The 72,089-nt window shown below is 39.2% G+C and overlaps 2 protein-coding genes across 3 annotated transcripts in view; one reads left to right on the top strand and one right to left on the bottom strand.

The window, feature by feature from the left end:
• The first annotated feature begins 37,669 nt into the window (after window positions 1-37,669).
• On the top strand, window positions 37,670-56,357 carry LOC101958736 (immunity-related GTPase family M protein). Of its 2 annotated transcripts, XM_005340888.5 has the most exons (3): window positions 37,670-37,978; window positions 46,424-46,601; window positions 52,188-56,357. In XM_005340888.5, exon 3 carries the CDS (start codon window positions 52,208-52,210, stop codon window positions 53,411-53,413), a length of 1,206 nt encoding a protein of 401 aa, XP_005340945.2. In that variant the 5' UTR covers window positions 37,670-37,978; window positions 46,424-46,601; window positions 52,188-52,207; the 3' UTR covers window positions 53,414-56,357. The 2 variants fall into 2 exon arrangements, with proteins under 2 accessions (XP_005340945.2, XP_040128931.2); XM_040272997.2 differs by lacking the exon at window positions 37,670-37,978 and having other exon boundaries at window positions 46,296-46,601.
• Window positions 56,358-71,413: 15,056 nt separating this feature from the next.
• LOC101961786 (immunity-related GTPase family M protein) overlaps window positions 71,414-72,089 on the bottom strand; it is an 8,521-nt gene continuing 7,845 nt past the window's right edge. The window contains exon 2 of the mRNA XM_005340894.4: window positions 71,414-72,089. This exon is cut by the window's right edge and continues 2,282 nt beyond it. The gene's annotated coding sequence lies outside the window, so the exon portion shown is untranslated.

The following is a 72,089-nucleotide window of genomic DNA, read 5'->3' as shown; positions in this document are numbered from 1 at the left end:
TCTGATCTGCTTATCTATTTTTCTAGTAAAATGTATTCTTTCCTATGCTCTCATGATTGATTTTAATCTTCTTCTTGTGCATATCAGATTCCCCTATGTATCTGATGCTACAATGATAAGTTAGTTATCATGAATTATTTTAGTTAATTCTTGTCTTGGTCTTTATTTTTGCTTTGATTCTGAAGAATAACTTTGACACAGATAGCAATCTGGGTTGGCCATATTTCTGTTTCAGTGCTTGAAATGTACTTCTGGCCTTTAGAGTTATTCAGATTTATCAGCATTTATAAGTGACTTGCTTCTCTCTTGAATTTATACAAAGAATCCCTTGCTCTGAAATTTTGGCATTTTAACTAAAATATGACCTGGACAGGTTCTGTTTAGGCCACATCTATTTGGGCTTCAAAATGCATCCTGTGCCTGAATGTCCGTTGTTTCCACAATTAAGGCATTGTTTACGTATGTGTTGTTCACTGAATAAGTTTTCTATGAAATTTGTATCTCCAATCCTTACTCAAGACCCAAGTCTTCAATTTTGTCTTTTAAACTTGTCCTAAAACTTTTTTTTTTGTTGTTGTTGTTGTTTAAAGTCTCTCATTTTTGTTACTGTACGGAACTCTACTTCATCTACATCATCATCAAGATTTAACACTCTTCCTTTTGCTGATAGAGTATATTGGTGATTCTTCTGACTCTGATATATATTTGAGTTAATGTTTATCACTTTTATTTTTTTACAGAAACTCTATTTCCTCATTAGGGTGTTTTTTAAAGATCTTTATTGACTTCATTAATTTATTTTTTATTTCTCTTGGTGCCTCAATTATTTTACAATCAATTATTTAAATTTTTTCCAATATATGTTCCACATAAATGTCATGGATTAAGTTTTCAGGAATTAGGAATATTTGGTGTGTGTTTTATCATATTGCTCTCTCATGTTTTCTGGGTTAAAATGCATAGATTTGTGCATGCATTCTAATAGTTTCCCCCCTCCTTACCTGTGGTAATTTTATTGAGCAGATTTCTCTTTTGATATAACCAGAGCATGGTTTATGTTTCATTGTGGAAGTCTTAACACAGTGTGACAAAAGTTCCAGATGTTTCATCCCAAACATAAAGAATAACTACCAGTAATAGTAAAAGCTTAGAAGCAAATCACATGTAAATTTGTAAAAAAAAAAAACCTTATTTAAAATGGTCTCTAACTTTAATAACCGATAAGAAATGATAATGTACAATGCACAAAAAATAAGGCACTAGTGATTCCAAAATTAATATTAAAATATATAGGCAAAAAATGGACTCAGAATGGTGGGGCATGTCTGTAATTCTAGCATCTTGGGAGGCTAAGGCAGAAGGATCATGAGTATAAAACCAACCTCAGCAACTTAGTGAGGGACTAAGCAATTCTTGAGGCTCTATTTCTAATTAAAATATAAAATGACTAGGGATGTGGCTCAGTGGTTCAATACCCTGAGTTTAATCCCTGGTGCCAAAACAAACAAAAAAAGTGTGGTGGAGGGGCAAAGGAAGGAGAATGAATACACAAATCACAAAATAAAAATTGAGAAGATACAGATGAGAAACAACAAAACAAGTGCAAAGAAAATCAATAAAACAATAAAAGATCATATGAATTGGAAAGATAAAAACTATAAAAACCAGAAAAATACAAGAAAAGTATATGATTTCTCCTTGCTAATGTAATTAAAATGTAGACACTTGTTTCCACAACTTCTAGTTGTATAATACACCAGTTTGGGGTAGTTTCTGTGGAGCAACTATATTTACACTGGTTTTTTTTTTTTCAATTCTAGCCAAAACAGGCCAGTAATTTTTTTGGAGACTTTAATGTGAAATCCTTTCATCCTTGCCTACCAGGGAGTGTTATGGAACCCTTGCCAGAAGTAGAGGTAAATCAGGAACTATATATATATATATATATATATATATATATATATATATATATATATATAGTTATTTATATATATATAGTTATTTATATATATATAGTTATTTATATATATATAGTTATTTATATATATATATATAGTTATATATGTTTTATATAGCATTATATATTATATAGTATTATATACTATATATTATTATATAAATAATATATATGACCATAGGAGTGTGGTCATAATAGAAACTGTCAACAAAACTGTCACACAAGGAGCCTATGGGCCAGTTTGCACTGAAGACTGCCAATTCCAGAGTTTGACTGTCAGTGAGTTCAGGGATATGCAAGATTCTAGGCCCCGTGGGGCTTGCTCCATCTCTAAGCATTGTAGAGGTGGACTGGTTTTAGGATCCATGTTTGGTTTGTGAAAATCTAGACAACAAGTTCTCCGTGAAACTCTTTCCCAGCTCTCCCTGAACCTTCTACCTCACAAAACCACACACAACCTATCTCTGTTCCTGTCCCTAATCTCAAAACACCAATTTAAAAAGGGAATTATCCCCACTGTCCATTATTTTACAAAGTTGCCAAGCAGCAGACCACATTTTCTGTTGACCAGAGTTTTCAGCACATCCCTGTCAATCTTTGCTCTGATCCTGGGCAAATAGGGTGGAAATCCACAATTCCAGTATAGAGAGGAGGTCAATATGTCTTCGAGGTATAAAACATGAAGATGATTCTCTTACAGAGAGTCACAGCAATGGAATCTTTCTAAAGGGGGAGCCCCCTCAGTGCTCTACATGAATCACCTAGGAAGTGACTAATATTGTTTCAGTGGAAGAAGTAAGGTTTATTCCTTCAAATGCCTCTGAGCACAGTAAGGTGGTCAGACATGAAAGATCAACTCAACTCTGTGGAGAGTCTAGCAGCAACTTTTCTACTACAACCAACCCCAACATTTGCTATCAGATTTCCTACAGCAGCATTTAAATGAAAGTCACCTCAGCTTCTAAACCTTGTGTAAACCATGTGACCATGAATGACTATAGCATCCCAGAGGTCCCAACAGATCTTTGTCTCAGTTTCTCTTTTAGACATAGTCTGGTTCTTGTTGTGGGTGCCTCCTGAACTAGTGAAATCATATCATAGTGGGGTCTTATAAATACAAGAAAGTAAAGACTGGGATTTCTGATCTCCTGTGAAGAAAGCCTAGGAAAAGGACACTGAGTGGAGAAGATTCCTGGACAAGCACTTTGATATTTCTGGGGAAAATCTGTAGTACATGTATCCTCCCTTGAGATCTCAGGCAGAAACAAACTTCCTCCTTTGTGGAAACTGTTTATTGGAATTTAGATGAACATGATTTTCTTGAAATTGCAGAGAGTCTTGGCTCATATGAGGGGAGCTTCTCCTCTTTGAACCAGCCAGTTTTCACCTAACACTGCTGCAATCTATTTCTTATTTTATTATTCTATTATTATTATTATTATTATTATTATTATTTTACTTTATTTCTTATTTTAAAAATATAATAGTTATGTACTTCATTGGCCCTGCATTTGCACTCCAGTTTTTTTTTCCTACAGCCCTCTATCTCATTGCAAAGACATACACTAGTTGATTTGACTCAAATTCAGGGTGTAGTCACTAAGAACACTATGATTTTACACCACCATTTTTCTTCCATGGTATACCTTTTTGTAGTTTTTTTCTTAACTGGAGACTCTATCTATTTATTGTGTGCTCTCATATTAAGGTAAAATAAAGAAACGTTTTTTCTTACACCTTCATCATATTATAAAACTAATTTTCCATTCAATAAAAGTTTACAAAAGAAATATAGATTTCTTTTCTTAAATATATATATATATATATATATATATATATATATATATTCCTTCTATTCTGGTTTATAAGCTCATTAGCCAAAGGAAGGTAAAATTTTCCCTATTTGCAGAGGATATATGAGCTTATGGTATAAAATGTGTCAGTTTTCAATGTGGAATTCTCTATTTTTTAAATCTAATTTATTTCAACCTGGAAAATTGGGTGTCACCTTAGGAAACCTTTATGCAACTCATTATTGATATTCTTTTTGCCAGGATATATCTCTGAGTCCTCCTCAGAAATGCACTGGTTTTTTATCTGGTGATGCATATCAAAGAGCGGAAGTGGGGTATAACTAGACATATAGAAGGTAAGAACCATGTACTGTAAAATAACATTGGCTATGATCTTCATTTAAAACATGGACACTAATAGATTAAAATAGTTGAAGAAATGAACCTAATAAGTATGTAGTAAGAAAAAAAGTTAAATGGTAATAAGTAGTGTATCTTATTAAGTTTCAGCAACAGATTAAATATAAAGTGTCTCTAGTGGAGTTGAATTCCATTTCAAGACCTGTTTAGATAAGAGGATAGTTTGGAAATAAAGAAGGGGTGGGGAGAAGAGAGAATGAAGAAAGTTAAAGATCACAGACAACAACAACAAAAAAAGGAAACGAAAAAGAAGTAAGTGCACATTGTGAAGGGAGGTAAATCCAGATTAAATATTAGAAAGTAGAAAGTTAAAGAAGAAAGTTAAAGATCACAGACAACAACAACAAAAAAAGAAAACGAAAAAGAAGTAAGTGCACATTGTGAAGGGAGGTAAATCCAGATTAAATATTAGAAAGTAGAAGAGCAGAGCATTAGAAAAATTTGTGAGTTTTTAGTACCAAAACTGTTTTGAGACATACAGTAAAATTTTCCAACAGCTGTTTTCTTAATCAATATTGGAAAGTAATGAAGAAATAAATGCCGGATTATTAAGAGATACATTTGGTTTGCCATAAGTAAATGTATGCCATAATTACTTCCTAGGAAAGTAATTATGGTAAAGAATAATATAATCTGGAAATAAAAGGGGTAGGATATATCATGAAATGATCAGCAAAGTATAACCTGACAAGACATTCATTGGAAAGATTATGAATGCTAATACGCCTACAATTTGGAACAAAATAGGAGGATTTCAAAGAGGCAAGTTAAATTAGAGGAATTGGTAGGAGATTAATTATATCCAAGAATGCTCAAATTCTAGCAAATCATATGTTGGGCACCACATTCAAAATGCACATTCTCACTCAGCAGGTCTTTGCTTACATTTCTAAAACATTTAAAGGTGGTTCCAATGCTCTTTACCCACACACCAAATTCTAAGTTGCAAGGGAATGACCTACACTTTAGGAAGTCTAAAATGAAGAGCCATTGCATGTTAGTTCAGATATAACAAGATACAGTGAAAGCATAAATGTAGTTATTATTCCCAGCATGTCTCTGGGCAAAGGAAAAGGAAAAAAAAGAGGAAGTTATAGCAATTATATTTCCACCCAAGTATGGTGACACACCTATAATCCCAATGAATCCAGAAGCTGATGCAGGAGGATTGCAAGTTGAAGGCCAGCCTCAGCAAATTAGTGAAGCCATAGCAATTTAGCAAGAACTTGTCTCAAAAATAAATAAATAAATAGTGCTAAGGATGAGGCTTAGTCATAAAGCACTGCTGGGTTAAATCTCAATGTGTATATTTTAAGATATAGTTGCTGAATGGGGAAGAAATAGTAGTAGAAATAATCCAAATCCAGAATGTAAAAGGAAATGACTCAAGACCAAACTCTAGAAAATTCTTTTTGAAAATCTAAAGGGAAGGGGAAATAAGCTAGGTAACTTTGACTGTAATGAAAAGAAAACTGAGAAGATGCATTTCAGCTGCCCCAGCTTTTTAAACTTTGTTCATTTTATTAAACTTATTTCTACACAGGACACTGAAACTTTTCTATTCTCTGTATTTTTTTAAACATTCCCTCCATTCATGCCTGCATGAACTTCACACTACACTGTTGCCTTCTCATTAATTTAATTTCTTTATTTATTTTTATTTACTTATTTATTTTATTGATTGTTCAAAACATTACAAAGCTCTTGACATATCATATTTCATACATTAGATTCAAGTGGGTTATGAACTCCCATTTTTACCCCAAATACAGATTGCAGAATCACATCGGTTACACATCCACATTTTTACATAATGCCATATTAGTAACTGTTGTATTCTGCTACCTTCACATTACCAGTCATTAATGCTAAGGTTAAAGCTTCCATTATCCCTTGAAATCATCTATATTCATGTACAGTCCCTTCATGTCTACCTGCCCACAGCATTGAGATTGGTATAGTTAGATATATGACCATCAGCCTTCTTTAGAATGTGGATGTCCAACCATCCTAAATTTCTTGGAAACCTACTATGATAAAAATTCTGCCCAACTGTGTATCTTTATCCCTTCCCCTGCCTGTGCTGTCCTCTGTCATTACTCCTTACCCATCCCCATGTGGTCATACAAATACTGACCCATTTAAGCCTTCTATATTCTTACCATTTCCTGCCTCTGATTGATAATCTCACTCCTTAAGTCTTTCTTCAACCCAACCTCCGGAAAAGCCACCTTTTTCTCCCACTACCTCTTACCAAGAACTTATTAGTTATGAGTTCAAATAGATAAAACTGTTGACACCAAAGTGATATAAAAAACATCCCCAACAATCTAGGAGCAAATGGATTAGATTTATATAGGTAATTTCACAGGTCAATTTGTATGTCCTAAGTAGAATAATTGTTGGATTGCTAAGGTAGCCCCAAAGCAGGAAAACACTTTGTATCAGGAAGAATAGCCATAGTCCTAAAGGACTGAACAAATAGATTAACTTCTAAAAGAAGAAAATACAATTTGTCAGAATAGTGGAAAAAAAAACATTTTAGATATAAAGGTATTCATTGACAAAGGTGTGAAAAGTATCAGTCATTAAGAAAACAATATTGATGAAGAGTGGTTGTTGAAAAGTTATTATTATGAGGAGAAAATAGCAAACTGTGAATTTTGGTATTTTGCTGTTTTTTAAAGTATTTCTGAGAACTTTTAATTTATCTGGAGTTGATAATTCTTTGAGTTATTTTTATGCATTAAACCTGTTGATATCTAGTTTTTTCTTGATGAGTTTTGAAGTTTTGGTTTAGTAAAAGCATTCCAAAAAGTAGTAAATATTTGCTGGATACAGTTGGTTCCACCTAAATACAGAATCTTAGGAGGCTGAGTTGGGTGAATGGCATGATTCAGGACACCCTGATCACTTTAGAGTGACCCTATCTCCAAGTATAATAGGTTTGGCTATACCACTCATTGATAGAGTGATTGCCAAGGTGGTAAAACTCCCTGAATAAAACCACAAGATATGAACGAACACACACAAATACACACACACACACACACACACACACACACACACACACAACAAAGTAGTTTAAAAAATAAATTATCATCTAAAATAAAACTTATTATTAATTTTTAATTTGATAGACTGTCAGACTTTCTAGGAGTCCTAAGAAACTTAAGTAAACCTGTCCATTTTTCAGAAGAAAAACTGTTAGATGTAACATCAGAGGAAGAGGAAGAAAGCCTTTTTGGCACTGAAAATAATCAGCCACAGGAATGTAAACATGTGAATTTGAATTCTTAATTTCATCCTGTTTTTCTTGCATTTAGAATGTAAATTAGGTCAAATGAAATGACCTTTTCTAAAACTCTTTAGAAATCTAAACATCATAAATTAATATTTAGGTCTAGTACAATCTAATTGGTCATGAATGTGAAAATAACATTGGAAATCATGGTAACCTATAAATGAATTTTATCCTAGTAATTGAGTCACCTTTTTCTGAATATTGTTTGTGTTTTCATTTGTATAACCTTATTACATGATGAAAACATTAACTATGAGACTTATGAATAACTAGTTGAAATTATGAACATATGTAACTGTAATTGCCACTGATATACTTAATATTAAAGAACAGTTACTCCCAATAGCTGAAAATTTTAATTTCACATTGCCAGTCATTAATGGTAAGGTTAAAGCTTCATTATCCCTTGAAATCATTGTCTATGTGGAGGCATACAATAGGCCTTTTGATCAAATAGAAATCTTCTAGAAAGGGACCTTTGTGTACAAACAGTAATTTTCCAGTTCATTTTCTTTTCATGTAGGATATTAATAAATATTACTAAGCATTTTTATTCTAACATTTATTGGATGTTAGAAAAAAGAGTCCTTGGATGCATCAGGGAAATATGAAATTTTGGAGATGTCTTATTACCTTGTTTTCTCATATAGTCTGTTAATAGGCTGAAGTTTTGCATGCATTTAGCTGGATTTCTCTTCCACTTTTATGTGTGAGTCCTTTTGTCGTATAGCTTTCTCTGTGAAATGTGCCTGGGCAATGGTTAGGTCTCAGTGTCAAATCCCCACTGAACTTGACCAACATGCAAGGTCATGGTCCACTTCTTTTTTCCACTTACTAATTGGTTTGGTGAAATTCTCCTGAGTCCACTAGAGGGGATCTTCTTATCTTTCACTCATCAAGTTTTCCCTGGCACAGCTGTAGACTTTTTCTTCTATGAATTATTTTCTTATTCTAAAAGCCAATGCGTCTGGGTTTTATCTGGTAACAGGCTCTCTGTCCTGACTCTACTGAGTCCCTCAGCCCCTCTTTTTCATCTTGCATTCACACACCAGTCAATCTGATTCCATATATGGAAACAGTCGGTAAACACTGTATGTATCGATGATGCCACCATTTTCCATTGGAAGACTTTTTAGTTTTTCTTCAATGAAAAGTATTGCATACTTTAGCCAAAGTGGGTGTACTATGTCAAGGTAAAATACCAAGATATTTTCATTCTTACTTTCTCATTTTATTGAACTAGATTACAACTCAGTAAATATTTTTCTGAAAGTTAGGTTTTGGAAAATTCAAAGGACCAATATGAAGGAAGTACAACAGTGTTTCATTTCTACTCTATGTGATATAATTCAGACTATCTTATCACACCAACTATCATACTTTATCACTAAAAAGCATGTCAACCCAGTGTTGCAAATGTTTAGAGCTGTATAATATCAAAGACATTTCTAAAAAGAGTTCTAAATAAGTTTTCTACTGTGTTTCTATTTTTGGTGGGGAATAAAAAGTTGAGTATTTATACTGAGGTCAGTTGCTTTGGGATATATGCACATCTTTTAGTATGTTGTCAGTGAATACATTTACTATGTTTTCATCCTGGTTTTACCCCATGAGTAGCCAGATGGAAAAAAAACAGCTGAATCTGTAAAGCATACTTTGTATTCTTCTATGGAACATTTCACTTTTCAAAGTGTATTTGTATTATATTTAATTCCCATAATTATAAAATTAGAAATTTAGGTGACTTCTAAAGAGAGTGGTGATGATATTTCTATGCAACTAATTTTTAACATAATCTTAACAGAGGGTCTCTGAGCATCATCTAACTGTGGGAGTTTCTCATATATATGGTGAGGCCAAAGAGAAAGAAGAGTAGATGGATATGGAGAAGGTAAGAACCATGTAGTATACAAAAATATTTGGATGGAATTTTGATCTAAAATATGCATATCTATTCAAGTAACATATCTATCAAGTAGGAAGTAAGGAAAAAGAAATGTAATCAGAGGTATCTTATCAGGTTTAAGCCACAGTATAAATTGGGAGCTGAATTAGCAGTTGCAATTATATACACATATTTATCACAAAAAAAATGTAGAAATAGGAAAAATAGAGGAAAAAATGGGGATAAAAACTGATAAAGGCAGCAAGTTCAGGAAGACAGTGAAACATAGAAAAGAAACATAGAACATATGAAGAAACATAGAACATATGAAAAGAAACATAGAACACCCAAAGCCAAAGTAAACTCCATAGTAATTCAACCGGAACATTATGGTGGTTTTGTCACAAATTTTGTTGCTTGCTTTTCAGTATCTTGGGACTGAGTGATTCCTGGAAGGTAAATCATTTTCTATGTTTGTGTTAAATTATTTTATTTATGTTAAATTATGTTATTTTATATTGCATGTTTGTGTTAAATTAAAATATTATGTATGTATATAATAATAAGTAATATTGTATATGATAATATATAATAACATAACATTTACATTAAAATATTATATTATTTATGTTAAATTATTCACTGAAAACTGGAGTGAGTACACAGTATTTACTAATTATTTTGTCTGCAAGGAGACTGAGGATGCCATGAAACGCAAAGATTTTCTTCCAATTAAAGCAAAGAGGGAAGCCTGGATAAAAAATTCAGGTAATTTTTGCAGTACAATTTTCTGCAAAGAACTATAATAAACATCTAAGATGCTAGTGGACTTTACACTCATTTCTTTTTTAATAAAATATTTTGAGGGAATTTGGCCCAATTACATCAGTACCAATGTTTGTATCAATATATTAAAATTTTTCAGAGAAAGCATAAAAATATTGTTAAAAAAAAGAACTAAGCTGTTTCTACAATTAAAATTTCCAACATTACATCTGTTTGTGGGATTATGAGGTGGTTTTTCTTTCTCTCCCAAGTTTTAAAAACCTTGTGGTAGAGCTGGTCTATCATCTCAGATGATTGTGAGACCAAGGAAAGAGATTTTTCTTGAAGTCAGTAGGTCAAGGCCAGTGTGGGAAACACAGGAAAAGCACATCTAGAAGACAGTAGCAACTCTATCATGACACTGAGTAAATCTACTAACTCCATGGACATTTGTTGGGCTTTATGCAAACTATATTCCATGCCCCTCACCCCACATGTGGTCATATCTAAAGGAAATATTCACACAATAGAGTATCACAAATTTTAATTTATTCATTTCCTATCAAATAAACACTGTTTATGGGAGAACACTCTTTCCTACAATTTAGACTAAGAGATATAAATCCAAAAATACTTTTTTTTCTTACATTTGTGGGGACTGAATCCAAATGTTTTAAGCAGTTACTTTTCCACTGAGTTTCACCCACTGACTTCATGGAATTACTGGTCAGCTTGATATATCCAGGTTCAAGGAAAATTGCCCACCAAGGATGTAAATGAATTCCCTCAACTTAGGAAGATATTGTCATAGGAGAAACTACATGGCAAATGAGAGCATCATTTATATTTCTTCTGTTCTATTACACATCTCAATGGAAATCTCAAATAAGTCACAACCAGAACCTGGTATCCAAGGAGCCCAGATTCTTACACTGATCATTTAATTAGAATCATCCTACACATGTCATTGGAATTTTCTATCCTCTGTATTTCTAGAAACATTCCCTCAATTCAGGCCTGCTTGAACTTCACACTGCTTTGTGGCCTTCTCATTATTCAACTGCTTTTATGTGCATGCCCCTCACATTCCCCTGCCTACAGCATTAAGTGTGGTCTAACTACACTGCATATATGACCATCAACCCTCTTTACATTGAGAATATCAAAGCCTCTTAAATTTCTAAAAACCATTCAGAATACTAATTCTTCCTACTTCTGCATCATTAGCATTTCCCTACCGGCACTGTTCTCTGGATGTTCTCCTCACCAATCCCTGTGGTTACTAAATATTGTCCCCTTTAACACTTGCTTCTATATCATGCTAGAGCCTTCCATTCTCTCTCCATTTCCTGGCCTCTGTCTCAAAACTTCCCTCCTATGTCAGTGTTCATATCTATCTTTAGAAAAGACACCAGGACTGACACCTGTTATCTCCTCGAGCTTTACCACAGACTCAGTTATGTGTGGAAATAAATAAACTGTTGAGACAATGTGATGTAAAAGCAGCCCCTTCAAGTGTAGGAGCCAAGGGACTAGAAAGGGAAAGGAATAATTTTCAGGTCAAGAGGTTATTTTCCAGTGCCAAAGCTGATTCACTGTCTGAGGTAATCCCAGGAAGAGCAAAATCAATTTGTGTCTGGAATAATAAAGACAGTCAGAGAACATTCACCAAACAATCTGTGCCCTAATAGAAATAAAAAGATTAAAATAAAGATAAAAGTCAAGAAAGTAAAATAACAGAAAGGAACACTGCATTCTTTTGATGAAGTTGTAATTGGATCAATCACTTGGGACAACAAAATTGATGTCCAATGGTTGTTAAAACCTTATTATTTGGGTAAAGAGATACTAGGCAGTATGATGTTTCTTGTTTCTTCATAATTTAAATTTTTTCATGACATTTTCTTTTACTTTGAGTAGATGAACTTCTGACTTATTATATGCATTGAACCCCTAGTGTCTCCCCAAGTGGTGTTATGAAGTACTGGTTCAATAGAATTACTCCTCAATGATCTCAATATATACTGGGCATAGAGGGACACATGTGTAATTGCAAATATTTGGAGACTGATTCAGGTCAAGGGAAGTTTTTCAGCCAGTCAGGGAACTTTGTAGAAAACCTGTCTTCAAATAAAAAGGCCTGGAATAAGGACTTAAAGTAAGTGGTACAATTACTGCCAAAGACACACAAGTTCCTGGGTACTGTCCTCAGATCCAAATACAAATAACAATTTAAAAAGTTTTTAAAATAATTACTCACCAAAAACTAAGCTTAAAAATAAATAAAATTTAGAAGATAAAAATGTTATTACTTTTTATTTGCACAGATGGTTACACATTATAACTGTTTAATAAATCTATACATATTTTTTAGAAAAGTCACATTCTGACATATCATTGTCATGAGACACCTGGTGGAATTGGACATAACCAGAAACTGGTGTAAATATGTCAAGTTAAAATTCTGGTTTATTTCTCTTCTTCTTGCTTTGGAAGATAAATTACTCCAAGTGAAATTACTTTAAAGAATACTCATTTGGGTATAAATATAAAATTTAATTTTTAAGTCTAAAAGTATTTAAATGACCATGAATGAAAATAGCTTTAGAAATCATGGCAGCTTAAAGGTAAACTTTAGCATAGCAAATCAGCAATATTTTAAAATATTGTTTGCTTTTATCTGTGTAGCATTTTTAAATGATGCGGAATAAATTCCAGATTTAGGAGTAACCAGTTGAAAGTATGAAGATACATAACTACAGTGGTCATTGTACACATTCAAGTTAAGACATCATCATTTCCAATGGCTTAAAATTTTAGTTTTACCTTGTCTCTCATTCATGCAGAGGTTAAAACTTTCATTTTTCTCTTGACTCCAGTGTCTGTGTTGAGGCAGATAATCAGCCCAAATCAGACACAAAACTGCCTGTTAATAGAATCAAAATCAAAAGGATGAGTCCTTTGCTATTATGATATGAACAATAACTTCCTAGTTCAATTCCTTTGATGTAAGAAATCAATAGAATCAATAAATATTTTTAATCCTACTATATTAGTGGATATTAGAAAAAGAACATGAATGCAGTTATTGGAAAATTATGAAAATTTTGATAGTGTCATCTTGTCTCTTTGTGTGTGTCAGTAGGCTAAAATTTTGCATGCATTTGGGTGGACCTTTTGTCCACTTTTACATATGTCCTTCTACTATGCAGATTTATCTTTGGAATATGTCTTATGCAGGTTCATATCTCAACATCAAGTCTGCAACTGAGCATATCCTATGTACTAGTTTCACTCACCAGCATCTCTTTAAGGGAAGAGGGCAGCCAATGGCAACAGTCTAAGCTTAAAAGAAAACATGTATCAACTATTAATAAAATAAATATAATTAATTATCTCTAAAACACTACAAACTGAAAACAAGGAGTATAAATAACAATGTACACTTGACTAAAGACACATGCATCGATGATAACAACATCTCTAGTAAATCAAAACTACTCTAAGTGTACAAGCTGAGTTCCCTTGTTCCTTGCTCTTTGGCCACACCCATAACAGCTGAGAGAACTTTGCAAGTTGCACAGCAAAACTCACTCTCAGTACTTATTTTGTACTTTGATATGTAGGTCTATCAAATGCAGAAACTGCCTGACACGTCCTGTGGTCCATGGAGGCTGGAGACAAGTCTGTAATTCAAAGATATCTTCTGGATTTCTGCAGTCAGAGATCTTGGAATGTGCAATACTCCAAGTCTGTAGGGATTTTCATTGCACACTCGGGAGCATGGCAGATATGACATGCTTGCAGAATCTGTGACTTCTTCTGGTGAATGTTAGAAATTATCACTGGAACCAATTCTGCCCTACATTTCCTGGACTCTTCTGTCAATTGAATTCTTAAACAGCCCTTCTCTCACACTATCATTATTCTCAAAGGACCCCTTTGAAAGAGGCAGTACCCGGTGCACCTGTACTCTACAAACTCTTCAGCAGGCATACACACATTTTTTGATCAGAGTTTTCAGCACATTCCTGCTAGTCTATTCCCAAGGCCCATACAGTGTTAACATCCAACATTCTTGGAGGTGAGCTGTCTACTGCATCTTACAGGTATAAACATGCAATGGTTCCTGATCTCTCATACAGAGAGTCCATACAATAAGGCCCTTATGAAATTGTTTTGACCTCAGGATTCCATTGAAATTGCTAAGGAGACCCTCCAAATATTTTATGTTCAGCAATGAGGCAACAATTCCAAATGCTCTCAGCGGAGTTGGTTGACTGTACCTGATATATCTGCTCATGTTTTGGCTCTGCATGCAGCCAGTTTTCAACCAGACACATCCCTGGCAATTTTTTTCAAAGAGATGCAACACCCCCCACCACCACCACCACCATTTGAATTGACCTCATGTACTTTAGATAGACCACAGGGCTATGCTCTACCTGCACAGAGCACTCAGCAGATGTATGTCTCAGTTCCTCTCCTAAATCTTCCAGGATTTTTGTTGTGAGTGCCTCCAACTCACTGCTTTAAAAGAGAAAGTTCAGTCTTAGAAAGTCTAAAAAAAGAAAAACCTTTTTGTTCTGTTATCTCTACAAGAAAGCCTAGATAAATGAACCTGAGTGACGAGGCACCTGCACACATAATCCAATTCTCTTTAGAAGATTGTGCAGTAAATCCAACTCTACTTGACAAATTAGGCAGAATCTAATACTGTTCTTTTCTGAAAATGTTGTATTTGAATTGGGAAAATCTGTATAACTTTGCAATTTTTTTCTATAAACTGTTATCCTTTAATAAAATAGGAAGATTTTGATGTTATAATTTTTATACTTTAGAAATTGTAGGGCCATTGTATATATTATATGGGGATTCATTTGGATATAATGATATATCATGAAAAACTAGTTTGCTCAAATTCAGTGTCCAGTGTCTGCACATGTTCTTTATACATCCTTCTGTTGATGGGATACACGGCTATTTCTGTGATATTTTCATTGAGATTAGCATCAAACATTGAAGTGTTTAGCAAGTATGCTGATTTTATAAAGTTAGTATACAGGGCAAGAAGTGGGAAAGGTGGGTCATATGGTGGTCATATTCCTAGTATCCTGAGGAATCTCCATACTGCTTTCCAGAACGGAAGTCCTAAGTTTAGTCTCACAGTGTATGATTGTACTTTATTCTCCACATTCTCACCAGCACTTATAATTTGAGTACTTGATAAGTGCTATTATGAATGGGTGAGCTGAAATATCAATGGAGTTTTAAATATTTTGCCCTGAATATTTTGAAGATAGAAAATTTTTCATAATTTGTTATGCAATTTGTATATCTTGTTCACAGATGTGTCTGTCAATTGCTTTTCTCTATTTTCTAATTGGGTTGGTGAAATTCTCTTCAGCCCACAGAGGGGAGATTCCTTGCTTTTACCCAGCTAATTTCCCCTGGCACTGCTAATGTCTATTTCCTCTATGATTGCATATTATATTTCATCTAGTCTCAGGCTCTCTGTAATGGCTCTCCAGTGTTTTCCTTCAGCATATATTTTTAATATGTAGCAAAACATTGGTTAACCTGGCTGACTTCATCTCTGGAAATAGTCAGTAATACTCTATGATCCTGTGCTGCCACCTTTCTCTACTGGAATACTTATTAGTTCTTTCTTTTAGGGGAAGTGTTGCATATTCTATTCAAATTGCATATGCTGTTACATGCAAGTAAAATGTAGACATGTATTTCTTACTTCCTTCTACCTTTTCTAAATGTAATTTTAACTCCATACATATTTTATTGAAATACATGAAATTTTGGAAGGCTCTGATGACTCAAATGAAGCAAGTATACAGTAGTGTTTCATTTCTACACAAGGTGACAGAATTTGAACTCTCTTATCACATCAAGTGCCATAATTTAACACTAAAAATAGGCCATATGGTGCTAAAAATGTTGCATTCTGATTTACATCAAGTGCATTTATATAAACAGTTTTAAATATATTTTCTCTTCTTGCATGCATAGATTTGGTGGGTAATGCAATGATTGCTAATTAAATACTTAAGTTAGTTGTTTTAGATATAGACATGCCATTGACATTGTTGTCAGAGAAAAACATTTCCCATGTCCTCATTAGTGTTTTACCTCATCAGCAGCCAGATGAAGAGAAGAGCTCAGCTTAACCTGGAATGCGTAGGATAGTCTTTTATGGAAATATTTTTTGCTCCAAATGTACTTGTATAATTTTTAATTCCCATGATTTTACGTTTAGAAATATGGTGATGTCCAAATATGATGATGAAATCTTTATAAAACTCATTATTAACATTAATTTTACCAGAGTGTCTCTGACAAACAGCCAAAGGATTATGCTTCTAGTATATCTGGTATGTCCCATCAAAGTGCAAACAAGAGAAAAAAATGAATATATAAAAAGTAAATATATATATATATATATATATATATATATATACACACACACAATACAAAATAGTTGGAGAGAATATTGCCTTCATTCATGAGCAGTAGTATATTCTTATTATTTTAATAATGTTTCTTTTAAATAACTATAAAGAAAAAAGGAAGGCAATATGTAGCATATCCTATTTTATTTCATTCACAGAATAAATTAGAGTTATTGCTAAAAAAACTGAATTATGAATTGCATTTTTTTACATGTTATGATCACAAAAGAATCAAAAAATAGAGAAGGAGGAAAGGAAAACTGAGAAATATAGTTAATACAATGAGTCAATGAAGAAAAAAGAAGTAGTTGTACTCAGTGGAGGAAAGGAAATTCAAATCACCTATGAGAAGGAAAATAAAAACAGGGTTTTCAAAATGGGGAACAAATGCAAGTTTCCATTTCAAATATTGATTAATACATAAGTAAAATTATTTCAATCTTTCTTAGTATGTTTTGAAAAATAATTTGAGGAGTGAAGAACTAATCACTCAGACCTAAGCTCTTTTAGCAAAAATTGTTATGTATGTACACATTTTAATGAATGCAAGATGTTGTTACTACCTATAACAACAAAATTATATAGGAAAATTATATAGGGCAGAAACAAAAATGGGGAATATAAAGAAATATGATTATAGAGTGATGTCCAAACTACAGATATCTAAAATTCCCATTGGAAATATTATGGCAACAGTTAGACTTTCATTTAGAGGGACTTAATGGGGAGGAACTGAGAGATAAATTCATGTTAAAGTATGAGAAGTGGAAGAAGACCAAGTTCACACAGGGAATCTCAAACTGCTATACATTGACTGTTGGGTACCATGTTCAGAAGCTCATTCTGAGGCAGCAGATCTTTCCCTCCACATTTCCATTATTTGCTAAGGTCATTTCAATGAGCCTCATCCACAGACATTGTTCATAGCTAGGGAACTGATGTCTTTGGGAAATGTAAATGAACCCTATTTGTTCCTATACTTCAGGAGACAAGCAGATGAAGTGTAAGCATATATCTTGCTTTCCTGTGAGGATATATCTTGGAAAGGGGGAAGGTCTCAAAAGACAAAGACATACAAATTATATTTCCATGATACATTTCCTATCTAGGGAGGCAAGAAGGAGTGGGAATAATTGAACCAAAGAATGTAAAATTCACAGTTTCAAACACAAGCCTCTAGAAGTTGCTTTGGAAATGTTAAAAGGAAGGAAAAAATGAAGAAGGAACCAAAGAGTTTTCTAGGTAATTTTGGAGGGAATCATGTTGAAACTGAGAGAAGGCAGCCCAGCTTCTTTCAGTTTATCTGCCTTCAGACCAAAGGTGAGACTATTCCTGGTCCAGAGATGATTGGAACCAGTATGGACTGGAAGAATTGGGGCAACTTGCAGCTACCAACTTCTCCCCTTCATACCTACCAGGTACCATGATATATGTGGCAGCCATGTGATTCATTCAGATGAGAAGCCTAGTGTTTTTGATGCAGCTAAATTTTCTATTATTAATATTATTACTGTATTGGTGCTTTGAAATAAAATCCTGTCCCTGGACCTGCCACTAATATACTTTATTATTGAGATAAATTCTCATCTCCAGATAGCTAGTTTTCTGTTCATCCAGACATTGTATGAGAATACTTGAATAACTATCAAGATATGCCATGCCAGTTTCATTTTTTCAACTAAAATCTTTAGTGAGTTTTCCCTTGAACACCAAGATGGTGGTTATTCTTTGTATATCAATAACGCTGAAGTAAGGGAGTTTATTTATATATGATCATTCTGCAAGCTTTCATATTATGGTGGTGGTTTGTTTGTTTGTTTTGTTTTGTTTTGTTTATTGTCAATCACTTCATTATGCAGCCTGTAGCTACAAACTTCTCATCTTCATAAGTATCAGGCACCACAATGTGTGTGGAATCCATATGAGAAAGACAGATGAGATCATACTGTTTTTGATGTATTTGTTGTAGATAGCTAGTTGTTTATTTATTGGTTATGTTCCCTCAAAATGAAAACTTGGCCCTGGGTATACCAGGAATGCACTCACATTACTGGCTCCATACTCATCCCTGGACTACTAATTTTCTGATAATGCAGCATGGCCATGAATACTTAAAAAGCTGACAAAATCTACTAAACCAGATTCATTTTGTAAACAGAAGTCTTTATTGAGTTTATACCTTGAAAACCAAGATTGTTATTCCTTGATTATATAACATTAACTTTGAAACAGAAATGTTTACTGATTTATGGTATTCTGTGACCTTTCAGATCATTTTTCCTTTGGAATACCATATCTTAATTCTTTTTTAAAATATTTTAGTTGTAGTTTAAACTATTGTATTTTTATTTGTACTTTATATACAATAAAAATACCTTTATTTTTATTTATTTACTTTTCTGTGGTGCTGAGGATTGAATCCAGCCCCCTGCACCACTGAGCTACAACCTCAATCCCCATATCTTAATTCTTTATGTTTATCATACATTGTTTCTTAGATGTGGGACCTGTATCTTTTCATGAGAGTGGAGTCAAGAAACTTGATATTGGTAAAACCAAAGGATAAAAGAAAAGAAATTTCATCAGTGTCCTACACGTGTATGATTAAAGAAACAAACAACAACAACAAAAAAGCTCCTTCATATATTAGCTGCTAATCTAAAAGCATGTATCTAAACAAATTACTTCACATGAATTTCTTTGAAAATAAATAGTGTTTATTTAGCCTGGAATAAAATGTAAGGATAGAAGAGTGGTTAAAAACTATCAGATATGTGCTGGAATTATGGCTCAATGGTAGAATGCTCGCCTAGCATGCATGAGGCACTGGGTTTGATCCTCAGAACCACATAAAAATAAAATAAAGATATTGTTTTCACCTAAAACTAAAAATAAATATTAAAAAAACTATCAGGTAATTTTTACAGTACAATTTTCTGCAAAGAGCTATGATAAACATCTACAATGCTTGCACACTTTCCACTCATATTGTTTTTTAATACAATATTTTGATAAAATTTGGCCCAATAGACCAGTGTCTATGTTTGCATAGATGTGTTGAAATTTTTTATAAAAAGCATAAAAAAAGATTTTCAAAAGTAATCAGTAACTCAGATATTTCTACTAGTGAAGTTCTCAAACTGGAGACATTAACCCTGTTTGTGGGATTATGAGGTGGTTTTTCTTTCCCCACAATGTTGTAAAAAGCTTATTGGAGAGCTAGGCTGTAGTTTCAGGTAATTGTGAGACTGAAAAAACAGATATTGCTTGAACTCAGTAGGTCAAGGCTATTCTGTGAAACACAAGAAAAACACATCTAAAAGAAAATATTGACTCTATTATAACACTCAGTAAATCACCAGATCCATCAAACATTTGTTCTGTTTATGAACATCCCATGTTCTCCACCACTCATGGGTCAAATACTAAGTAAGAAATTACTCAATGTATAATCATACATACTTCATTTTAATCCCTTTCCTATAAAATGAATACTGTTTATGGGAGAAAATACTTTCTTGGAATTTAGACTAAGAGAAATAAATCCCAAAATACTTTTGTTTGGTCACATTTTATAGGTGTGTTTTGTTGTTGGCTTTCCCTACATTGTTAGGGACCTTAATCCAAATCTTTTTGCATGTTAAGCAGTTTATTTTCCACTGAGTTTCATCCACTGACTTCACGGATTCACTGATGGGCTTGGTAAATACAGGCTCAAGGAAATTGCCCACCAAGGACCTAAATGAGTTCCCTCAACATAGGAAGATATTGCCATAGAAGAAACCACATGGTAAATGAAAGCAAAATTCACAGTTTCTGTGTTTTATTACACATCTCATTTGAAACCTTGAGTAACATTCAGGAGCAGAATCTCCCCACCCACAAGCCCAGCTTTTTAATTTTTTCACTTCATTGAACTTTGTTATACATGGGCCACTGAAATTCTTCCATTTTCTGTATATCTGGAAACAGTCCCTCCATTACAGCATTCAGGCCTGCAATGCTCTCTCTCTTTATTCATCTCTATCTATTCACATTCCCCTCACATTCACCAGCCCACAGCATTGAGAATGGTCTTGCTATTCTGCATATATGATTATTGGCCCTCTTTAGATTGAGGATGTCAAGCAATCTTATTTTTTTTAGAAATAACTCATGATACAAATTCTTTCTACCTCTGTATCTTTAGTCCTTTTCATGTCTGAACTCTCCTCTGGAATAATCCCTTTATGTTAACATAACTTAACATGTTAACTTAACACTTGTCTCTATATCACACTACAGATTTTTATGCTCTTACCATTTCCTGTGTCTGGATTATGTCGTCACTACTTAGGTCTCTGTTTTTATCCAGAAAAGACACAAACCCTGGCACCTGTTATCTCTTCTAGCTCTTACCACATACTCAATCATGGATGGAAATAAATAAAACTTTTGACACTAACATGATGTACAAGCAGCCCCCATAATTCAGCACCACATAAAAATAAAATAAAGATATTGTTTCCACCTAAAACTAAAAAATATCAAAAACAACTATCAGGTAATTTTTACAGTACAATTTTCTGAAAAGAACTTTGATAAACATCAAAGGAATAATTTTCAAGTCTAAGTAGTTGTAATACAGTACAAAAGTTGGTCAAGTATCTGAGGTAGCCCCAGGAAAAGCAAAATCAGTTTGTGTCAGGAATAACAGGCATAATAAAAAGTTATATGTATATATAAAACTTTCTGTGATTATATATCTCAAGAAAGAAAAGGAAAAGAAACATGAGTTCTCTTGATGAAGGTATAAATTGGAATTCTTATGATGAAGTGTAAATGTGATCAATCATTTGGGCTGCCAAAATAATGTATAGCAATTGTTTATAACTTACCATTTGGATGAAGAAAAAGAAAACATTGTGATATTTCTTGTTTCCATGGTAATTTTTTTTTGTAATTTTACCTTGAGTGGATGAACATGTGAATTATATGCATTCAACTTGGTGACACCCCATTTCTCCCCAAGTGTTATTCTGAAGTATTAAATCAGTAAAATTACTTTTCAAAGATCTCAATATATACTGGCACAGAGGGGGAATATCTGAATATGCTGATATTTTAGAAGTTGAGGCAGCCCAATGGCAGGCTTTCTGCCAGACAGAGAATCTTACAGAAAACCTGTCTGCAAATTAAAAAAAAGGGGAGGGGGGCTGGGATTTGAAATAAGTGCTACAGTTTTTGCCAACAATACACAAATCCCTGAATACAATATTCAGACCACACACAGGTTTCAAAAAATAAATATTCACCTAAGAGTAAGCTTAAATTAAAATTATAGTTGGAAACCTTAACATATACTATTGTTACAATTATTCCTTTTATTTGTATAGATTCTCACACATTCTAATTATTTAAATAGTTTAAGTAAATCTATTCTTTAATCAACAGAGTCACATTTTGGCATGTCATCAGCAGAAGAGCAGGAGAGTCTCAAGGACACAGAAAATAACCCACAACTGGTATGTGAATATGTTAATTTAAATTCCTGGTTTATTCCTCCCCTTTTTTGCACCCAGAATGTAAATTATGCCAAATGAAATTACCTCATAGAATACCCTTTTGTAATCCAAACATGATTTAATATTTAAGTCTAAAGAAAATAACTTGTGATCAACATGAAAATAGCTTAGGAAACATAGTGGATTAAGGTAAGTTTTGTAAGAGCAATTGAACAATTTTTTTTGAATATTGTGTGCTTTTATCTCTGTAACCTGATTTAATGATGAAGAATAATTTTGAAACTTATAAATAGCCAGTTGAAATTATGAACATATATAACTTAGTGGCCACTGAAAACATTCAAGTTAAAAGACCATCATTTCCAAAGACTCAAAATTCTAATTTCACATAACCTCTCATTTTTCCTTTTTTTAAGTGTCTAATTTAAGGCAGATAATAGACTCAAATTAGACACCAAACTGCCTCTTAACAGAATCAGAACCTTTCAGGATGAGTGCTTTGTTGTTGGGGTACAAAATGTAATTTTTTAGTTCATTTTCTTTCCTTGCTTAAAATTAATAAAATCACTAAACATTTTATCCTACTATTTTAGTGGATATTAGAAAATAGACCTTGGGTGCAGTTATTGAAAAAATATAAAAGGTTGGAGGTGTCTTATTGCCTCCTTTTTTCATGTTGTCTGTGTTAGTAGGCTGAGGTTTTGCATGCATATGGATGAATTTCTTCCAGTGTTATGTGTGAGTATTTCTACTGTGCAGGTATCTCTTTGGGAAATGTCCTGGGCAGGGTTTATATCTAAAAATCCAGTCCACATCTAAGAATGTCCAATGTGCTAATTTCACTTATCAGCATCACTTTAAGGGGAGAAAATAAGTTCTGACAACAATCACAGCTTAAACAAACATTTATCTCCTATAAATAAAATGCATATCTTTAATAACCCCTATAATACCACAAAACGAAGAGAGAAGGAGTAGGAAATAACAGTGTAAACTTGGTTGAAAAATAGGCCTTGGTAATAATAAAATTATCAGGACATATTTTTAAAAAACAAAGGAGAATTTAAAGTGGTTTGAGTAAACACTTTAAATGAAGTAATGAGGAGAAAACAAAATAAAAATGACAAAAAAAGGATTTAAAATGAGAAAAAAAAAGGCATGCATTGACCAACAACAGGGAAGGAATGAACCATCTTGCAAAATCAGATATCATGTGAAAAAAAACAAATGCTGTGGAGACCTCATTTTAAAAAACCCAAAAGGAATAACAAAAAAAAACAAACAAGCAAACAAACAAACAAAAGTGACAACTCTAAAATTTTAAAGTGACAACTCTAAAATCTTCATATTTCCCTTCTACTATGTAATTGAAATGGAGACATTTCTGTCCAGTATATCAAATTTTAGAACCTACATCATTTGTGGGTTTCTGGGAAGCAGCTGTAGGCCAGCTCTTTCCTTATCTGCTTCAGCCCAAACAGGCCTAACCTGGTAGTGGATGTGTAAGCTGAGGTTTGCCACTCCTTTCATCCCTATCCCACCCAGAGAATGCTGAGGGAACTTTCAAGTTGCAGAGGAAACTCACCCTCACTTTTGTTTATATACCCAGAGTTGTGGGTCTATCTAATATAGGAACTGCCTGACAAACCCTGTGGTCCATGAAGTTCAGAGATAAGTTTGTCATCCAGACCCTATTTCTGAACTCTTTCAGTGAGTGATCTTGAAATGTGTAGAATTCCATGTCTCTGTGGAGCTTCCTCACTCTCTCTTTTTAGTATTGCAGACATGGCCTGCTTGCAGAATCTATGCTTTCTTCTGGGAACTACATTCAAATATCATTTTACCTGATCCTACTCCAGCACTTCCAGAGTCTTGAGTCACTTGAAATCTCTCTATTACTCTTGCTCACTGTCATTTTTCTCAAAGCACTCATTTGAAAGAGGCAGTGCCCCTGTGGATCTCTGTTCTACAAACTGCCCAACAGGCACAACCCATCTCTTCCTTATAAAAGTTTTCAGCCCATTTTTGACAGTCACTACTCTGAGTCCACATGATCAAGTTGAACATCTACCATCCTGTGAGGATAGCTGGGGTAACTTCTTGTAGCTACAAGAAATGTAGTGGTTTCTGATCTTTTCACACAGAGTCCCTACAATTGGACCCTTCTAAAAGGGTTTTGTAGTCAGGAATCTATTGGAATTCACTAGGTGAGTGACTCCGACCACTGTGTGGTGGAAATGGGGGCAGCTACTCCCAATGCCTCTCAGCAGAGTAGGTTGAATGTGTCTTGAATGTCTGCTCATGTATGTGATTTTGCATGCAGTCAATTTTCTACCAGACTCACATATGCCCTGTGCTATCATGACAGTTTTCTATCAGACACATTTTTATCATAAGCTGCAAATACTGCGTTTCAATGAAAGTGCCATGAGATACTTTAGATTAGGTAGACCACAAGACCATGCTCTAGCTGCCCAGAGGTCTCAGCAAATCTATATCTGAGTTCTTTCATACACCCACCTTGATTGTTGTTGTGGGTTCCTCCAACTCACTGTTTTTATGCAATAGTTCAGTCTTAGAAAAGTTAAAAAAAGAAAGGCTTTGTTTTGTGATATCCCAGTAAGCATGCCTAGATAAAAGAGAGAAGAGGCTCCTATCATTTTTCTCAAAGCACCTGTTTGAAAGAGGCGGTCACTACTGTGCATGCACTCAAATTCTGCCTTGAAGATTCTGCAGTGCATCCATTTTTTCTTGACACACTCGTTAGAATCCAAGTCTCTCAATGGGTAAGAAAGTTATATTTAAATTTAGAGTAATCTAAATTATTTTTCTATTGTTTTTGTATAAAATATCATGTCTATAAAATAAGGGAGATTTTGATGATATAATATTTATATTTTAGAAATTTTTAGAGCACTGTTTTTATATATTATGTGGGTTTCATTTTGACAAAATGGTGTACTATAAAAAACTAATATGCTCAAATTCTGTGCCAAGTATCTCCACATGAACTTTTTCCATTCTTCTTTTTATGAACATCTGAACCATTTCCCAAACTTTCTAATTATGATTTCCACTGCAATATTGAAGTTCATATGTCATGTGTGTATACTAATTTTAGTACACAGGGATAAATAGCAAGGGGTGAAAAACCTGGATCATATGGTGATTATATTCCTAGTATTCTGAGGACTTTCCATATTGCTTTCCAGAGTGGAAGTCCTAATTTTCAGTCTCACAGTGTATGATTGTTTTTCCCCACATCCTCCTCAGCACTTATTATTTGAATACTTGATAATTGCCATTCTGATAGGAGTGAGCTGAACTGTCAATGGAGTTGTGAATGATATTTTCGTGAATGCTAAAGATGTTGAAATTATTTTCATATGTGTTTAGGCAATTTGTTTCTTTTTTATTTTGAGGCCTGTTTATTTATTGCTTTCCTCCATTTACTAATTGAATTGCTGAGATTCTCTTAAACCCACCAGAGGGGAGATTCTTCTCTTTTGCCCAGCTAGGTTTCCCCTGGCACTGCTGCATCTTATTTTATTTATGAATGCATTCTGCTTTTAAAAGCCAATATTTCTGGGGTTTATCTAGTCACTGGCTCTCTGTAGTGGCTTTCCACAGCCCATTTTTTTGTTATGCAGTCACACACATTTGACTCCCAACTATGAAAATAATCAGTAAGTAAGCTTTGTATGATTCTGTTCTGCCATGTTTCTCCACTAGAATACCTTTTAGTTCTTTCTTCAATGGAAAATGTTGCATACTCTACCCAAATTGTGTGTGTTGTTATGTCCAAGTAAAATATAGGCACATTTATTTCCATCTTTTCTCCTTTGTTAAAATAATGAGATTTGACTCAGTAAATATTTTGCTGAAAGATATTAAATTTTGAAAGTATCTGACAACTGAAATGAACCAAGTGAACAATGTTTCATTACTAATTCTGGTGATAGAATTGAAACTCTCTTATCACATCAAGCATCAATTTATCACTAAAAATTTGGCCATCCATTATTTAAAAAGCTGAAAGCTATATAACATCAAGTACATTCTCAAAAGAGTTTTAAATAAGTATTCTACTGCATTTGTGGATTTGCTATGGAATGGAAATTTGACTAATTAAGCTGATGCTAGTTGATTTGGATGTAGGGACCTCAGATTTTGTTTCCAGGAAACACATTTCTTATGTCCTCCATCTGAGTTTTTCTCAAAATGTACTGGTCTAAATTCTAATTCCCATGATTTCACAACTAGAAATATGGTGATGTCTAAAAGGAATGATAAAACCTGTATTCAACTCATTTATTATGTAAATTTTATCAGAATGACACTGAGCAACATCCACAGGTGTGTACTTCTGGTATATCTGATGAGTCCTATCAAAGAGCAAAGAAGATAGTAAATGGACCAGTACAAGGTAAGAACCTCATAGGATACAAAATACATTGGTGAGAAAATTGCATTAAAACATGAGCAATAGTATATTCTAATTGTTCACACAGTGCACCTGTTAAATATCTAATAAGAAAAAAGTTAATGTGACATATCTTATTAGGTTTCAGCCCACAGTTATTGCAAAGAAACTGAAATGTGAGTTGCATTTTTGCGTGAAAGGCCAGAGGAAGTGTTTTGATGGGAAGTGGGCCAGGATTCCGAAAGGAGCCCATGCTAGGGACCAACAGGAGGGCCTAAGCCAGGAAAGGGCAGTGAAGGGCAGGGCCAGACAGGCGGGCAGCAGTAGGGCTCTGAGGTTCAGGGAAGCCAAGGGGAGCAGGGTACTGGCCCCAGGGAGGAACGTAGTCCAAGCACAGGGATCCATGGAGCAAGAAGGGCCCCCAGAGGCTCAAGTGAGGAGGCAGGCCAGGGAATGGAGAGCCAAGGGCCAGACTTGGGCAGGGGGCTCAATATAGTGGACAAGACTTTGGAGGGATGGCAGGGGATCTGGCAGGGGACAGGCAGGCTCCTGGCCCAGGGCGACTGCCAGGTGTCAGGGTTCCAGTTGCAGGACCCTGGATGGGTGAGTCCCCTCCATGCTGGGTGTGGTGGGAGCTGCCCCTGACACCAAGGTTCGAGGGGTCCAACCCCGGAGACGTGAGTGCCCTCGACCCTGGGTGCAGTGGGAGCTGCTCCTGACACCCAGTTTGGAAAAGTGGAGAGTGCCTTCAACACCCTTGTTCGAGGGGTCCCCCCAGCAGTGAGTGCCCTCAAACTTGGGTGCGCTGGGAGCTCCCTCCCACACCCAGGTTAGAGGGTTCCCACACCCAGGTTAGAGGGTTCCAACCCCTGGATGGGCGAGTCCCCTCAACCCTGGGTGCTGTGGGAGCTGCTCCCAACACCCAGGTTTGAAAGGTCGAGTAGTCCCCCCATGGAGGGCCTATGCACTTGACCCTAGGTACGGTGAGAGTTGCCCCCAACACATAGGATTAGACGTCCACCACTGGAGGGTCAAGTGCCCTTGACCCTGGGTACCGTGGGAGCTTCCCTCAACACCCCTCCTGGAGCGGCAATTCCCCTTGACCATGTGTGAGGTGGAAGATCCCCCTGACACCTAGGTTCTAGGGGTCCCCCAGGAGGGTGAAATCCCTTGACCCAACGTCAGGTGGGAGCTCCCCCCTACATCCAATTGCAAGGAGTCTGGTCCCTGGAAGTGCGACTCCCCTCAATCCTGGGTGCGGTGGATGCTCCCACTGATACCCAGGTTCGAGGGGTCTGAACACTGGAGGAGCGAGTCCCCTCGACTGCTGGGTGCGGTGGGAGCTGCACCTAACACCCAGGTTTGAGGGGTCCAACCCCTGGAGGGGTGAGTCCCCTTAATGCTGGGTGCGGTGGGAGCTCCTGCCAACACCCAGTTCAAGGGGTCTCCCCCAGCAGGAGCGAGTCCCCTGGACCCTGGTGCCGTGGGAACTGCCCCCATCACCCTGGTTTGAGGGGATTTCCTCCTGAGGGGCAGTCCCCTTGAACCTGGGTGGGGTGGGCGCTGACCCCGACACCCAGTTTGAGGTTTCCTCCCCAGGAGGAGTGAGTCCTAGGTGCGGTGAGAGCTCCACCTGACACCCAGGTTCGAGGGGGTGCCCCCGGAGGGACGAGTCCCCCCCACCATGGGTGAGGTGGGAGCTGCCCCCGACACCCAGGTTCTAGGGGTTCCTCCCAGGAGGGGCGGATCCACTGGACCCTGGTGTGGTGGGAGCTGTCCCCGTCACCCTGGCTAGAGGGGTTTTCACCCAGAGTGGCAAGTCCCCTGAACAATGGGTATGGTGGGAGCTGCCCCCGACACCCAGATTCGAGGAGTCCTCCCCGGGAGGGGCAAGTCCCCTCGAACCTGGGTGTGGTAGGAGCTGCCCCCAACACCCAAGTTCAAGGGTTCCTCCTCTAAAGGGGGGAGTCCCTTCGACCTTAGGTGCAGTGAGTACTCCCGGCTACACCCAGGTTCGAGGGCCTCCCCAGAGGGGCGAGTCCCCTCGGGCCTAGGTGCAGTGGGAATTGCAGCTGACACCAGTTTCAAGGGGTCCGCCCTGTGCAGAGGTGGGTCCCCTCGACCCTGGGTGCAGTGGGAGCTCCTCCCGACACCCAGGTTGAGGAGCACGACACCTGGAAGTGTGAGTCTCCTTGATCCTGAGTGTGGTGGGTGCTCCCCTGATACCCAGGTTCGAAAAGTCCAACCCCTGGAGGGGCTTGTCCCCTCCACCCCGCATGTGGTGGTTGCTCCTCCTGACACCCAGGTTCAAGGGGTTCCCCCCAGGAGGGACGAGTCTCCTGGACCCTCTTGTGGTGCAAGCTGCCCTTCGTCACCATGGTTCCAGAGGTCCCCCAGAGGTGCGGGTTCCCTCCACCCTGGGTGTGGTGGGAGCTGCCCTGGACACCCAGGTTCGAAGAGTCCCCCGTGGGAGGGCCTAGTCCCCCAAGATAATGGGTGTGGTGAGACCTGCCCCCATGACCCAGGTTCGAGGGGACCCCCCCAGTGGCGAGTGTCCTTGACCCTGAGTGCAGTGGGAGCTTCCCCCGACACCCAGTTTTGAGGGGTCTGCCCTCTGCAGGGGTGAGTCTCCTCGACCTTGGGTGCGGTGGGAGTTCCCTCCAAAACCCAGGTTCAAGGGGTTCCCTGAAGAGGAGAGTCCCCACGTCCCTGGGTGCAGTAGGAACTCCCCCCGACACCCAAGTTCAAGGGGTCCTCCCCAAGGTTGAGTCCTCTGGACCCAGGGTGCAGTGAAAGCTCCCTCAACACCCAGGATTGAGTGGTATCTCAGCTGGATGGGTGAGCCCCTTCAACCCTGGTTGCGGTGGGAGCTCCCGCCAACACCTAGGTTCAAGGGGTTCCCCCAGGCAGGGGCGAGTCCTTTGGACCCTGGTGTGGTGGGAGCTGCCCCTGACACCCAGTGTCAGTTTTCCCCTCTGGAGGAGTAAGTCCCCTCGATACTAGGGGCAGTGAAGGTTCCCCCGACATCCAGGTTCGAGGGGTTCCCCTCCTAGGGGGAACCCCTCAAACTGTGGGTGCGAGTCCCCTTGACCATGGATGCAGTGGAAGCTGCCTCAAACACCCGGTTTGAGGGGTTCCTCCCAGGAGGGGCGATTCCACTGAACCCTGGTGTGGTGGGAACTGCCCCCGACACTCCCAGGTTTGAGGAGTCCCCCCGGGGAGGGGCAAGTCCCCTTGACCCTGGGTGCAGTGGGAGCTCCCCCCGACACCTAGTTTCAAGGGGTCCAACACCTGGAGGGGCAAGTCCTCTCGACCCTGGGTGCGGTGGGAGATCCCCCTGACACCCAGGTTCTAGGAGTCCCCCCTGGAGGGGCAAGTGCCCTCTAGTTGCACAGCTCACACCACAACTAGTGTCAAGAGCACTCGCCCCTCCGGGGGGAGACCCCACGAACCTGGGTGTTGGGCGCAGCTCCCACTGCACCTAGAGTCGAGGGCACCTGCCCCTCCAGGTGGAGACCCCTTGAATCTGGGTGTCAGGGGCAGCTCCCACTGCACACAGGGTCGAGGGGACTCGCCCCTCCAGGCCTTGGACCCCTCGAACCTGGGTGTCAGGGAAAGATCCCACCATACCCAGGTTCGAGGGGTCTCCCTCCGGGAAGGGTGAGTCCCCTCAACTATGCCTGCGGTGGGAGCTTCCCCACACACACACACACACACAGGTTCATGGGGTCTCCCCTTGAGGTGGGAGTGCCCTTGACACTAGGTGCGGTGGGAGCTACCCCCGACACCCAGGTTCGAGGGATCCAACCCCAGAGGGGCAAGTCGCCTCAACCCTGGGTGCGGTGGGAGCTGCCCCTATCACCCTGGTTCGAGGGGTAATTCCTCCAAGGAGCGAGTCCCCTCGACCCTAGTCAGGGTGGGAGCTGCCCTAGACACCCAGATTCCAGGGGTCCAACCCCTGGAAAGGCAGTCCCCTCGACCCTGGGTGTGGTGGGAGCTCCCCACTGACACCCAGGTGGCAGGGGTTTAACTCCTGGATGGGTGAGTCCTCTTGATGCTAGATGAGGTGGGAACTGCCCTCGACACCAAGGTTCGAGGGTTCCAAGCCCTGGAGGGGGGAGTCCCCTCGATGCTGGGTGCGATGAGAGCTGCCACTGACACCCAGGTTCGAGGGGTACCCCTCCTGGAGGGGCGAGTCCCCTTGACCATGCTGTTGATGGGAGCTGCCCCTGACACCCAAGATCGAGGGTTCTCCCCCCAGAGGGATGAGTGCCCTTGACACTAGGTGCAGTGGGATCTTTCCCCGACACCCAGGTTTGAGGAGAACCCCCTGGAGGTGCGAGTGAATTAGACTTTAGGATACGGTGGGAATTCCCCCAACACCCAGGTTCCAGGGGTCCCCCCGGAGAAGCCAGTCCCCTTGACCCTGGGTGCGGTGGTAGCTGCCCCAGACCCCAATGTTTGAGGTTTCCAGCCCCTGAAGAGAGGAGTCCCCTCGATGCTGGGTGCAGTGGAGCTGCCCCAGACACCCAGGTTTGAGGGGTCCAACCCCAGGGGGGCAAGTGCCCTCCATCCTGGGTGCCTTGGGAGTTCCCCCCACACCCAGGTTTATGGGTTCCCTGGGAGGGGCTAGTGCCCTCCACCCTGGGTGCGGTGGGAGCTGCCCAGAAACCCAGGCTCAAGGGGTCCAATCGCCTGGAGGGGCGAGTCCCCTGGACCCTAGTTGCGGTGGGAGCTGCCCCTGACAACTAGGCTTGATGGGGTCCAACTACTGGAGGGGCAAGTCCCCTCAACCCTGGGTGCGGTGGGAGCTGTCACCGACACCCAGGTTTGAGGGGTCCATCAACTGGAGGGGCGAGACCCTTCGACCCTGGATATGGTTGGAGATGCCCCTGACAACCAGGTTTGAGGGTCCAAACCCGGAGTGGGGAGACTTCTTGTCGCTGGGTGTGGTGGGGTAGCACATGTCTCCAATGGCAGCTCATTTCCCTGACTGACTTGCTAAGAATGGAGCAGGCTTAGATTCTGCCCTCAGGATTTCTCTGAGTTTTACAAGTTATAAATCAGGCATGATTTAGTTTCGTCCCTAATCTTTCTTCTTTGCTGCAGCAGGTTACCTGAAGGCGCAGAAATCCTGGAGCTGGACAAGACTGTTTGTCAGATCTGAGGTTTTTAACTGCATCTCCAAGGCCCTAAATAAATTTTCCAAAGATTACTGACCAATATCTTGGTTCAAATATAAACACATCTCTATTGCAGTCCAAATTGTTTCTACATTTCCTATCCTACTTTTAGGCTGGTCAGCTGAAATGCACCCTTCAAATAATTTTCTACCAAGCCTCTCCCAAATACGAAAACCAAGTGATTCCTCCTCACAAAACCAGACAAATGTCTCTAATGGTTTCTAAGAACTGAGTGATCTGGGCTTTTTAAATATCTTTACCCTTTAATTTAATTATTTTCTTCAGATTGCAAAATACATTTCTTTTTTTCTGAAGACAGAATCCCCCATGCTTAAGGTCCTAAGAAAAAGAAATCTTTTCTTTCTCTTCTTACTCTCAAAAACAAATCCTCAATATACTAGATCCACAAAACTCTCATCTGAAATATTTCAGTCCAATAATGCTTCAATCCACAATATCAAAAATCCACAATTTTATAAATGCATAAGTGTGCTTTTTCCATGAGAGAGGGCCAAATCATACTAGGTACCTTGAATCCACGCGAGGAGGACCCTGTTCCAGGCACCAAATCTCACCCACATCCCTTGAATGATTCAGTGAATCATTCAAGACCCTCTTTGAGTGTTTTTCCCCTCATTTCCCACCATGCCTAAGCTTCATTCTTAGTTCCTGAAACAGGTCTGCTTTCTGTTCTCCAAATGCACAGAGGCACTTTATCATTTTTTGTCTTTGCTTGTGATCTCCTCTTTACTTCAAAGACTCTTCTCTTTCCATTTTCCCAGCTCACTCTAACTCATCCTTTAAAGCCTGTGAAAGTAGTAGAAAAGGAGTTCCTCTGCAAGAAGTTGGTTGGTGGCCAAATAAAGCTAAGAAAAAAAGAAAGCAATGAAAAGACCACACAACACAGAAGTAATTTTGAAAAGCAGGGGCAGGACAGCTCTACAACCTTAGCAGCTGAGCTTCCATACTGGGAAGAGAGAGAGCATGAGCACCTGTGTTTGGTTTATTTATACAGGAAAACTTCAAAGATTTTCCATGGAATTTTCTTTTGCCATATAAGGTGTGGGGAGGGCTGTTAGTTCCCAGTGAGTTACACCCAATCTGGAGCTACAAGAGCTGTCCCATTGGTAGAGCAAGGGCAGAGATCTCACACCTTGGGAAGTCTACACACGGGAATATCAAGATTGTTCCCAAGGAGAGACCTAAGTGACCCATGGCTCAGTACAGAGTAAAAGATCACTCAAGTAGCTTCACAGGTGGTGTACCACAGTTGTCCATGGAAGATATGGGAAATAATTTTAAGGTAAAGAATTTCAATGCATTTATTATGGAAAATGACAAGGGATTGATTCAAACAGCAATTTTGGAGAATTGTGACATAAGTATAAGCAATGCTCATCAATCTAATTCTTCTTTAATACAGTTTTTCATATATATATATATATATATTTGAATTAGGTAGGGCTACCCCATTGATAACATCCATAGTTAAATCACTAATTCATCTATTCTCAGCTCCCAAACCTTTTTCTTCTTCTATAGCTTCTGTAGTGTCTTTCCTATTTACCCCTGACAGGTTCTGCTAATGCTCATAAATGTTCAGTGACCAGATATCCTGGTGGTCTCAGTTTTTACTTGTGACAGTGTCCTCATTTGTATAATAAGTTTTATGACGATCTCTTAAGTTTCATTTCCTTGTTTGTGCTCTTGGTATAGTAATATAAATTTAGTTCAGTGAATCATTCAAGATTTTTGGGGGTGTTTTTTCCCTCATTTCCCACCATGTCTAAGCTTCATTCTTAGTTCCAGAAACAGGTCTGCTTTCAGTTCTCCAGGTGCACAGAGGCACATTATCATTTTTTTGCCTTTGCTTGTGATCTCCTCTTTACTTCAAAGACTCTTCCCTTTTCATTTGCCCAGCTCACTCCATCTCATCCTTTAAAGCCTGTGCAGTCTTCATTTCCACCAGAAAAGCCCTCCATGATAACCCAGTCTGAACCATAGACCTTGTCTTGTGCCTTTAGCAATAAATCAACACTCTGTAACATAGTAAAGAATGTGAGACTAGCCAAGTGAAAATTCTGAGCTTTTGGGCCTCTAAAGAATCTTTTAAGAGTTCCCAAGAAAATGACTGGTGCATTTCTCTGCAATCCCTTTCAAAGTAAAGGTTGGAGGGATTTTAATAAAATCTTACACAGATTTAAATATATGGGAACATATCATGGAGTGAATGGAAGTGGCATTACAATAAGGAAGACAGTCAGAATGGTCTTGTTTCTTATGAATCCCAGAGTGTACTATCATGGCAGACCAATTATCCATGGCCTTCTAGAGGAATATAGACTTTGATTTTGGAGCGAGAAATGGTGTCTTATATCTTGTGTTGTTCTTTACCAAAATCTGATCAACAATGCCCATCACAAAAGATAAAGGCATAGATTATAATCTTAAAATACTTTAATTCAATCACAGTTATACAGAAATATTGATAGCATAAGGTAAAGTATTTAAGAAATCACAGTGATGGAAAAAATATTAATGACCAAGCTCCCTGAGAATTCAATGTGCAAGCCTGTGGTATGGTCTCAATGGGTAAAGTGGTCCAAGGACTCTGAGCCAAGGTTATATTTTCCCTATAGCATAATTGTATGTATGTTCCATCTCTTGTCACCATAAGCACACTTCTATTTAATCTGTAGAAAGTATGACCAAGAGTTTTCCATGATGTTACCTTTCCCTGAAAGAAAAAGGGGGGTGAGAGTTCAGGAATATATTTTGAAATCCCCATATCATGCAATCAGAGGGGTAGAGGTAAGTCATCCTTCTCTGCTGCACTATTTATCAAGAGAGCACTTGGTGGATGAAGGTCTAATCTCAACTTGGCAGGCCTGGGGAAGGCCAACTTTGTTATTTCAGATATATCTTCCAGAAAAGCCTATTGTTTTACAATGATTTTACTGCTTTCTTTCAATTACACATTTTACATTTCTAAGATCTTTTACTTATTCTCTCAATGCTCTTTTATTATGCTTTCCTTATTAATGCAAATGATTTTTAACCAACTAGAATTTACTGTGTGGCTACAGTGTGTCAGGCATTGACATAGGCCAGGTGGTATAGTTATTTCTTACCTCTCTGATGCTAATTAAAGGTCTTTAAATTGCTTTCTGCCTATGCCCTGATTTGCTTTGATGATGTCTGAGTTTAGTAGTAGTAGAGTTGTAGCCTGTACTGTTGCCACCAGTTTTAGGGACTTTAATCAAATCACTGTGATCCTTAACCACCTTTTGTTATACATATATAAAAAGCTATTTTAAACAAAGTGATAAATAACACAAAAAAAAAACTTAAAGGAGAAGTCAACAAAAGGAAAATGAGAGAAGCTAGAAAGAAGCTGAAAGAGTATTAAAGGGCTCAGCTAACCCAAGAGCATAGAACCCTAAACTTACAAGGAGTCAGGCCCATGTGAACCTCAAAGCCTCGAATGGTGGTTACTAGAAACAAATCAAATTCATATATTGAGCTCTTAACCCCCACACTCTAGTACTTCAGAATGTGACCTTGTTTGAAGATAAGAGAATTACATTAAGATGAGATCTTTAAGGATCTTAAATTGTTAGAGACATTTAATTTGGTAAGAATGATTCCTTCTAAAAAGAAGAAACCTGAACACAGGCAAGTGCAGAAGAAAGACCATGTAAATACACTTGAAGAAGAGGGCCATCTGCAAGCCAAGGAGAGAGGCCTCAAAATACATAGGGACAACTTGATCTAGGGCTTCAAGCTTCCAAAAGTGAAATAGTATATTTCTGCTGTCTAAACCCCTACTCCAGGACTTTGTGATAGCAGCCCTCATGTACTAACATAGAACTCCTGCAACTGAAGTAATACTGACTAAAGCAATGGCACCAGCTGATTGGTGATTAGGCCTTGCTAAAACACTCACAAAAATTAGTTAATGCCATTTCTGTGCTGACATGTAAACATTTAGGGAGCCATTTGAGGAAGTGGGAGACTTGACGTCTTGATGTTGCCTGTAACAAAGTGAAGTGAATGTCATGACATCTTGTACCTTCACATCTGACTTCTGGAAAGTAATTGCTCTGTGTGAAGCAGAACTCTAGAGCAAATCTCAGTTAAATTGTAGGGCGACTTGTGGTGAAACTGTAATGTCTTAGACTTATAGGGGCAGCTGAAGCCCTTACTGGGCCCATAGAGCCATCAGGAGATGTGAGAATCTAAGATTGGAGCTCCTTTGAGTCAAGAAACACCAGTGTAGGAGAAGTCTCCTTATACCCCAATTCTTCATTCAGCGAATGAGGAAACAGATCCATAATGATGTCTTGTCTGGCCTGGTCAGTAGAAGAACTGAGCCCAAGTCTAGGACTGAGGCAAATAGACTAAGGGGCTGACGTGACCATCAGGGGGTGGCCAACTTGCCTGTAGCCAGGAGGCCTCAGGGACCTACATTAATTGATGAACTGACCATGGTGTAGAGTAAGGATGAACAAAGGGTTCATCTGAGTCTCCACATTTTCTCCTCAGCCAGAATATTTTTTTTTTTTCAGTTAGAAGTATCCTGACGCTCTTTACAAAAGACATACATTGCTGACCTACAAAGATAAATTTACTTTGAGTAATCTCATTCTAATTATTGTGCCTAAAGGTGAAATACTAGAGAATATTGGCCAAATATTGTTACATGGTGTGCATATACAAATATGTACTAACAAATCCATCTATTATATATAAGTATAATGTAACAATAAAAATATGGAAAAAATAAATATTGCCTCTATACATTTACTGCCTGCTTCTCCCCACTGGCCTCTGACAAAGCTGAGAACAGAACCATATATACATAACCAAATTCCCCAATATGGAAGCTGTAGATATTATAACAATCAGAAGCTTACTTATAAACTGATAACAAATGTGGTAGTCTTGGAAGAAATTCTACCCAAAGTTCCGTGAGGATGGGAAGCACTTCTATCCCACAGCCCAGTATACCTGTCTTACAACCTGACAACTGGAATCTCTCAGGTTTTCCAATTGCTGTTGCTAGAAGAACAGTACCAACATTTGCTCTTTTGGGCTTTGTGATTTAATTAAATTTATTTTCACAGAACAGAATTTTTTTCCCTCTCACTAATTTCTGTTTCCACTGTTTTTGTTTAATTCTGAAAATGACCTTCACTATTAGATAATATCATGCTCCTTTGGGTAGTCAACCTTTTTATATTCTTAAATTTTCAGAAAGAGTATTTAATACCTACAACCAATAAAATATCTACCTGCTTTAATTTAGAAAAGCCTTCATTGTCTTGAAAGTCCTAATTCATCATGCTCCCAGGGGAAGACCTGGGACAGGAACTAGCCCCAGAGCTGCAGCCCTCAAGCATATCCAATAACTCCTGCTGGTGTGGATGTTCTTCACAAAGGTAGGACCATGGGGTGCTAACACAGATTTTCCCTTGAATCTCAGGGACAGACACAGCTCAGACCTGTAGGTGTCCTATCATCTCTTAATGTCTGTAAAAGGCAGGAGCAGTCCAGCCCTTTGGGGCCTGAGTTTATTTTATACAAGAAGATCTATTGTTGGCCTAAAGTGAAAGCACATCTTACAATGGGGTATTAATCTCTTTTTCTAACTTGAAAGAGGAATCAAATTCAGTTTCACAATCCCTCAGGCATCCTGTTATGGATGTTTGCAATCCCTTCCCAATCTCCTTTCTAAGAAAAAATCCCTTGTGTTAGCCTCTTGAAGGACCATATCTTCCTGACTTTGGGCTTCTCTCCTAGCCACAAATGCTCTGGGGTGCTTTATCTGATGTTTCCACATTAGAATGAGGATATGAGATACATACAGAGTTAATCCTGAAAACCAGTCACTTACAAGAATAGGAACTGAAACCTTCCCTCATTGAAGTTCCCTCCCTGTGAAGCTGAGGCAAGAAGCCATACTCAAAACTACAAACAGCCAAGCAGTGAGCAGGGGCAGCACAATAACTCTACTGTGAAGTAAAGAAAGAAAACCCAGGAAGACTGAACTCTCCTTTTTAGCTCCTGTCCTCTCCTCCTCTATTGGTTCTTCCTCAGAAGAATCCAGCTCTCCACAATTTCTGATTTCTGATTTCTGGAGCTACCTGGGACTGGATTCCAGTTTGGGAAGGTTACAGAGACAACTGCCTCTGTATTAGGACAGCAACTTTTCCCCAGGGAGGCAGTGATACACCAGGAGAACTGCCGACATCTCCTCACAGCCATTCCTCTGCAGCAGGTAAGAGAATGTATCCTAAGTGCAGCTTGCTAATAACTCTACTCATAGAACGACATTAAAGGTGGATCCTTTACACCAGAGCAGGAGAGCTTGGGATCAGGCTTACTGCACTTAGAGTGTGTTCTCTCTGACATCCTTCAGGGGAAACAAAGTATCCTAATTTCTGGTGCTCTAAAAATATCCAACTCACCAGTGTGGAAATAATGTGCTTCTCTCTCACCTCTGCATTCCTGGAATTGTGGGTAATCTGATGGGAACCAAATTTGGAAAAAGAGGATGGGATGTGCCACCCATGTTGTCTTAGAGTCTAAACTGAAAACTTTATTTTTCCCATGAAGTCAGACTCCCAGGATCAGAATTAGCACCAGGCAACATCTGAAAGAACCTGAAATTATGAGTTCCTTACCTGGACCACCCAGGGAATGGGAATCTGAGGATGATGTGTCTGTACTCTTTGCCTGACTCAATGCACATGTATTATCTACCTAGCTCTATTGCCTGGCATCAACTCATTCCTTTATGGGCTACCATAATGAGGTGGGAGCTTTTCAAACACCATTTTCCCAGAGCATGCTAGGTCCAGTACTATACCCAATGATCCTGGAGAGGTTTGCCACTCTTTCCTGGAAAAAAAAAATCAGCACATTGTTTTTCCCTCAATTAAGTCAAAGAGGGCCATTCTGGGAATCTGTGTGCTAGGATAATGCTGGCTGCCTCTATGTGCTCCTTCTAAAGAGGAAGGATAAAAAAGCAGCACACCTCAGTGCTATAGGCCTCTACCAGGAAGGGTTTAGTCTAAGAAATGAAAGGCACCTCTGCACCTCTGTAGGGAGCCTCCATTGAGACATCTGCCAAGAAGGATAGTGCCAAGACAGTAATGGGCACCTATGATGCTGGCAGATACCATGAGCACCTGAGAAGAAAGGGTTAAGTCTGGGGAGCTGTGAGAATCTTCTGAGGGCCTCTCTCAACCTTCAGGACCTCTGGCATGGAGGGCAGAGACCAGATTCCAGCATGCAGGTGTGACACTAGCTGCCACCATAACTCTCTTGGACAATGCCCTACCCAAACACAGCCCTGAACTCAAATCACTGGCCACACAGTGTTCCTGCCACCACCTCAGCTTCCAGATCACCACCATCACACTGCTGTAGTGTGCTACCTTGGCTGAAGCACAAACCTACAAGGGTTAGCCCTCACCTGTTTATATAACCATGAGAGCATTCAAGAAAACTGTCTCCACTTTAAATATCCCAGCAAGGAGAAAACTGAATCCTTTTATATTGTTGCAATAAATATTCTGTGTAGGAGATTTAATGAGCTGTTTATTAGGGTTCCCCTTTCCTGGCAGAGTCCACAAGCTGCATAGCTGTAGGACAGCTTTCTACTCTCCACCCTTTCTAGTAGGGGCACACAGTGGTGATGTTTGGAGACCTTGCAACCAGATTCGCATGCATGGCCCTCCCTGTCAAAGACATTCATGGGGAAGTGCTAGCATCAGACATGTGTGTCATTCTCTTTAGGCCTGATAGGTTCACTGGTAGTTGTGCAAGTGCCTGCCTTTTCCTGATAGAGGTGTCCTTCCCTCCTGATAGAGGTGCTCAGCAGAGGCTCCTTAGGCACTGACTCCATGAAATTGTCCTGCATTGTGCTCCACTCCCTATCTTTGCAGAAGCTAGGATGGTGAGGACGGGTGGTTCACAAGCTTTCAGTTCACAACTTACTTCGTTAACTCCACTTCAAAGATGTCAGATTTGCCTCTTCCTCTTTCTCCCTATGTTTTCCTGCCCTTCAGCCATTCGCTATTGGTTCAGATGCTCATTCCTGGTTTATGACTTCTTTCTTGTATTATATTCCAGTAACCAAACCATACCCTCTGCCAGTCAGTTCTTTGATCAGCTGCTCTTTCACTTCTTTGTTCCGACCTGTGGAGAAATTGAGATCTGCAGTCCACCTTCTCTCTGAAATCTCCCTCCAATCCCCAAAGGGCAGCTCTTCCATATGTCTGTATATGGGTGTTTGTACTTGCATGTATCTGTGCAAGGGTGTGTAGAAAGAGTAGAGTCGACTTGATTGTCTGCATCCTGGAGTATGCTGAATTCCATACAGAAATAGAAATTAAAATTATAAGCCTTACACATGATCCTCCCCTATTTTGTTGAGGACAGTGACTCTCTGTTCACATGAGGTACAGGCAGTAACAAGGCCAGAGACAAACGAGGTGCTGAGTGTGGATGGAGAAAAATACAGGTTTGGCGCATGCACTGCATAGTGAGGAGATGACCAAAATAGGCACCGGCCAGCCAACTCCATCTTCCCTGGCTCCTTTCCCAAAAGCCCCAAGTGAAACTTGTTGGAAATTTATGTACCAAGTAAATACAGATGCCCAGTTAAATAAGAACATTGAGAATTAGAGTAAAAGATATCAGGAGGGACATAACTGAAGATTTGCTAGTTGGAAAACTGAAACAAGTAAGTCACAGCAGTTTACAGATGTGTAAGAGACAAATACCAGAAAATCAAAAATATTAACCATAAAATAAAAACTGTTACTAAAATGTCACTAGAGGCTGGCCCTCATTGACTTCCTTAATTTTTTTTCCAGACACATTCCTGTAGAACAAAACCATTTCCCCATTGATTATATTCTGAGCTACCTAGACAGCCACCCACTTCAGTTTCTTGCCATCCCATTTCCTGATTATTCCATTGAGAGAAATTAGAATCATAGATGGAAAAAACTATGGCTCAGAAATTTGCATGTAAACTGTGATTGATAGAATTTTATTACCTTTCTCTTCCCTATGAATTAAAATATTGGAAAAACTCAGAGGTAGAGTTTCATAAAATATAAAGAATTTAGTAGAAGTTAGTGTTTAGAATTCAGGGCAAGTTACAAAAGCTTATGCCCAATATCACCCTAATCATTTAAATAAAATGAAGGAATTAATAAGAGAAACTTTTCTCATTAATGAAAGAAATGCCCCCAGAGCCCATGGTGATTATCCTTCTGAGGTGTAGGTTTGCCAGAACCTGGCTTCTGCCACCAGCACTTTCCCAGATAATTGGAGAGATCAAGCATTAGGAGAACAGGTGCTATTAGGAGAAACAAGAGAGACCATATGTTGAGATTTGTGGAAGGCTTAGTGGGCTCCATGGACATCAGGAGTAATGAGGTTTCAGAGTTTCGAGATGGAAGAGAGACAGTATAAGGCATCAAGGAGGATGGTCAGGATTAGGGTCTGGTGGTGGGGAGGTGATAGTGAAGCACAGGATGTGGCACATGAGAGTGAAAGTAGTCAGCTGGTACAGGCATCTGCTGAAGTTGGTTCCTGTGGAGATGCCCTCAGGGCAGCTGGACACACCTATTAACAGGGAGGAGGCCAATCTTAGTGTGCAAGTGATGCAGGGAACACTGGTGAGTTGGAATGGGGACATTCAAGCAGAGATGTGGAGGGAGCTCTTAATATTCATGAAAATCAGGGATCATAGAGGCTGACCTCTGACAAGTACTTCCCAAATCCTGTGAAGCATGCCTTCTTGGAGTCTAAAGGCCACGGTGACCATTTCTTCTCTCCTGAGCACCCCTGCAGGTTTTAGCCCTCCATCACCTCCAGGATGACATGACCTTCTGAGTAAGTATGTACTGTACTTACTGGTTTAACTCATGAAAAGCAAAATAAATACAGGCTCCTCATAACTAATCAAGCAATAGGAAAGAATAGAAGAAAAGCAAACAAAATTCTTTGGCGGGAAACAAGAGGAATCAGGCAGGTATGAGGTAAGATGTGTTCATCAACACGAGGAGGCCAACATGGGCCTCTGAGGATTCTGGCTCCTTCAGGTATCTCCCAGTGTGACTCTCACATACCTGAAGATAGTCAGTTCTGCTCAGTACCCATGACAATAGAGCACAAAGCAAAGATGATAAGCCCAAATCTGCCACTGTGTGGATGACTAGTATTCATGCCTGATCTTTTCCTACTCTGCTGAGGGAAGGGAGCTTGAAGCCCTGATTAGTTATGAGAAAAAGCTGAGGTGAGAGTCATAGACTTTGAATGACTTAGCTCCCAGCATTTCTTTATGGGCAAATGACCCACATTCATACCTTCTTATCACATAAGGATCTGCAGGTAATCCATAGTTCTGGTGCTATCCAAAATGTCTAATACAAGACTGTCCCTGCTGGAGCTTCTAGGAAAATGGCATCTTCAAGGATAGGCCATGAGTGGTCTGAGTATCTTTTGCATCTGCATTCTGTGTCCATTAATTAGGCCCATCCTGCCTCCAGACAATTTTACCTGTTCCCAGTCCACAAAGAGACCCTGAGGTGCCCATTCTAAATCATTTCAAGGGTGAGATCTCCACTTATTCCTGGGGGAAGATGAGTATTGAGTCTGAGGTCAGTTGAGTCAGTGGCCTCCGAATGACCCAAAACCCTGAGTGTGAATGCTGTGGTCACTGAGAAGCAAGGTTGTTGAACTCTCCTCTCTTACCTTCCTGTGCCTGCTCTAGGACCTGGGCCTCTTTGCTCATGTAGACAGCACACAGAGAGCAGGACACAGAAACTGCCCTGTCAGTCTCACAAGGCAGGGACTGAAATTTGCAAGAGGTTGACAGCAGCTCTCCTCAGGCCTCACAGGGAAGCTGACGTCTTAGAAGAAGAATTATTTTGTTTTGAAGAGAAGAGAGTTCCCTGGCTTTTGTTCAAGGCTTCCATTAATAGCTAAGACAAGAATGTGAAAGCAACTCCAATTTCTTCCTCTTCTCCAAAACTCACTGATTTCCAGGAATGTGAAAGCAAAAGGCATGTTGGCCACTAGGGGGGCTCACACTACTTGTCATTGAACATGTGAGTCAGAGAGAGAAGAGGGGGTAGAAACCATGGGAGCAGGACTGGGGCTTCCAGGGACTAGAGAGTCATTGCTCAAGTCTGGGCAGTGCAGGGCAGTGGCTGTGAGCCTGCTTTTCTCACATTGCACAGCCCCTGTGTTCTGTCCCCTCCACAGTGAGCGTGGGACTGGCCTAACTTTACTCTCCATTTCTGCTTCTCTTCATCCAGTTTGGAGGGAGACAAGGAAGGGAATTGGAAACTTCTCTGGACTCTCTGAAAGTAACATAATTGCTTTTTCCCCAGCCCCCTGGCATTACCCTTTGATAGTAGACCTCCTCCACTCTTTGGTGGAAATAACATACTTCTTCAGCCAGTGCTTCTGTGCCAAACTCTAGACTTCTATTCCTTGGTCCCCCTAATCTGTCTAATAAACCCTAGACTCCTATGCAATTAAAATCCCCCCACTACCCCAGTTCAGTCCCTTCTCCCACTGGGATATCTGCTAAAGGGACACAAATCTGTTTCTCTCCTCTTTCATGCACAAATCATCTTCATTATGAAGATGGTAGGGAGAAGTAGGCAGGAAGGGATACATTCAGGTGGCAGATAGGATCCTGCTGATGGCTACTGTGTGGTGAATTTTGTTCACATATAGGGACCATGTGGGTTCACATAGATGTCCTTACTGGGGTATGAGGGACAGGCACAGCCCAGACCTGTAGGCTTCATTCCCGCTTCTCATTGTATGCACATCATGGAACCACCTAGACCTTTTTGACTGAGTTCCTTTTACCTAAGAAGACCCATATCCAGCTTTTATTATTGCAATAAGAGGATTGCATTTTATTTTCTGCATGAAAGGAAAAATCAATAGTAGTGACACTAGTTTCGAAATCCCTCAGCCACACAGGATTGCATAGCTTATTATTAACCTTTGCAGTCTCCGCCTCAAATTTCAGAAAACAGATTCACCTTTTTTTTCCCATTTTTTTCCGGAAATCAGAGAGTGAAAGGTACTGTGGCCTCTAGGAGTTCATACTACTTGTTGCTGAACAGATGACTCATAGATACAGAAGTGATTGGAAACCACTAGGGCAGGACTTGGGCTTCCAGTGACCAGAGAGTCACATCACCCATATATCCCAAGGGTACAGGAGCCTTCAGTAGGCAGAAATTGTGCTAAGGCCCCTGGATCAAGATACAGTGTCAGTGCAGTGTCTGTGTGAGCCTGCTTTTTTCTGTCTGTGCTCAGCCCCTGTGGTCTGATTTCCTCCACAGTGAGCACATGACTAGCTGAGATCTCCTCTTTATTCCTGATGCTCTTCACCAAGTTTGGAGGAAGAACTTGCCAGTAGGTATTAGGGGATCAATGAAGAGAACTGGAGAGGTGCCTGGACCAGCTAGAAGCAACATTGTCTTTCTCTTCCAACTCTGCATTGCCCTTTGCTAGAATACTGTCTTCTACACCTATTATACAGAGTCTATACAGAGTTTTTAGATCTTCTATACTACGCTCATGATATCCAGTCTCTAATCCCACTCAGAAATTCAATGCATCTAATAAAGAACTCCAGACTCTTAGGAAATTGGAATCTTCCCCACCCCTTCCTTGGCTCACAGCCTGCTCCCACTGACACACCTACAGCAAAGACTGTAGTGATCTCCCAGCCCTCGTTTTGGCTAGCTACAAAGTTCTGTATTATAGGCTATAGGTGCCAGAGGGGAAGGAAACTACAAAAGGCAGGAAAAGATACACTCAGGTGGGATGACTGCAGTCTTTCTGATGGTTACTGTGTGGTAAATGCTCTTCATATAAAAGGGACAAGAGATTTCCACACAGTCTTCCCATTTGTGCTCTCGGGGATACAGATGGATTAAACTTAGAGGCCACTTAATCCTCTCCTGCAATTTTGTGAAAATTCTGGAGCAACCTGACTCTGTTTTGATTGAGTTCATCTTACTGAGGAAGACCCATGTCCAGATAAACATCTTCTTGCAGTGTGCTGCTAGTTGGCAGTTTTTTACTCAAAGGTGGAATCAAGGATGGCAAAGCCAATTTTAAAACCCCTTAGCCACATCAGTGTTTATAACTCATTATCCACATTTGCAATCTTTCCCCAAAGCTCAGAAAACAGACTCAGTCTCCACCTTGTTACTGTCACATAACTCCAGCCCTGTGGTCCCTTGCCTGACCATATACTTTCCTATTGATTCTACATTAGAATAAGGAGATGAAATCCACTGAGAAGTCAAAGGCCTGTCTAGGATCAGATGTCCATTCATTCCCCCATTGAGGACTCAGGCCTCTACCTTCTCATCCTTTCTGGTGACTCATTCAGTCTAGCACAGGTTCAAAAACCTCAGTGTCATTTGAACCTGATGATGGGGGAATTTCAGAGCCTGGTACCTAGTGCAGATTCCAAGCAATAGGGAAACTACTAATGTGCTGGGCTGAGCATTCAGGTAGTTACACTGAGCAGGAAGGAGGATAGATGGGGCACCCAGAGGGTGGAAGACAGGGTCCTGTGGACAGTGTATCTTGGTCATGGAGGTTTTATCAATATGTGCTGCTAGAGAGGAGGCTTAGGAGTTTCAGCCATGGGAAGGACTCTCCCAACAGCAAGAATAGCATGTATGAAATGTGGGGCACTCAGGAATGCAGTTATCCCAGAAGCTAGAATGAACCCTGTGGATGGAACAGAAGGTTCAGGGACAATTAGGAGGTAATCAGACTACCTTGGTCCACAGACAATGCTCAGAGTTTCATACTTTATCCTGCTACTCTATCTTGCTCTGGTAATCATGGCATTTTCCCAGTCGTGTTAATTAGCAGCATTCATCCCCATGGTTAGACCTATTAGTGGTCAGGCCTGCCCCTCTTAAAGTGGACATCAGCCAGGAAAGTGCCAATCAATTATATGGAGTGGAAGAGTGTAAGATGGTTATAGAGAGTCTTTCCTGAACTGTGAGAAGTCAGAGGCCAAAAAGAATCACAAATTAACAGCCAGGTATTCTGAAGTGGACAAATGCCTTGACCTATGGGATGATCAGGGGAGCTCCATTGTAGAGAGTGATTATTCACCTGAGTTGAGTGGTATGGGAGTGAGCAAATGAAGCTAGTCAGGGACAACAACCACTAGGAAGAACTTTGTGGTTAGTGCCTGCAGCTATCCAAAGGGCCTGACCACACATTGTCCAGATGTCAACATCTCAGAGGACATGGGCTCCAGGAGGTGAGGAAGAAAGTCTAGGCCCAGAATGTCTTCATCCTGGGCTAAACTTTCATAGCCCCTGGGCAGAGCTAAGACATCCTGGGCTTGGATTTAGGCTAGAATTGAATGGTTTCTACTCCTACTGGAAGGCAAAAGTGGAAACTGAATGGTTGTATCCTGAAAATCAGTTATTTACAGGAATAGAAACTGAAACCTTACCCCACCAATGTTCCCTCTCTCTGGAGCTGAGGCAGGCAGCCAGACTGAAATCTAAAAAAAGCCGAGCAGTGAGCAGGGGCAGCACAATAACTCTACTGTGAATTGAAGAAAGAAAACCCAGGAAGACTGAACTCTCCTTTCTAGCTCCTCTCCTCTCCTTTTCTATTCATTCTTCCTCAGAAGATTCCAGCTCTCCACAAGTGACTTCTGCCTTCTGGAGCCACCTGGGACTGGATTCCAGTTTGGGAAGATTGCAGAGGCAATTGCCTCTGTCTGAGGGCAGCAACTTTTCCCCAGGGAGGAAGTGATATCCCAGGAGAACTGCTGACATCTCCTCACAGCCACCTCTCTGCAGCAGGTAAGAGAATGTCTCCTAAGTGCAGCTTACTAATAACTCTGCTCATAGAATGACATTAAAGGTGGATCCTTTACATCAGAGCAAGAGAGTTTCAAATCAGGCTTACTACACTCAGGGTGTGTTCGTAGCAGAGCCTCTCTCTGATGTCCTTTGGTGACCACACACACCCTAATATTTTTGGTGTTTCCAAAACATCTAACCTTCCAGTACATAAGCAACATTCTTTTCACTTACCTACAAATTTCTGGCATTGTAGGTCTCATAAAGAAATAGCATGTGTTGTGCCATCCTCACTGTCTTAAAATCTAAGCTAGACACTCTTCACTCTCCCCATGAAATTATGATCAGCCAAAGGCAATATCTAAAGGAACCTGGAATTATGACAACCTATGAACTCTTTACCTGGACCACCCAAGTAATGGGAATCTGAGGTTGGGTTTAGCATTATATGTGAGTGACCTTTTTGCCTGATTTAATTCAAATGTTTTATCTTCATGAGAAACTAGCTCTATTGCTGGACACCAACTCAATCTTTTTGGGGTACAATAATGAGGTTGGAGCTTTTCAAACACCATCTTCCCAGAGTATGCGAGGTCCAGTACTGTACCAATAATCCTAGAGAGGGTTGTCACCCTTTTGGGGAATTAATCAACACATTGATTTTTCCCTCAGTTTCCTGATGATTTTAAAATGAGCAACAATGCAAAAGTTTGGGCCCACATTAGGATCTATGTTCAGAAAAGTCCTTGATGCTTCAGATACGTTTCTAGTCAAGTTTGATTCCCACATCTCTGTGAGTCCCTTTGATGAGAGCTCAAGGATAGGTAGATGAGGCATGAATTACACAGAACTCTGCATAAGGGTTTACAAATAAGTAGTTTTTTTATTCCATGCTTATTAAACATCTAAATCCCATAGAAAAAAAATATTTTTTCTGGGATATTAACCTATTGTGTATATTATATATTTTTCCACTTAATTATAAAAACAGAATTTAAGGTGTTTTGAGTCCGTATGAAGATCTGTGATTGAACTCAAGACAAGTCAGGGGAAATAATTCAGGGACTACTGCCCACTTCAGTTCTTTATGGTTTCAGCCCAGTGGTATATCTGACAAGAACATTAATCCTATCATAGACCCACAGTAGAGCAAACTCACATGGAGGCAAAATACATAGCTGCCCACATCTGATTTGTCAAGACTAGAATTCACACAGGAGATCGGGGACTTCAGGGTAATTGAGGGCTCCTAGAAACTCTGACATCCCTCAAAAAGGTTACCCTGGTTGAAAAGGAGAAACATAGGATTTGAAAAAGGCTTGGGTTTTAAAGGAGTGGTTGTTGTAGGGACATATGAGGCAAGGCACCAAAGATAGCAGAAACAGTTTTATTTAGCTGCAGCCAGGCTCAGAGGGCACAGTTTTGCTGTAATCAATCAATCCCCTGAATCCTGAGTTCAGGTAGTTTCAGAGTTTTATACCAAGCACGTAAGGGGAGGGTCTCAGAAGTTCATAGTCTGCAGAAGTTCACATAAAAGCAGCTTTTTCTTCACTGTTTTGGGCAAGTTAACCCTTCAAGGATAGCACCTGAGAAGGGGAGAACTTCTCCCCTTTCTTTCCTCCTCCTGCCAGTTGTTACTATGGAGCCTAGTTGTAACTTATCTTAAAATTGTAGACATTTGGGGCTGGGGATGTGGCTCAAGCAGTAGCGCGCTCGCCTGGCATGCGTGCGGCCCGGGTTTGATCCTCAGCACCACAAACAAACAAAGATGTTGTGTCCTCCGAAAAAAAAAAAACTAAAAAATAAATATTAAAAAAAAATTCTCTCTCTCTCTCTCTCTCTCTCTCTCTCTCTCTCTCTCTTAAAAAAAATGTAGACATCTCTGTGAATCCCCAGATGAATGCCAGAGGCCTTGTTTGCACATTTCTACAAACTACTATACTGGATATGTTTGTAAAAAACTAGTAGGGGGGTGCCCAGCACCTGGAGTTCTGGTATCTTTTCAGCCAGTGGCCAAATAAACAGGGCGACATGAAAATAGAAAGTTTATCTACATTGAACTCTTTTGCAAAGACTCTTTTGCTGACAGTCCTAAAATCAGCTATGGTGAAGATTTCTGGAGAAGACCAGTTAAGATTTTTCTGTGGAGAAAGGGGGTGCCACTTCATGGTATCCTTAGGAAATTGAGAGTGAAAATACTTCATGTTTCCTGTTTTTTTTAAACCACTTCAATTATGTCTTCTTCTTCCTTTATTACTTACCTTGTGAGTAAAGCTCATAATATTTCTAATGCAGCAAATATGAATTGTAAACCTGACCAATGAAAGGTAAAAAAAATAGTTTCACTTGAGGCAAGACATTACCAGACAGCACAGAGATTTTTTTTTTTCTGATAAACCCTTCCAATCAGTGAGTTTCTTCCATGTGTATGTAGTTGAGAGCTCTACTTTCCTGGCTTCCAACAAGATATGTTCCTGTATTAACCAGCCCACCACAAACCACTGCCCCTTTGTACAACTGAGGATACCTTCACTCCCTGTAGGCTTTCCTCTGGCACCTCAAGTCCATCACAACTAACCTTGAGAAGGACTCCAAAACTTTCTGTGGTCACACACCTCACATGCTTGGCAGTTCCCAACTCAGACATGATGGATAAAGTTGGCCTTTTCTATCATTCCTCTTTTCTCTAAACTCTTGGCATCTCTCTAATCATTTCATTCAAAATATCCTTCTAATGAAGAAAAAGTTCCTAAAACAGGCTCTGAGAAATGGGAATGTTTTCTGGACATATCTCTTACAAGTGCAAACCAGTGAGTTTAATTAAGAGTGGGTGAAGATATGGGGTAAAAGAAAACCACATGATATCCATTTTATTCAAGTATTACTAAAAGCATATCCAGGGAGGTATAAATGACGATTGATCACATAAGTGGAACAATGTCTCTGGCCCACTCCCTGCCAGGCTATAGTTTTGGGTTTCCTTCTGTGTGAAGTGTGCTGGCTGAGAAATACAGTGAAAATCACACAACACAGAAGCAATTTTTAAAAAATGAGAGCAGGACAACTCTACAACCTTAGGGATTCTGATTCCACACTGGAAGGTGAGAGAGAGTGAAGAGCCCCATTTGCTTTATTTTTACATGGGGGCTTCAAATTATTTCAATGGAATGTTCTTTTGTCAAATAAGGTAGGAAGGAGGCTGTCCAAGCCCAATGGTAACACCTAAGTCCAGAGCTACAGAGCAGCCTCGCAGCCAAACAAACACTGAGGTTACCATGTGCTTTGCGTAACAAGCCACAAAATGACTCACAATTGCCAGACCAAAATCTCCTTGGCTCCAAGGCCGAATAGAGACTATTCAGACAGTTCAGGTGTGGGATCCCCCACAAATGTCCTCACAGGCACAGCCTGTTCTTGCAATACAGTGATCATCAGTCCAGGGGTTAGAGATTCTGTATTGACCAGGACAGGTCTCTCTATGCAGACAGAAACATAGAATCACTCTCTGGTCTAATTTTAGATTATCCATTTGTAATTGAGACATATCTATAAAATACTTCTTCATCCATAATCTGAAAAAATAATATCACTTATCTAATAGGGTTTGAGATTGATTAAGACAGACATACAAAGGACAAGCACAGAGAACTCAGACACAGAACTTTAATACACCATGGTTAAATTTGGAGGGATAAGGAAGATTCAGAGTAATATCTTCCTCAAAAATCATAATAAGACCAGAGATCCTGCAGCAAGAGAGCTTAAAACCTTACTGAGAGGTACACATGGACTGTATTCTGAAATTCACACACAAACTCTGAGAGATGGGTACCATGACTGCCTCAGTGCACAGGGCAGAAAAGGGGGGCTTTAGGAATTTGTCCACATTGCACAGGGCCAAACTGGTCCTCAAACTCAGGAGATCTCAACTCATTACTTCCAAGGGAAGGGTGAATGCAGCCTTTGGGCCATATAAGCAGCATCTGAAAAAACATGAGACACAGTGTAGGGCTGCAGGCAGAACCCAGGCCAGGAAAGGATCAAGGGAAAGGAGATGTGCCCATGGAAGGTGTGGAGCACAGAAACCTACACAGTGGGACATGCAGGTGATTGAGAAACATCTCCCACAGACCATGGCCTTCTGGAGTGGAAACCCGGGCACTTCAGTATGAGGACAAGACTCCAACCACTTCATGAGACCACATAGACGGGTCTGTCAAGGAGCCCCTTTTAGAAGAGAAAAGCTATGTGGAGTTTTAAAACTTTTAAACTTTGAATTCATAGACAAATAAGGAAATAAATCCACCTTTATGTATGCCTATAAAGCACCAATCTAAAAACCATAAATAAATAGAAGGAAGGAAAGTAGAGGAAAGGAAATTGGGGAGGGAGAAAAAGAGGGAAGGAAGAAACACTGGGGACTGAAATGGAGCACATTTTTATATTTCTTGCATTTGTATGATTATGTCAAAATGAGCCCACTCTTATGTATAACTCTAATGCACCAATAAAAACTTTTTTAAAAAAGGAAGAAAGAAATTATAAAGGGAAAATATCACAAAAATCACTCATAATTGTTTAATTGTAAAAGTTTATCAAGTAGGAATAATGTGTATGTTGTAACCTTGAGTAGAATGCCTTGTAATGACAAACTATCTTTGCCAATCCTGCCCCATGAAATGCTGCCAATGTAATTGCAATTACAGCCAAAAAGAGAAATTTACATTCATAGAAATTTAATATCAACATTATTAACAATAACAATATTATTAAGTAATAATATACATACTAACTTAAAAAATGAGATTAATTGGAAAACTATTGAAGTTGATGAGAGAAAAATTTATATTCCTTGTGCCATTATACTTAAATTTACTGCAATTTTTAAAGAAAAAATAATTGTGTTCAGAAGAAAGAAAAAAATTATAGTGTAATTAAAATAACTAAATAAATGCTGACACATAAAAGCCCAATGAAGACTCACAGGTTCTTAGGAATGAATTACTTGGTATGGAGATCTGGCACAAGCTGACAACTGCCCTGCTGGCATTCCCATTGGTCAGTCCTGACAACCAATCAGAGTCAGGTAAGGATGGGCTTCCAGCTGAGTGATCTGTGTGGCATTCCATTGATCATTGGAATCATTTCTGGATATATCTCTTACAAGTGCAAACCAGTGAGTTTAATTAAGAGTGGGTGAAGATATGGGGTGAAAAAAAAACCACGATATGCATTTTATTCAAGTATTACTAAAGGCATATTCAGGGAAGTGTAGATGACAATTGATCACATAAGTGGAACAATGTCTCTGGCCCACTCCCTTCCAAGCTATAAGGATCAAGTCTTCTGGTGTCCACAGTCATGACTTGGAGTTCAGTATTGGCACAAGAGCTTCAGAGAAAACTTCAAGGTCTCCCCTTGAAGATTGCTCTGAAAGAGGGCTTAGCTTGCTCTGTTTTTAATTGAAGGTATTTACTATAGGTTTGATTGTAGATCTGAAACCCTGGGGAAAGGATATTATGTCTCACAATTTCTGTGCATCCCTGAGTGTGACCATCCTAACTCCATGCAATTCTATATCTGTAGGTTACTCAACACTCATCAACATGGCAGAGGCTCCACTGTCTCCTAACACCATGTTTTCTTCTTCCCACACTTCTGTCATGTTGGACCACAAATGCAGCAGTATTTTATCTACGGATATCATAAGGGACATTGAGAAGGCCTGGAAAGAAGGGAAGTTGCTGGAAGTAGTCTCTGTGGTCAGGAAGACAGAGACAGTGTCCAGAATGCCAGTAAGTATTGCTGTGACTGGAGAGTCAGGCAATGGTATGTCATCCTTCATCAATGCACTTCGGAGGCTGAAACATGAGGATGAGGACTCAGCTCCCATTGGGGTAGTGAAGACTACCCAGACAAGAGGAAGCTATTCTTCTTTCCACTTTCCCAATGTGGTGCTGTGGGACCTGCCTGGCATGGACACTACTGCTCAAAGTCTGGAGAACTATCTGAATGAGATGCAATTCAGCCAATATGACCTCTTTATCATCATTGCATCTGAGCAGTTCAGCATGAATCATGTAAAGCTTGCCAAAGCCATTCAGGGGATGGGAAAGAGGTTCTATGTTGTCTGGACTAAGCTGGACAGGGATTTCAGCACAAGTGCTCTCTTAAATGAAAAGATATTGCAGAATATACAAGAGAAGATCAAGGAAAATCTTCAGAATGAGGGTGTGAAGGAACCCCCCATATTCCTTGTATCCAACTTTGACCCTTCATTGCATGACTTCCCAAAGCTTAGGAACACATTGAGAATAGACATATCCAAAATCAGGTACCATAGTGCCCAAAAGATCATTCTCTCTATCTGTGAAGACATCATTAATGAAAATGTGACCTCCCTGCTGAATAAAATAGACACAGGGGGTTTTCAGGATGTTCTTGGCATCCAGGATCCAAATAATTTGGGTGATTGTCTGAAATCCTACAGATTTTTCTTTGGTGTGGATGATAAATCTCTCAAGCAGGTGGCACAGAGCATAGGAAAGTCAGTTGAAGAGTACACAAACATTGTGAAGTCCCAGGATGCACAGACTTACCACCAAGAGAGCTCGACATTGTCTTGGATAGGAAATATTACAGTCTTTTACTTTTGTATAGGTCTTAGCTACATCCCATACTATGGTAACTCAGTTGCCAAGTACCTTAACTACATGGAGCAGAGACGCTTGCTTGAATCAGTTGCTAAGGACACCAAGACCATCCTTAGGAAAGTCCTGGAAGACTTCATCAACCTTGATGAAGTACATTAACAGGCTCCTTCTTGGGGAAGGTATGAACATCTGAAGCCCTCTTCTCATTTGTGTGCCCTTACTGTCACTCAACCCTTTCAATCCCATGGATATAAGAGGAATTTCTTTCTTCTAATTGCAGTGTTACATATATTTTGCATGTGTTCCTTGTTATGGTTAATCTTGATTTTCCTCTTGGTTGGATTAAGAGAAGCCTAGAAAATCAGTAAATCACAATTCTGGGTATGTCTGTGAGGGTATTTCCAGAAATAATTGGTGTGAGGGACAGAAAACTGAGTAAGATGCACACTGAATGTGGATGGCAATGTCCAATAGATTAGAGTCCAAATGGAGCAAAAGCCAAAGGTGGAACATATGCAAGCTTCAGTCTTCTTCAACAAGTGCACCTTTGCTGCTTTCATCACCTGGGAATGTTAGACTCCAGGTTCTTTGGTTTTTTTCAATATGAACTCATACTGAAAACTCTCCAGGGAGTCTCTAGGCAGTGAGCCTTGGACTGGGGCTGCATCTTTGGTCCCTTTTGTTCTGAGTCTTCCAGGTTCTTGGACAAAACATCTACTGGTTTCTCTGGCTATCCAGCATACAGATGGCCATTGAGGGACTATTCAGCCTCTGATCTTACACATAAAACATGATAAGATAATCTAATAAATCCCCCTTTATATTATATATACATATGTATTTTGTGTGTGTATGTGTGTGTGTGTGTGTGCACATACACATCCTATTGATTCTGTTCCTCTAGAGAAACCGAATTAATACATTCCCCCTTAACACCTAAAGTTAATATTATTTCTGTTTGAGACCTCTTTGTCTTTCTATTTTCCTTTCTTCTTACCTGTTATTCCCTGGCATAGAGAAAAGAGCTTCCCTTCAGAAATGATTAAGCATGTGTTTTTAGACATTCTCTGAAAAGCATTTCTGGTAGAGCTAGGATTCCAAGGCGAATCTGGCTGCCTATAAAGCCCTGTTCTTCATCATCATCTCCTCAGAAGATGCCCAAACCTTCTATGTATAAAAAGGATATGGGAGGGGCTGGGGTTGTAGCTCAGCAGTAGGGTACTCACCTAGCATGTGTGAGGCCCTGGGGTCGATCCTGATCATGACATAAAAATAAATTAATAAAAAAATAGGTATAAAAAGGATATGGGAGACGAATTCAAGTATCATTGTAAGTGGGATTCACAAGCCATTGAAAGGAAAGGCAACCTGACAATTCTGACTGTCCCATCAAAGTTGGATCTAGTTATAGCTCCCTCTCATTCTCATGTCAAAACTGGATTTTTGTTGGTCCTGAGTGCACAACACACCTCCATTCAGACACTTCCTCTGCTCCAGACACAAACTGACTCCTATCACTTTTCCCCAGAGCTTTTCCCTTTCTTTTCTCACTCAGTTCATCTGTTTTACTATTTATCAATAGTGTTAGGTGTTCTCCTAGGATCCTCCTTTCCCCTCATTTCCAGATTTCACTGACGACCAAGTGCTGTCAATTCAATCTCTTTAACATATTTTCTTGTTTCCTCTTTAACATAGTTCCTTGCCCTAAGTTAGAATTCCTAAGTTAGACACCATTTAAATAAATTACTAATAAAGATTTGGGCTTACTTTATATGTTAGTTATAAGAATAGAAAAGACTAAGAATTTTCAGCCAAAGAAGAGTTGACATGATAATGAGAAAAATTCTACCGTAAGTTCAAATATCCACCTAATTTTTCTTTTGTGAATATGATTCTGCTCCTGGTAAAAGTTTACAAAGGAAGCACAAGAAGTTTTTTGTCATTTTTATACTGCTTAGAAAGAAATTTCTCAAGTTATCACACATCATCTTCATCTTCCCTTTCTACTTTCTACTCAATTGTACCCAGAATAACTTCCTGCTTCCAAGCTCACATTTCTCCTTTCTGCCTCTGGTTCTTGCCCGTCCATCCCCAATTCCATCTGTCATCTCTCACCATGCCTGGTTTCATACCATTATTTCCAATAATAGTAAACTGACTATATCATCCAATTACACCTGACTGTTTTAAGCTTCTAAATCCTTGCCTTAAATACTTTCAAACTCGTGCTTTGCACCCAGAACAATTCCCAGCCATAAGACAAGCTCTGGAAAACTATTTCTCAGATACTCCCATCCTCCCTGGAATACAGAAGATGGCACACAAACTAAATAGCACCACCTTTACCCCTTATTAAGTGATTAAATTAAATTAATAACATTCAGAAACATACTTCAGATAATGTGAATGTTTATTAGGGTTGCATTGTAGAGTTACTTTGGTTAATAGTGCGAGGGAAGGCTGGGGGTATAACTAAATGGTAGAGCACTTGCCTAGCAGCAGGATGCCATGGCTTTGATATCCAGAACCAAAAAAAAAAGATAATTAACTAATTAATTTAATATCAAAAGAGAGGGAAATTATATTAGTTAATATAAACATCAAACTGAATCATTGTCACTAACATAAATAGCTTAAGAGTTCCTAAGTTAGACACCATCTAAATAAGTTAATAATAATGATCTAGGTTTATTTTATATGTTAGTCATAAGAATAGCAGAGTTGAAGCTGATAATCAGAAAAAATCTACTCTAAGTTTAAATATCCACCTTATCTTTTTCTTGTGAATGGAATTCTGCTCCTGGTAAAATGTGGGGACAAGTGCATGGAGTACTTCATATATGGTATATATTGAGGGCATCTAAATGGCAGGCCACTCCCCTCTGGCTAGGTGCATGAGAGGCAGACCACTTACCCCCATAGGCACAGCCCTGGGTGTAAGGCCATATATTTCAGTCCTAGCGCTTGCTCCATGGCCCGCTCCTAGATTGGTTGCAGCAAGGACAGTTAGCAGAAATTGCATTGGTGACTGCCTGTAATTGCATTGGTGACTGCTTGAGTATATATCATGGTAACTATGCAATAAAATCAAACCTGCTTCCTGCTTGGTCTCTGGAGGTCTCTGCAGCCACATTCTCCTCCACCTTGTTCTGTGGTACTCCTTGCTGGATGAGAGAAAGCCCATGCAGCTGGTGCCTTGGCAGGAATCTGAGGTAAGCCTATAAGACAGGGTGTGGCCCCTCACAGAGGTTGAGGAAAGTGCTGCACACTTTCTTAGATACCAGAGGTTTAACCCTGAATAAGAAAGAAGCCCAGGGCTGGGGATGTGGCTCAAGCGGTAGCGCGCTCGCCTGGTATGCGTGTGTCTGCCAAAAACTAAAAATAAATATAAAAATTCTCTCTCTTAAAAAAATTAAATAAAAAAAGCCCAGAAGTTCTGGGATGTTGTGATTGATACCACTCCATGGATAAATGCTGCTGTTTTTGATCCTAGGATATGGGACAAGATAATGGCAAGTATGTGAAAAGCTGAAATGAGACAGGGGTATACTTTACCACTACATTTTTTTTTCTATTGTGACAGCCATTCAGCAAAGTTTAAGAGGCCCTCCAACAGATCCCTTGTCTGTTGCAACAGATCCCATATAATGATGGCCCTGAGGGAAGAAGAGGATATGAAAGACAGGCTAGGGGGAAAAAATGTGGTGATATGAATCTACTTCAAAGCAAGAAACCACAGCAGATACAGGAGGGAGTGAGGCAGGAAACAGTACTGCTGGCCTTCATGGTGCAGGAAGATGTGACCACAAATAGTGCAAGTGCACCTTCTACTGACAAGCAAAAATTATATCCTTCCCTGATTCAATGGTAATTGCCTACTTATGAGGCAACACCAAAGCCAGCAAGGGACTATGACAGCTTAGAAATGGCCAGGCTGCCAGATAGGCCCAAGCCATAGTCTCCCAGAACCCATTCCAGGAGGCCAGAGATCCTTTTGAAGATCTATGTAAGATAAGAGAAAAAGTGGGGTAAGGGAATACAAGCCTTCACAGTCAATACAGACCCCACAGCACAGTGCCCTGTCACTTGTTATTCACATGCATTGAGTACCCTGAAAGGGTTAAAGAAGGCAGTAAAAGAGGATTCACCCAGGGGGACATTTGCAGAGCAAATGCTTGAATTACTTAGTCTCAAACTTACTTGCCCTCAAGACTAGAAAGACCTAGCCAGAGCCACTCTTCAGCCTGCAACATTTTTGAAGTTTAAGGCATTCTTCCATGATAAATGTGATCAGCAGGAGGAATCATCACCACAACACAAATGTTAACCTCCCAGCTGAATGCTTGCAGAGAGAGGAAATCTACTGTTCCCTTGCAGTACAGGCTACAGGCCCACCAAATTATTTTGATCAGGTGCAACTCTGGGCTCTAAGAGCCTGGAGGAAGCTACCAGCTGAGGGAGGTATAGTTTCTATACAAGACTTAAGGAAGAAAGACACTGAGGACATGCCACAGTTTATTGACAGAATAAACAAGGTGGTAGAAGGGAGGGTGTCTCATGAAGAAGCTAAATTTTTTAAAAAAAGCATAAAGCAGGAGTGGCACCAGTACACAATGGCACACTATGTGACTGAATTTTGGCCACCCTGGATACAGGGACACAAGCAGCTTAAGCCTCTCTGCTGGCCTCAATCATGGCAGTTGCATAAAAGCAGAACTAAGGAGGCTTGCAGGCAGCTAGTCAGAGACTGCAAAAAAAATGGGCACCTTTTCTCCCCATTGACCTTTTACAATCTGCTGGAGAGAATCCCCAGAGTTAAAATCTAATGCTTTATGGCAAATAAATGTATTATTATGCTCCGTTTGGAAATTTAACTTATATTTATGTGATTATTGATATCTACTCAGGCTGTGTAATGGCCACAGCCTCCACAGGAGAAACCACAAAAAAGTACATTTCCCAGTTATTAAAATGGGCTAGCCTATACTAGCAAGACATTTCAAGCAATTTTCAATGATTTGCATATATAGTACTTAACTGGGATCCCCTAAAACACTTAGACTCAAGGCATCATAGAAAGAACACACAAAAAATTAAAGGCAATGCTACAAAACAAAGGGAGAAAACTATACCAAGTCCCTTCATGATGCCTTGAAAATAATTTTATTACTTTAAATTTTCTTTCAATTTCAAAATTTTCTACAGAAATAGCAGCTCATAAGCATTATGCTCCTCCCATGGTGCCCTCCCATCTACCTTGGTCTCATGGAAGGATCTCATAACAAATGCATGGGATGGTCTGGGGTCCCTCCTACCCATGGGTGGAGGGTTTGCATATGTTAACAGGAGCCTCACCCCATCTGAGTGTCTGCCAGAAAGTCAAGCCCTGGATCCCCAGAACCACCAACCAAGAAGATGAAAGAACTAACTTTAGAGGAAAAACCTCGCAAGCAAAGAACTCAATAACACAAATGGAACTCAGGCAAACTAGCCTGGGGTGATATTAAAGATCTTGCTGACCAAGCCATGAGATTGGTCCCTTTGGATGGTGGCAATCTCATCCCTGGGCCTATGATTGTGGTCCTATTGTGTGCAGTGCTCACTGCTAACTGTGAAGCCTCCCATGAGTAAATTGAGCTTTGGTCACTAGGCCACATTTAGCAGTTGCTAATTGGGAAGGAGCTTTACCTAAGCTCTTCTCTAATAATTCCAACATTATTGATCCTGAGTTATCCATCCAGGAGGTAACTGTATCCTATTATACCAGCATTTCCATACATAATATGCCCATTTGTTTCTCCATAGTAGATAATAAAACCCATAATACAGACAGTCCCCTCTGCTTTGCTCTTGCCAATGAAACTATTGTAGATAACTATAATAAGTCATATGTTGGGCTGTCTCTCACTGACCTTAGAGATATAGTTAATGCTACCTATAGCCATAGACTCCCCCATGGCAAATGCAAGAAACTCTTTCATCCAATATGCCCAACAATGGTTTTTGGAAAGCCCCCCTCAGATAATGATAGCATCCCATGGAATCAATGTGTCACAGCCATACCTTATCTCCTTGATAAGAGGAATTTCTCTTGGGAAGAACAACATCTGTGCACCTGAGCAGGCACAGGTCCCTGGAATGTAACTGATGTGCCCAAAAACCACATAGGCTACTGAAGTCCTTGCTACATGGGGCAAGCTCCTACCAACCATTATGCAGGAAATCAGAATGGCATTACGGCTATCATGCCAATATTGCCAGCTGCCAGAATCAATAATTGGGCAGCAGCTGGCCAGATGAATGGGTCTATATTGAGTTCAGACCCCTTCTTCACATCCCACTCCCTGCTCTCTGCACAAGCTCCACCCTCAGACCCAGCCACACTCAGGGCCACAATCCCATCTTAGACCTCATAGAGTTATCCAATTTGTGACTCTATGTTGAAGAAAATAAGACAGAAAAATGAGGTTCATCCAAAGCAAAACAACCCTCGGGCATGAAAGGGAGAAGAAATGAGAAAGTAGAGTATATGAGCATTCAGCTGAGCAGAGGGGACTAGAATTCTCTTAGAGCAACCTCAAGGACCTGACTAGGCATTGATGTTCCTGTCATAGCTATTAGATCCTAGTGGGAATCATGGGCTGTGAGCTTCATGCCATCTCCCAAAAGCAGAAGAATGTCTGGAAACAAAGAGAGAATCTGATAAATCCCAGTGTCTAGCTTCTTGCATGAAGTGGAGATTAAAAAATGTTGAATTAAATTGAGTTCTTTGAGACAGCTATGTAGAAAATCCCAGTCTAGATCAACTAATATCACCTTGGTGAAATCTCCAAAGTGTGAAAATAAGATTAAGTCCCCTATGTCTTACACAGGACTGAATAAAACTCCTGATTGACATGGTAAGGCAAAAAGTCTTTCCTGGACTGCAAGATCTTTCTTTCCTGGTTCCCTTGTGCCTCCCCAAGTTGGTCTGACTTCACTAAGAAAAATTCTGATAACCTGCAGCCTCCACTGAAGGAAACAGGAGTAGGGAAAGGAGACCTTCAGCTCTGCTGGCATTCTGAGAAGTTGGGGGGGGGATCCGCTTCCATTCTCAGCCCACAGGGAGTTTAGAGGAAAAAATAAATGTGCTAAACCATCTGGGGCCAGATAGAATCACAGCAAATAAATAGAACCCTCATAAACTAGTCTGCATAGACTAGCACAAGCACAGCATACTGATCTGATGGCTCTTAAAAGAGATGGGAAGAGTAACACTTGGTTTGAACCCCTAGCTAGCCAGTCTTCAAATCTAGAATCACACTATAATGCAAATCCCCAAATATGGGAAGACCTTGACAGCCATTTCTAAAAGCTTAGCAGATCACACATAGAACTTTAAATAGTGCTCCCTGCCACCAAAAAGGCTGCCTCAACACCCTCTCAGAGTGAAATGAAACCAAAGTTGTGAGTAACAACAACAAATACACAGCTCTCACACACCTGGGAGTTTAAATACTGCTCCCCATAACTACAAATATCACTTCCAGACTTCACTTAGGGTGGGATAAGACCAAAACTGGGAGTAAATAACAGCAGTAAATATGTGCCAGTGCTCTCAAAACTGGAAATTTGAATGATACTCCCCAAAACCCCAAAGACTACTTCCAGAAACCATCCAGTTGAAATAACACTAAAATGGAAAAAAAAATAGCAAAAACATGCTAGTGCTTACATATCTGGGAGTTTGGGGAATAAAACCAACACAGGACTGATAGAGTACATCTTGCGGCCCAACCAGATCTGTGGCAATTAAATTGCTCATCCATTAGCTCAGCCTAATTACACACCAGACCAGTGGTCTTGTCAGAGAGCTAAACAAAGCCAATTGCCACTTCTGAATTCAGAGTAAAGACAGAATCCCAGACTCCTAGAGAAATTAAAAGCAAGTTCTGCTGCCCGGGGGCCATTATTGGTTGAGCCAGCCAGACTTACAAACCTGGTATAAACAATGAAGGTTTATCACTTCCTAAGAACACCTGTAAGTCAGAAAAGGTGATAAACATGACAAATCCATACACACACCAACATCATGACCCAAGAATTATAAATACTCAGGAAATCATGATACCATGAAAAAAAAATGTTCAAACAAAGCTCCAAAAACAGGCCCCAAAGAATGGGAGATTTTTGAAATGTCAAACAATAATTCAGAGTGATCCTCTTTTAAAACTTCTGTAAATTTTAAGAATGTACTAATAAAAAAATTAAATGAAATTTGGGAAATAATACATGAACAAAATTAGAAGTTTGACAAGGAAACAGAAATATTTTTTTAAAAGCCTAGAAATCCTAGAGATGAATAATATAATAGTACAATACAATCTTCAACAGCCAGTTTAATCAAGCTCAGGAAAGAATACAAGCTCAAAGACAGAACATCTAAAATAATACAATCAGAATAACAAAAGGAAATAAATAAGAAGAATAAAGAGGGAGTGCAGAGCTGGGACCTGCTGCAGAGGTGGAGCCACACAGAGTTCTGGCAGCGCAGAAACGCAGAGTTACCCATCCTTCAGGGCTGCAGTGGGTCAGACTGCGACCTGCATCACCACAGGGCACTGGTCTGAAGACCAAATTCTGGACATAGCATAGGAACAGAACAGCCTAGCTCCCTCCACCTCATTGGACACCCCAGCTTGGAAACGGGAGGTTGCCATCTTGGTAAACCTGTCTCATCAACTTTTGGCAGGTGTAGCAGACAGTGCAATTGGCTTCTGAACAGGAGTGTGACTCCCAACGCCTCCTCTACTCAGCTGTGATAACTCAAAACCTTTCTTGCCAACTCTCAGTCGGCATGGCTATCAGAGGGAAAACAACAGAACAGGTTACTGATTTCCAACTCCCCTCTGCACAGCTGTGATGACTTGGTGACTACCCAACACAGAGATAGTGCTCAGTTGATCAGCAGTGTGGGGTGGCCAGTACCACCCACCCAGAGTGAACCCAGAGCTGTGGTCAAGAGATCCATCAATTGGGGACTGGTGGGCAGGAGAGGGGAGGGGGATAGAGACCAGGAGCAAACCAAAGAGACCGGGATTAGAGAGGCACCCAGCAGGTGAGGGAGAGCCGCCTCACATGTATTGCTTCCACCACCTTGAGGGCAGAGACTCAACCTGGAATGCACAATGCCACCTATTGGAAGTGAAAAAAAAAAAAACAGAATTCTAAGAGTGTATTTTATTTCTTTTTTTCTTTTTTCTTCTTTCCTTTTTTTATCTTTTTCTTCTCTCTTTTCCTCTCTCTCTTTTCATTTCTTTCTCTCGATCTCTTCCCACCTTTTTTTCTTCTGCTTTTTATTTTACTTTTCTTCCTCCTTCTCTTCCCCTCTCAACTTCCCAAGTGTTACTATTCTACTATGTGTAATTTACTAAATGCAAATAGGTGTTTGTTTCTATGATTCTTATGGTCCTAACACATACTTAACTACCGTAAAATACCTCCTGTCTATTCTCCTGCTAATAATCCCCTTCATTAGAGTTCTCCTCCAAAGTAGGTAAGATTTATTAGCCCCATACCCTCACATCTTTCCCCCTTAACATAAAGTCATATGCCCGACCCTGACTTTTCTATATGCCTCCAGAAACTTTATGCCTTTTATAAGGCTAATAATATATTTTAAAATTATAATTGAATCCAACATCTCTAGACATAGAGACTAACTATAAATATATTAATAACAAAAACTTGCTCATAGGTGATGTGTAGTTGATATTGGAAACTGTTTACATTGTCTCCAATCACAAAGGAGAGATCTCAGAACTATACAAGAGCAATACAAATCTATAGGTGAAAAAACCAATAACACACAGTAAGGCAGAGCTGGAAAGAAACGTAAGCAACATGAAAAAAAAAGAAAAGAAAAGAAAGGACCACAAACAATGAAGAACAATTCAAAATTAGAGGAGATAACAGCTACATCAGAAAGAATGTCAGGTAAGGATTTCAGATTATACATGATTCACAGATCTGGAGTCTCAAGGAAGACTTTAGACAGTAAATGCAGACAATGAAAGATCACTTTGATAATGAATTACATAAACAAATTCAAGAAGCAAAAGATCAACTCTACAAGGAGATAGAGGTTATAAAAAAAAACAGAAATCCTGGAAATGAAAGAAATAATAAACCAAATTAAAAACTCAAATGAGAGTATCACTAGCAGAGTAGAACACTTAGAAGAAAGAACATCATACAATGAAGACAAAGTATATCATCTCAAAAAGAACGTAGACAGATCAGAGAGACTGATAAGAAACCATGAGCAGAACATCCAAGAAATTTGGGATACCATAAAGAGAACAAATTTAAGAGTTATAGGGATAGAGAAAGGTATAGAGGTCCAAACCAAAGAAATGAGTAATCTTTTCAATTAAATAATATTAAAAAACTTTCCAGACATGAAGAAGGAAACAGAAATCCAAACCCTAGAAGCCTACAGGATGCTGAATGTACAAAACCACAAGAGATTCCCACCAAGACACATTATAATGAAAATGTCCAATGTTCAGAACAAGGAAAGAATTTTAAAAGCTACAAGAGAAAGGAGGCAGATTACATTTAGGGGTAAATCAATTAGGTTAATGGCTAATTTTTCATCACAAATGCTGAAAGCTAGAAGATCCTGGAACAACGTGTTTCAAATGCTGAAAGATAATGGGTTCCAACCAACAGTCTTGTATCCAGCAAAATTAAGCTTCAGGTGAAATAAAAATCTTCATGATAAAAAAAATTAAAAGAATTCACAGTTAGAAAACCAGCTCTGCAAAGCATCCTAGGCAAAACATTACATGAAGAGGAAATGAAAACAATAATGAAAATCAATAGTGGGAAGTAGTACAGTAAAGAGAAAAACTAATCAAAGAGGAAAAACAAATCAAGTTAAATAACAAAAATAAACAAACATGGCTGGAAATACAAACCATATCTCAATAGAAACCCTAAATGTTAATGGCTTAAACTCACCAATCAAAAGACATATGCTAGTAGACTGTATTTAAAAAAAAAAGATCCAACAATATTCTGCCTACAGGAGACTCATCTGATAGGAAAAGACATACACAGACTGAAGGTGAAAGGCTGGGGGAAAAAAAATCATGCCACGCACATGGACCTCAGAAGCAAGCAGGGGTGGCTATACTCATATCAAATAAAATTGACTTCAAGCCTAAATTAATCAAAAGGGATAAAGAAGGACACTATATACTGTTAAAGGGAACCATTCACCAATAAGACATAAAAATTATCAATTTATATGCCCCAAACAATGGTGCTGCTATGTTCATAAAACAAACTCTCCTCAAGTTCAAGGGACAAATTGACCACAACACAATAATTATGGGTGACTTCAACACACCTCTCTCACCGCTGGACAGATCTTCCACACAAAAGTTGAATAGTTTCCAAAGAAACTATAAAACTCAACAACACAATTAATAACCTAGACTTAACTGACATATATAGGATATATCAACCATCAGCAAGTGGATATACTTTTTTCTCAGCAGCACATAAAACCTTCTCAAAAATAGACCATATATTATGCCATAGGGCAACTCTTAGCAATTATAAAGGAGTAGAGATAATACCATGCATCTTATCTGATCATAATGGAATGAAACTGGAAATCAATGATAAAAGAAGGAGGGAAAAACCATACATTACTTGGAGAATGAACAATATGTTACTGAATGGTCAATGGGTTACAGAAGACATCAAGGAGGAAATTAAAAAGTTCATTGAGATAAATGAAAACACAGATACAACATATTGCAATCTATGGGACACAATGAAAACAGTTCTGAAAGGAAACTTCATTTCTTGGAGTTCATTCCTCAAAAAAAAAAAAAGGATAAACCAACAAATAAATGATCTCACACTTCATCTCAAAGCCCTTGAAAAAGAAGAGTGAAACAACAGCAAATGTAGTAGAAGGCAAGAAATAATTAAAATCAGAGCTGAAATCAATGAAATTGAAATAAAAGAAAAAATTGAAAAAATTGACAAAACTAAAAGTTGATTCTTTGAAAAAATAAATAAGATTGACAGACCTTTAGCTATGCTAACAAAGAGAAGAAGAGAAAGAACTCAAATTACTAGCATACAGGATGAAAAAAGGGAATTTCACAAAAGACACTACAGAAATACAGATGATAATTAGAAAATATTTAGAAACCTTATATGCCAATAAAATAGAAGATAGTGAAAGCATCAATAAATTTCTTAAGTCATATGATCTTCACAGATTGAGTCAAGAGGATATACACAACTTAAACAGACCAATATCAATTGAGGAAATAGAAGAAGCCATCAAAAGACTACCAATCAAGAAAAGCCTAGGACCGGATGGGTATACAGCAGAATTTTACAAAACATTTAAAGAGGAATTAATACCAATGCTTTTCAAGCTATTTCACGAAGTAGAAGAAGAGGGAGTACTTCAAAATTCATTCTATGAGGCCAACATCACCCTGATTCCTAAACCAGATAAGGACACTTAAAAGAAAGAAAACTACAGACCAATATCTCTAATGAACATAGATGCAAAATTCCTCAATAAAATTCTGGCAAATTGGATACACAAACATATCAAAAAGATCATGCACCATGGTCAAGTAGGATTCATCCCTGGGATGCAAGGCTGGTTCAATATATGAAAATCAATAAATGTAATCCACTACATAAATAGACTTAAAGATAAAAACCATATGATCATCTCAATAGATGCAGAAAAAGCATTCAACAAAATACAACATCCCTTTATGTTCAAAACATTAGAAAAACTAGGGATAACAGGAACTTACCTCAACATTGTAAAAGCTATTTATGCTAAGCCTCAGGCTAGCATCATTCTAAACGGAGAAAAATTGAAGGCATTCCCTCTAAAATCTCTCACCACTCCTATTCAACATAGTTCTTGAAACACTGGCCAGAGCAATAAGACAGATGATAGAAATTAAAGGCATAAAAATAGGAAAATAAGAACTGAAATTAGCACTATTTGCAAAAGAGATGATCCTATACCTAACGGACCCAAAAGGTTCTACCAAAAAACTTCTAGAACTAGTAAATGAATTCAGCAAAGTTGCGGGAAATAAAATCAACACTCATAAGTCTAAGGCATTCCTGTACATCAGTGACAAACTTTTTGAAAGGGAAATCAGGACAACCACCCCATTCACAATATCCTCAAAAAAAAATAAAATATTTGGGAATTAACCTAACAAAAGAGGTGAAAGATCTTTACAACAAAAACTATAGAACCCTAAAGAGGGAAATAGAAGAAGACCTTACAAGATGGAAAGAAATACCTTGTTCATGGATAGGCAGAATTAACATCATTAAAATGGCCATACTACCAAAAGTACTCTGTAGGTTTAATGCAATGCCAATCAAAATCCCAATGGCATTCTCACAGAAATAGAAAAGGCAATTCTGAAATTCATCTGGAGAAATAAAAGACCCAGAACAGCTAAAGTAATTCTAAGCAGGAAGAGTGAAACAGGTGGTATTGCTATACCAGATCTTAAACTATACTACAGAGCAATGGTAACAAAAACAGCATGGTACTGGCACCAAATCAGGCAGGTAGACCAATGGTACAGAATAGAGGACACAGAGACCAATCCACAAAATTACAACTACATTATATTAGACAAAGGTTCTAAAAGCATGCAATGGAGAAAGGATAGCATCTTCAACAAATGATGCTGGGAAAACTGGAAATCCATATGCAACAAAATGAAATTGAATCCCTTTCTCTCACCATGCACAAAAGTCAACTCAAAATGGATCAAAGAGCCAGGAATTAAACCAGAGGCTCTGCATCTAATACAAGATAAAGTTGGCCCTAATTTTCATCACGTGGGGGCAGACCCCAAATTCCTTTAAAAGACACCTATAGCATAAGAGTTAAAACCAAGAATCAACAAATGGGACGAATTCAAACTAAAAAGTTTTTTCTCAGCAAGAGAAATAATATGTGAGGTGAATAGGGAGCCTACATCCTGGGAACAAATTTTAACCCCTCACACATCAGATAGAGCTCTAATCTCTAGAGTATACAAAGAACTCAAAAAGTTAAACAAAAAAAAAAACAAATAACCCAATCAACAAATGGGTCAAGGACCATTCTCAGAAGAGGATATACAATCAATCAACAAATAAATGAAAAAAATGCTCACCATCTCTAGCAATCAGAGAAATGCAAATTAAAGCTACTCTCAAATACCATCTCACTCCAGTAAGAACCACAGCCATTATGAAGTCAAACAACAACAAGTGATGGCCAGGATGTGGGGAAAAAGGTATACTCATACATTGCTGGTGGGACTACAAATTGGTGCAGCCAATTGGGAAAGCAGTATGGAGATTCCTTGGAAAACTGGGAATGGAACCACCATTTGACCCAGCTATTCCTCTTCTCAGACTATACCCAAAAGACCTAAAAATGGCATACTACAGGGACACAGCCACATCAATGTTTATAACAGCACAATTCACTATAGCTAGACTGCGGAAGCAACCTAGATGCCCTTCAATGGATGAATGGATAAAAAAATTGTGGCATTTATACTCAATGGAATATTACTCAGCACTAAAAAATAACAAGATCATGGCATTTGCAGGGAAATGGATGACATTAGAGCAGAATATGTTAAGTGAAGTTAGCCAATCACCCCAAAAAATAATGCTGAATGCCTTCTCTGATATAAGAGGAGTGACTCAAAATGGGATAGAGAGGAAGAGCATGAGAAGAAGATTACCTCTAGATAGGGAAGAGAGGTGGGAGGGAAAGGAAGGGAGAAGGGGAATTGCATGGAAGATGGAAGGAGACCCTCATCATTATACAGAATACATGATGACGATGTGAGGGAAAAATAAAAAGAAGTGTGTCACATTAGATTAGGTAGAGTGAAGTAATGGGAGGGGAGGGGAGGGGAAGGGAAAAATGGAAGGTCAGCAGAATAAAATAGACATTATTATTGCTGTGGGTATATACGTGACTGCATAACGAATGTGATTCTATAACATATACACTCAGAAAAATGAGAAATTGTATCCTATCTGATTCAAATGTATGATATGTCAAGATCATTGTACTGTCATGTGTAACTAATTAAAAAACAAATAAAAAATAAAACTCATAAAAAGTAATTTAATACCTTAAAATTATAAGAAAAATATGGTCCTTTTAATAAATGAAGAAAAATTGAAAAAAAAAGAATCCACCTGTCAGTTTCTCAAGTTCATTCATTGTCCTTAACTATTTTAAATCCATAAAAGCTTCACAAAGCCTACATTATCCTTCACAACAAATGTTCCCTCTCTTTTGATTGACAGTATCATCTCATGCAGTAAGTTTTGTTAAGGCTATAAATTCTACATTATTATATATTAAAATTAATAATGGAGAACAAATAAATGGAAGGTGGTGTTTGAGACATTTCTGTTCAAGAAATGATAATAAAACCATAATTTCTATTTGTAAAGATGTCATTTAACTATTAGTGAATTCACAAGAGAATCATAGTAAACAAATTCAACAAAATCAAATTTATTTTGTTTTCTTTTAACTCATAGTTAAAGAGTCTTTTTCAAAAACATTTTGAGGCTATAGCCTCAGATTTTGTGTATATATATTTTTAATTTATTTTTATTTACAATCATTTCTATGACATGTTTTCCACTTTGTGAATATATAACATTTCATTTATGAATTTCCTATCAATGAACATTTCAGTTTGGAGCTCTTTACAATATTTTATTCCCACTTTACATCAGTGCTGCTATTAACATCCATGCACATTTCTTTGTATTCATCTGTGTATAAAATTCTGCAAGCCACCAAGAAGTGAAATTGCTTCAACATGTCTTTTTGTTGTTGTTTGGGTTTGAGTTTTGGTTTAAATATTGCACAAAAGGAAAAGAATGCATTGCAAAACAAACTAGCCTAAGATCTCTTGTTCTTAATATATATTTTTTTTTCATTTCCATTAGTATTTCAGGTTTATATAGGATTGACCTATCTCTTGTGCCTCAAATGTACACTTATGACTTGGTGACTATGACCTCCATTTCTGCCTCAACAGGTTAAAAAACTGTCAGAACACATTTGTATTTGCAGCAACTTCCCAGATCATACATTTTAAGGTTTCATTGAGCTACTAGATGTTCCCTCCAGGTCTTTCCATGTACTTCACAACAATATTCCAGTCTTCTCAGAGACACAATTCTTTGTTAACAGACACATGATTCTCTTCTACATAAGGACAACTAGTACTAAAAGGTATTTTTAGATTTTTTTTCTTCTCATCTAATTATGCTACCCCAAAATTTATAAGTTCAAGCGCTGACCACAAATGTGAGATAGGGCCTTTAAAGAGGTAATTGAGGTTAAGTGGAATATACAATCTTGGTCCTTTTAAACCAAAGAAAGTATTTAAAGACAATAAAAACACAGAGGAAAGGACAGGTGAGCACACAGTAAGAAGGTGACCATGTTCAAAAATGGCTTAGAGTCCTCAAGAGAAATCAACCCTGCCAGCAGTTTGATCCTGCAACTTTAAGCATCTAGAAATGTGAGAAAGTATTTATACTGTGTAATCTGTACTGAGATAATTTGTTACAATAGTCCTAGAAAACCAACACAGTGCTTCTCTTTCATCTTCTTTCTTCTTTTTCTCCTCCTTTCCTGAGTTGAAGAGTGGTTACCAGAATACAGCCAGATTCTCAATAGGTTCTTCTTCTAATTCAGTACTTTGGCTTTCCCCGCATTCAGTTAGAAGAATCGTTTTAGATGAGATTGACAAGGGCTCCAAAGAGATAACTCAATTTCTTTGTCACTCAAACCATAAAACTCTCCTTCTCATCCTGATAACCCCATGACCAACCCTACAGAAATTCTTGGCCTAAATGGATGCGTCAGAGAGGCATCCAGCTAGCTGGTCCCCACAGGCCACTCACAAAGTCCCTATCATAATCCCTTCACATCATCCCTCAACACAGGTTGGGTGCAAGAGTGGCCCCCTAAGACCATGAGCATGCTCTGAGAGATGAGGTTCCAGTCCCAGGCCTTACCCTGGGAGCAAGATAAATGCAAACTTATATGAAAATAAGCCCTATCACTGGATTGAAACAGAGAGATATTTTGTGACTCACAGACCTCAGAATTTTTTCTCCTTTCTCTCTTTCTACAAAGTTGAGAGGATCAATCAAATAGTCAACTTCTCAAAAAGGCACAATATTACAGCATACTGAGTACCATTTTCACTATTAAATTTATGGCAAAAACTTACAGGAGTTTAGTGATAGAGAAAATTAGCATGCCTTCTAAAAATTAAATTGAATCAAGAAATCTAAAAGAATAAACTTTGGCACTGTGTTTCTAGCATCACCAGTTGGAGATTGTGAGAAACAGATGTTCTGAGCTGTGGAGCAAAAGTGTTTCACCTTCTACTGAGATTGTAGTGAAACTTTTCCTAAGACCTCCACATTTACCTACATATGATAGACAAGCTTCTGAGTGATAGTCCCAGCATGTCTGCACCAGAGAAAGTGGTGGTAAGGAAAATAGTTTCTGCCTTCAGTACTTTCAGAATGTATGAAAAATATTTAGAATGAAATCACTCAAACTGCCTTCTGCATGAAAATAACATATATCTTTAAAAAAGATTATCCTGAGACTTGTAATTAAAAAGGAAGTTGAGAGAAAGGCAGGCTGAGGAGACATGAATACTGTTTCCATCACTTCTCTCCACTCCATTGTGCCAACTAACAATGGACTCTGAACTCACTGAGTGACGTTAGTCTATTGTACCTTTTTTATAAATTTCTTTTTAGTTATAGAGGGACACATCTTTATTTTGTTTATTTATTTTTATTTGGTGCTGAAAATCGAACCCAGTGTCTCACATGTGCGATGCAAGCACTCTGCCACTGAGCTAAAACTCCAGCCCCCATTTGTCACAGTGGTCAAAAGGTGTGACTTATGTAGTCCAAGGGGAAGAAAAAAAGAATGTCCACGCACTTCTGCCCTAGTAAATGCTTTATCCACTCAAATCACTCAATACAATTTTTATTCTATAGGTTCTTTTTTTTAAAGAGAGAGAGAGAGAGAGAGAATTTTTAATATTTATTTTTTAGTTTTTGGTGGACACAACATCTTTGTATGTGGTGCTGAGGATTGAACCCGGGGCTGCACGCATGCCAGGCGAGCGCCCTACCGCTTGAGCCACATCCCCAGCCCCATATTCTATAGGTTCTTAATCAAGACAATGATAATTCTTAATGCTAGGCACTGCAATAGACATCATCAATTCACAGCTAACAATTCTAGATTAATTCTAAGCACTGCAAACACACTTAAAAATGACAGGATAATGACAGACATTCCCTCTGCATGCCAAGTTCAAGTGTCAGATTAAAAGTCTCAAGTCTTAGGCTTTAAGTCCAGCAGTTGCACACTCACCCAGGTCAGGAACAAAGGCAGACTTCTCCTGGGGTGGAGCTGACAGCCAGCTAAGGAGAGGGTCTAGGGAGAAGTTGTGGCTCTCGCCAGGGTCAATATGTGGCTGTAGAGTTTGAGAGTGGTGAGGAAAATGCAGAGGATCAGCAAATGAAGAAAAGTGTTGGGATGTCAGTCCAGGTCCTTATCAGGCTCTCAGTGTGAGAGCATTATTGTCAGCTGGCTGAATATCTGTTCACTTGCTCTATTATTTATACTAAATTTGGGGGCTTTTGACCCCTTATCTGCTGCCACTGAATCTCTCAGTGACATCATTTACCCTGGGGTTAA

This window comes from Ictidomys tridecemlineatus, chromosome 1 (genome assembly GCF_052094955.1).
Source record: "Ictidomys tridecemlineatus isolate mIctTri1 chromosome 1, mIctTri1.hap1, whole genome shotgun sequence".
NCBI lineage: Eukaryota > Metazoa > Chordata > Mammalia > Rodentia > Sciuridae > Ictidomys > Ictidomys tridecemlineatus.
The sequence above is the reverse complement of the archived record's forward strand: the minus strand, read 5'-3'. Positions and strand labels throughout refer to the sequence as shown.

What these genes read in the sequence shown, in the direction of transcription:
- LOC101958736 (XM_005340888.5), top strand. Translation starts at nt 52,208, where the DNA reads ATGGCAGAGGCTCCACTGTCTCCTAACACCATGTTTTCTTCTTCCCAC.